The 72,089-nt window shown below is 43.2% G+C and overlaps 1 protein-coding gene across 1 annotated transcript; it reads left to right on the top strand.

Annotated features, from left to right (window-relative positions):
- Positions 1-35,128: 35,128 nt before the first annotated feature.
- SELENOT (selenoprotein T) lies at positions 35,129-65,046 on the top strand. Its single transcript, XM_059688139.1, has 6 exons — positions 35,129-35,377; positions 50,024-50,134; positions 50,652-50,778; positions 57,704-57,791; positions 60,385-60,538; positions 62,594-65,046. The coding sequence occupies exons 1-5, from the start codon at positions 35,241-35,243 to the stop codon at positions 60,507-60,509; spliced, it is 588 nt and encodes a 195-aa protein (XP_059544122.1). The 5' UTR covers positions 35,129-35,240; the 3' UTR covers positions 60,510-60,538; positions 62,594-65,046.
- Positions 65,047-72,089: the final 7,043 nt, after the last annotated feature.

Here is a 72,089-nt window from a genome sequence, read left to right as displayed (position 1 = left end):
TCTAGCCAGGTTCTCTCTCCATTCTCCTGTTACATCTGTATTTATACCATTTGATCCTATAAGGATGCCTCTATAATCACATCATGGTATGTTTTGGGTCCTCCCTTGACCTCCTACAGTTTCTTGTTTCATGTCCATAGCTTCTTATCTGACCTTTGCCAAAAATCCCATCTCCATCTAGTTCTGTTTAATTTAATCCTATCCATTCTATTCAAAGGTTAGGGCTAGTTATCTCCATTCCAAGGTCACTACTCTACTGTTCTGTTAAGCTACAAGGAAGTAACTGAAAGAGAGTATCCTAAGTAAAGATTATGTAGCTTAAGCGTGATTGTTCGTAGTTAAGGTGATTAACTACCTGCCTGGCACTTACTTAAGGGGTTTTACTGATTTATTCCCTTCCTTAGTCCTGTTAACTCATAACTCCAGGGAAATATCCCTACCTGGGGAAACAACCTTTCTCGGGGAGGGAGCCTTGGTTAAAACACATAGCGCTAAGAGGGGGAGCAAACATATGCCATATACGCCAGGTCCCTTGAAACATATGCTGTGCAGATGTTTCCTCCCTGCAGCGACTGTGTCAAGCAGCAAGGGTGGACCAGCTTCTGGCAAATTGTACCCTTCCTGAATTTATATCCCCTACCAAGTAAAAATAATATACCTGTTTCGAAAGAAATTTTATATTAGAAAGTCTAAGAAACATGTGAAAACAGATTTTGAGTTTTCCATAAGTAGATAGAAAGGTGTGCATATTATTCATGGCTCTTCAACTGTCTACCTAAAGATACCATCCATTAACAGCCATTTTCCTGAGACTACCTGTAATCCTACCATCATATCAGGTATCAGTCCCATAAGATTGCCATTCCATAGGGACAGCTCAGCTTTGCAGAGTCTCTAAGGTTGTCAGGCATAGATGTTGCTGTAGTTGTGGAGACCTGTTTACAGTGAAAGCCACTTCTGAAAGGGGGCCAACTGCCTATTCTAATTAGTTACTCAAGTTGCCACTTTACAGCCACTCCTTCCCTTTATATTACTTTATTTGGTTCTAGTTGACTCTCTAGGCCAGGGTGTCACCAGCTTCTGTCTGCATCTTTTTCCTAGTATGTTTTGGAAATGATAAGTAAACTAATTAGTATGGTTCCATCTACTTTCTGTTTTCTAGAGATTGTAGTCTCTGGCCAACTGCTTTCTTACAAATGTGATGGATTCATTGCTTCTAGTACTTTCCTGTTATGTCTCTGAGCTGCTGAGAGAGGAGAGAGGCAAATGAATGTGCTTATTTTGCTATCTTAAATTTAAGTCAGAAAAGCACATGTCCAATGTTTTTTTTTATAATATACTAGAGGCCTGGTGCACAAAAATTTGTGCACTCGAAGAGGAGGGGGGGGTCCCTCAGCCTGGCCTGTGCCCTCTCGCAGTCTGGGATCCCTCAGGGGATGACCACCTGCTGGCTTAGGCCCACTCCCTGTGGGATTGGGCCTAAGATGGCAATCAGACATCCCTCTGGCAGCCCAGCAGCCCTCGGGGGATGTCCACTTGCAGCGGGGAGCAGGCCTAAACTGCAGTCGGACATCCTTAGTGCTGCTGAGGAGGCAGGAGAGGCTCCCACCACCACCGCTGTACTGGCAGCCATCAGCCTGGCTTGTGGCTGAGCAGAGCTCCTCCCATGTGAGAGCGCCCTGACCACCAGAGGGCAGCTCCTGCATTGAGCGTCTGCCCCCTGGTGGTCACTGTGTGTCATAGTGACCAGTCATTTCCAGTCTTTCTGCTGTTAGGGTCAGTTTTCATATTACCATTTTACTATATAGGATAGAGGCCTGGTGCACGGGTGGGGGCCGGCTGGTTTGCCCTGAAGGGTGTCCCGGATCAGGGTGGGGGTCCTGCTTGGGTTCCTGGCCAGCCTGGATGAGGGGATGATGGCTGTTTGCAGCTGGTCACACCCCCTTCAGGGTGGGGGTCCCCGCTGGGGTGCCTGGCCAGTCTGGGTGAGGAGCTGAGGGCCGTTTTCAGGCTGGCAGGTGACTGGAGCTCCCAACCTCTCCTTTTCTTCTTCTTTTTATTTTTTTATTCTGGGATTTATTTACCTTCTATGGTTGTCACTGGAACTGAGAGCCAGCTTTAGCTCTGAGGCTCGGCTCCAGCTCTGAGACCTTGGCTGATGAAAGCAGTTATCTGGGTTTGTTTGGGTTCTATAATTGTAACACTGTTGCGGTCCTGCTGGCTCCAGCTCTGATGGCTGAAAGCAGGTTTCTGGGGATTGTTTAGGTTCTATAATTGCAACATAGTTGCTTAGAGTGCAAGCTCAGAGGCCTGCAGCGGCAGGCGGGGAACCTTAGCTGCCTCTATCACTGGAGCAAGCAGGCCTCCTGTTCGCTTCAGCTGCCTGGCTGCCGGCCACCATCTTGGTTGGCAGTTAATTTGCATATCTTGCTGATTAGCCAATGGGAAGGGTAGCGAAGTTACGGTTAATTACCATGTTTCTCTATTATTAGATAGGACTAGTAGCCCGGTGCACAAAATCTGTGCACTTGGGGCGGGGGTCCCTCAGTTATTAAACATTTTACAGCACAACACTGACCACATTGGTGGTGGTGGTGGTCTTGTCAGAATGTGTTATATTATGCAGATGAAAATCTATTTAAACAGATTTGATGTAGATATTTTCAAAGACGGAAGAATTGTCCCTGTCAACTATTTTAGTTGCTTCATATCTTCAGTAATTGTCATCATTGCAAAGTTTCCAGTCCCCATATGGATTGCTGGATATAGTAGGTCATGTGCTGTCCCTGTCCTTTGTAGCCTTTGTTACCTTAAGGACTCTAGTTTTCCATTTATATGTCTAAGTACCAACTTTATCAGCTTAAAAATGTAAGCTTTTAACACTGCTCTCTCTGTTCCATATCCTTCCGATGAAAAGTGGAGTTGGGTTGCAGCACAGGAGAGAAATTCAGAAGGGGAATATTGAAGTAATGACTACAGTAGGAGAAGAGGGAACTTGTTTCCCTGGCCACAGGCGCTTGCGCCCTGGACCACAGGGCTGGCAGCTTCTCCGGGTGCTGCAGCCTGGGACCTCTGGCCGGTAGCTTGTCCATCTCCTGGGCTGCAGCCAGCCCCAGGCGCTGGAGCCTGGACCACAGGTGGGTGGCTTCTTCTTCTGGGGGATTCTTCTTCTTTTTTTTTTAAATATATTTTTATTGATTAAGATATTACATATGTGTCCTTGTCCCCACGTTACCCTCTACCCACCCCCCCGCTCATGCCCTCACCCCCCCCCCCCCCGTTGTCCGTGTCCATTGGTTAGGCCTATATGCCTGCATGTAAGTCCTTTGGTTGATCTTTCCCCCTTTCCCCCACCCTCCCCTACCCTCCCTCCAAAGCCCGACAGTCCAATCAATGCCTCTCCGTCTCTGGATCAGTCCTTGTTCATCAGTTTATGTTGTTCATTATATTCCACAAATGAGTGAGATCATGTGGTATTTATCCGCTCTCCAGTTCCATCCATGCTGTGGCAAATGGTAAGAGCTCCTTTTTCTTCTTCCTCTTCTTAAAGAATACCTTTCAGCATTTCATATAATGCTGGTTTGGTGGTGATGAACTCCTTTAGCTTTTTCTTATCTGTGAAGCTCTTTATCTGACCTTCTATTCTGAATGATAGCTTTGCTGGATAAAGTAATCTTGGTTGTAGGTTCTTGGCATTCATCACTTTGAATATTTCTTGCCACTCCCTTCTGGCCTGCAAAGTTTCTATTGAGAAATCAGCTGACGGTCGTATGGGTACTCCCTTGTAGGTAACTGGCTGTCTTTCTCTTGCTGCTTTTAAGATTCTCTCTTTATCTTTTGCTCTTGGCATTTTAATTATGATGTGTCTTGGTGTGGTCCTCTTTGGATTCCTTTTGTTTGGGGTTCTCTGCACTTCCTGGACTTATAAGTCTATTTCTTTCACCAGGTGGGGGAAGTTTTCTGTCATTATTTCTTCAAATAGGTTTTCAATATCTTGCTCTCTCTCTTCTTCTGGCACCCCTATAATTCGGATGTTGGTACGCTTGAGGCTGTCCCAGAGGCTCCTTACACTATCTTCGTATTTTTGGATTCTTTTTTCATTTTGCTTTTCTGGTTGGGTGTTTTCTGCTTCTTCGTATTTCAAATCTTTGACTTGCTTCTTGCGATCCTTTAGTCTGCTGTTGGGAGTCTGTATAATATTCTTTATTTCAGTCAGTGTATGCTTAATTTCTAGTTGGTACTTTTTCATAACCTCGAGGGTCTCACTAGATTTCTTGAGGGTCTCATTAAGTTTATCAGCGATTTCTAGAAAATTCTTTTTTTTTTTTTTTTCAGTTGATCAGCAGCCTAGCCAGGATCTCCAGCCAAGTTCTGGTCTGGATCTCCAGCAAAGTTCTGGTGTTTATTGTCTTGTTACATCCGTATTTATACCAGTTGATTTTAATCCTGTCAATTTCTATTGCAAAGGTTAGGGCGTTTCTTATCTCCATTCCAGGAAGTAAAGATTATGTAGCTTAAGCGTGATTGTTTGTAGTTAAAGTGATCATCTACCTGCCTGGCACTTAGTTAAGGAGTTTTATCCCCTCCCTGACTTCAGGGAAAAATCCCTACCTGGGGAAACAACCTTTCTCGGAGAGGTGACCTTGGTTAAAACACACAGCGCTAAGGGGAGCAAACATATTAAGAACTGTATGCTATATATGCCAGGTCCCTTGAAACATATGCTGTGCAGATGTTTCTTTCCTGCAGCGACTGTGTCAAGCAGCAAGGATGGACCGGCTTCTGGCAAATTCCCCCTTTTTTATTTTTTAAATGATAGCACATGCAAATCAGTGGCCACCTCTCAGATTGGGCTGTTTAAGACTCGGAAGAAGACTGGCAAGCAATGACAGTGAGCATAACTATAAACATAGTGGATGGAGCGCACAAGGAGCCCCATTCCGGTAGAAGGTTGCCGGCCTCTTCAGTCAAGGGATTTCAGCTGTCCTCAGGTTGTTGGTTTGATTGTCTTTGTTGGTCTGGCTAGCGGGCAGTGTCACTGGCAACGGGCTTCCCGAAGCGTCAGCGAGTTGAAAGGCTGCATCAAAGGGTCCATCAGGGCCGTGGTTGATGGTGGTGTCGGTGTCAGAGGAGGAGTAAGCTGTGCCCTCTGGGTCAGCTGATATGGAAGATGGAGGGTAGTAGAGAGAAAAAGAAGAGAAAGCAAAAGAACTACAAGGCATGGAAGTGTTTAGAAAAAAGAGGGAGAAGAAAGGGAAGAAGGCAGCATCCTGACACAGCCCTTTCCTTCAGCTGCCCCTTTCCCTGTGGTCCAAGGTAGAAATGGGAAACAAGTCCTGTTGCAGTGAGAGGGCAGCTGCTGTCAGCCAGTCTCTGTCTTTACCTGGGTCCCGATCTGAGCTGGGCGTGGGAAGCAGGAAGCAACCATGGGGACAGGAGACCTTCCTCAGAAGGGGTGAGTGTTCAAGCCCCTGAACCATTGGGGGGGGGTGAGGATCTGTGCTCCACCTCTGAAAATTCTTGAAAAACCTTAGAAGTATGGTTTTGAACTCTATATTCAGTAGTTTGATTTCCTTCATTTCTGTCATTTGTGTCCTGTTTCTTTGTCTCCGCATTTTTTTTATGCTTCGCTGTTTTGATAGAGTGGCTTTCTGTGCTAAGTGTCCTATGGGGCCCAGTGGTTCAGCCTCCCCAATTACCTGAGGCAGACACTCTTGGTGCACCCCTTTGTGGGCTTTGTGCACAGTCTTGTTGTAGTTAAGCCTTGATTGTTGTAGGTAACACTGGGAGGGATTGACCTCCAGGCCAATTGGCTGTGAGAATCAGCTGTGTCTGCAGTGGGAGAACTTCTGTGCTGGAGACACCCCTCCGGGGCAAGACTTGCTTCAATGAGGCTTTGGTGCTCACTGAGTCTGCCCCCTGAGTGTGTCCTTTATGGATCCGAGGAGCTGCAATCTGGATGGTCCCACTCTGACCACCAGGCACACTGGCTCCTGGATCTCTAAGGAGGTGCTAATCTAGCCTCTGCCTGAGGCTATCCAGCAGGAGCCAGCTGTGAAGCAATGCAAGTTGCCCTGGGGCCTTGGGCCAGCTGCAGTTTGTTAGGTAATTATCAGTTTGCAAAGGGCCAGGCTTTTCATATGCAAAAGCATCTGTGCACGGCTCGGGCAGGGCGGGGTCCCAGGGGATCAACAGGGTGGATGGAGCAGTTATGGCTGCTCTCAGTCCTGCCCTCAGAGGCCCTGCTTCTCAGTGTCTGGGCAATCGCTGCAAGCACCCCCGAGAGAAAGCTGCCCTTGAGTTCCGACCGATGCCAGACAGTCCAGTTTCTCCCGTATGAGTCTGGGTCCCCAGAGACTCTCCTGGAACTGGAGCTCAGAGCTTGAGACTCCCTTCTGATTGAAAAAGACAACCGTGTCATCAGCCACCAGCCCTCTCCACATGCGCCTTTGTACCTCTGTATTTTACTTCCGCACTGCACCTCCTCTGAGTCTCGGTATGCTTTTCTCTTTCCTTCTAGTTGTAGAATTTCCACTCAGCCAGCCTTCCTGTGGTTCTGGATGATGTCTGTGAGACCCCCGAAGCGGGACCCTCACTCTGTCCCACAGATTGACGGCGACCCCAATCAACCGCAGGAGACGTCACTTGATGCAAAACGCAAGAGGCTTTATTCTTTATTCCAGCGCGCTGGGGCCCAACCCATACTCACACAAGAGCAGAGGAGTTGTGCGCCCAGCAAGGGGTTTTTCAGCTATTTATATGCTAAAATCACACATCAGGGAGGGGTTGCATGCAGGAGGGTAAGAGGAGCTTGATAGGGATAAGGCACTCCTTACAGTCTGTTCCTCTCAAGGTTGATTGAAGCTGGGTTTACTCAACCCATCCTTTGTTGGGGCTATCTCCTGTAATAGCCTTGGGGAGGGCGTCATTCCCTTCTGTTCCTATCTCTAGCGTGAGAAACCTGGGGAGTTGAGATAAAACAGGCAGCTAGGCCTGGCAGCTGGGCTTGTGCAGTTTGTAACATTCTTTTATTCTTTCATTCCCCCATTTGCTTTTTGGTAAGTTCTAATCATGGAACTTCTGTCTCTAGACATTCCTCTTTGAAACTATCTCTCTGGCGGAGAGACTGGTATTGCTGCCTGAGCACTAGTACTTGAAAGGTGACCAGTTGGTTTAAGATACAGGGCCCAAAAGTAAGAATTAAAAGCAATATAATAAGAGGACCCATAAGGGTGGATATGAGGGTCCACTGAGTCCTAGACTTCTCTATTTTGCCTGGGCTGTCTTAAGCCAGGTGTGATGAAGCCACGTCGGGATCCCGTCGACCTGACCGCTGTGGGGGTGGTCCTTTCAGTCCTTGGGTGGCAAATTTCTTTACCCAAACAGTGTCACCAGGTTGGAAGGGATGAACCGGATACAGGCAGATCATCTTGGACGTGCTTCTGGTCTGCTTGCTGGGTAGACTGTAAAACCTGAAAGAACTTGAGTAAACTGGTGAGATGAGTAGTACAGGGTCTGGAAGAGTCACTAGAATCTGTAAAGGCCCCACTGGTTTTAGGGCAGCCTCCTGGGCTGCTTTGTCTGCAGCCTAGTTCCCTCCTGCTTCTGGGGAGTCAGTGCCAGTTGACCCATCGTCCTTGCTCTGCTCATGTCTGTCTAACTGCTTATTATATTACCTCAAGGATCCTGGCTCTGAATTCTTTCAGGGAAAATGGGCGTTGAATTCTCTTCTGTAGCTGCTTCGTGCTGAGGAGGGACAGAAGTTTCTCTCAGAGCCAAGAGATCCTTGCTATCTGTCAGAGGGACGATGAGGCCTGGGCACAGAAGGAGGTGGGCTTGTGACCTGGCAGAGACAAACTGTAACAAATGGTCTGGTGGGAGGGAAAGAAAACATTTCAGTTTTAATAACCTCTGTTGAAATAGGATTTTTCTCCTTAAAACTCCTCTATGGCTATCAAAAAGCCAAATCAAGACCAATTTATCTACTGTATTCAATTTGGCCTGATGTTTGCATAAATACAACAAGAATGGTAACTGACTACCTGTGCTGGAATTTCATGAATCTTAATGTGCCCCGTAGGGCCAGGAAGCCAAGCCATCCAGCTGCCATCAGGCCTGCCTGCTGTATCTGCTGTGTTAGGTGAATCCCTCACCTGTAGCAACTCCACCTGAGCCCACGCTCTAGGCTTTAAGGCCCATCTCAGTAGCCCTCCTACTCGTTGCGGCCCAGAGTGTGTGGGGGTTTCGCAGGGATGCAGAGGCATCCTTATTGCTCCCCTTCTACTCTGACCAACCGCCAGTGATGGTAGGGCATGGGCCTGACGCTCCAGCGCCAGCCATCTTCAGGGCTCCCAAGCAGGATACCAGGCTTTTCCTGTGGCACCTTTTTTTGGCTTCAAGTCTTCAGAGGTCAGACAGGTTTCTTTAAAACATGATACTCCAGTCAAAGTTTTCATTAAATAAAACCACTACTGGAAACTGGTCTTATTGAATTTATGCAAAGAAATGTATTGCCATGACTTATTAAGCATTGCCAAATTTCGGAGAAAAAGCCACTGACTTGCCTTAACATCTTCTGATTTTCCTTGTAACTGTTAGATTTCTTTTATCATTCTCCCTAAGTACTTTGGCATAACTATTTACCCTCTGTTTAGGAGGCAGAATGTAATTTATTTACTCTTTCTGACTTACTGGCCTGTATCATTTGATTAATTTTCTTTCAACATTTCTCTTCTCCTTCTTATCACATACACAACTTTTTTAAATTTCATACTTTCAAATTATCCTTTAAACCTTCTTTCTATGTCCTTAAAAAATGCATAACCATGCCTCAGACCTTCTACTCAGTAATTCCTTATTCTTAGAAACCTCAGTCCTTTAATGATTACCATAAAGTAAACAGCCAGTATTTCTTAGATTACTAAGACCAGGTGCTTCCTTCCTTATGCAATTTCAAGTATACTGTATTCGTCTAATTTAGTCTTGAAAGGGTTAAAGAGAACAAAACGGGGCAGAGAGCTTAGCAGCTTGCGGCCTTGAGTCTAGCAGATAAGTAAAAATCAACAAAACTTCTGGTCTGCTTTCCCTGCCGACGGCCCCCCTCTTTTCTGTATTAACCATTTCCTCAGCTGCTCTCCCTCCTAGATTTTCACTCAGGTACCCGCCTGACCAAAGTTTTGGAGCCACACAAAGGAGAGGAGAGGGCAGGCCCCCTCCCTCCACACTCGCACACTTTCACCAGACATTCATTCAGCAAAGGCATTTAGCTATCACAACACACAGTTTTTCTCAATCAGTAACATTTTTAAGAATAACCTTCAAAAATGCAAGACATAAGTTTTTATCATTTGAATTCAGTAAGCTTCAAGGTCCCAAGTTCTCAGCAGTTCTGGAAAATCACACCTGAGGCTGGCAAGCAGGTTTGACCCAGCCCTTGACTTTAAAATGACCATAATGCTTAAAGGAGTAGTTTGAGTCTGTCCCATAGCGTCCGTCCAGTGAGTCCACAAAATCAAACAAAAGAACACAGACACCAAACAAACAAAGACACCTAAGAACAGCCTTCCGACCCCGCGGAAGAAAAACTGAAAACAAAGCAAATGGGGGCTTTTACACCCCGCCAAATGGGGGCTCAAGGTGTCCCTTGACTCCTCCTCTACCCTTGGGGCATCCCCCAGGGCTGCAACCTGTGGTCCTCCAGGCACGTCTACCGACCACTGTTCGGCCACTCTCATGAGTAGCCGAACGGCTGCCAAACCGAAAGCGCGCACTCAAATCCAGACCGCTTGACAAACACAAGACAGAGGCAAACAACTCGGGGTACCCCTTCTTACCTCCAAGGTCGGCTCCGCGGATGAGGGGTGGTTGTCTAATCCCGGACGAGCCCCCAAATGTGAGACCCCCGAAGCGGGACCCTCACTCTGTCCCACAGATTGACGGCGACCCCAATCAACCGCAGGAGACGTCACTTGATGCAAAACGCAAGAGGCTTTATTCTTTATTCCAGCGCGCTGGGGCCCAACCCATACTCACACAAGAGCAGAGGAGTTGTGCGCCCAGCAAGGGGTTTTTCAGCTATTTATATGCTAAAATCACACATCAGGGAGGGGTTGCATGCAGGAGGGTAAGAGGAGCTTGATAGGGATAAGGCACTCCTTACAGTCTGTTCCTCTCAAGGTTGATTGAAGCTGGGTTTACTCAACCCATCCTTTGTTGGGGCTATCTCCTGTAATAGCCTTGGGGAGGGCGTCATTCCCTTCTGTTCCTATCTCTAGCGTGAGAAACCTGGGGAGTTGAGATAAAACAGGCAGCTAGGCCTGGCAGCTGGGCTTGTGCAGTTTGTAACATTCTTTTATTCTTTCAGTCCATTCCGTCTTTTAGTTGTATTTTGAAGTGGTTGTGTTGGCTCAGGGGATTCTAAGATCCAAAGCCTGAACACCTTATACAATGAGATTACTGCTTATATATTTTTCTAAAATTCTTTGTTTCCTAACTTCCAGGCTTTTGTGGCAGGCTTTTGCAGCCCTACCTAAATTAGAATGGGGAAGTAAGATTACAGCTAAAGGGCCAGCGACCTCCCCTCTGGCTAAGCTGTTAAAAATTCTTGGTTTGTGGCCCTTGTAAACTGGGAATATTTTGGAAAACAGATTATTGCCTAAGGAAGGGGCAGTGACTTGATTATAGGCTAACAATAATGTGCATTAGGATACTGATTAACTAGGTACAGATTCAGATTGCTAGGCCCACCCGCCCACGTTGCCCCCTATTTTCTCCCTCATTATTAGTCATAGCCATAGTTATACTTGTCCTTTGGGTTTTTATATATAGTTCAACTATTTATAATTACTGAACATGTATAAAAGAACTGTTAATATTCTCTTAATGGTGTGTGTATGTTATACTAAATTCCAAATGAGACTGATGGCAAAACTTGGATCGTGACAATTCAAAGGATAGAAATGATCTTGTTAGGGTCGCCGAAGGAGGAATGCACAGGCCAAAGTGGTAAGGGATTATAAATTTATTAGGTCATCGGGATACCAGATGGGCTGAGCCCCAAAATGGCACCAGCACCCAACGATGTGCTTAAAACAAACTGCAAAACTTATTCTCCAGAGCAATTGAGATTTTGCTCCCTAGCATGTCCTGAGTTTAGCTAAAATAAACTCACAAAAATTCTCTACTAGTTTGAACATTTCTTACATTGACAGCTTCAATATATAATTGTTTTTGGGAGGGGGAGGGGGAGGAGGAAGGGGAGCAAACATTAAACACATAACATTCACTTTCTGGATCATCCGTCCACAACCACCACCAAATTAGCCAATATTTCTTCCAGAAAAGTCTCTTAGCTGTGTCTCTTCCTTTTTTTACATTTATCATCTATCTTCTGACTCTTTCTTATATTAATTGTACTGTTTCTCCTGGAAAACTCCTTCAGGACAGTTTTGCTGATGGTTTTATGGACATGGGCTACTTTTCTGTAACCTGAATTTGGACCAAGTTACCTGCCTCTGAAATTAAATAGAGTAACATTAGTAATGCAACCTCATTTTCACTTACTCATTGGTCCCACATACAATTTATTTAATGCCCCCATCTTGCTTCCAAGTATGTCTGGTAGACTCTTGGGGATGTCTGACTTATATTTAGTAAATCAATTCATTCTGTTACCAGTGCCCCCTCAGGGGCAGGAAGAAACTTTCCTCTACCCTTCTAGGTTCTTTCCCCTGAACTAATAATTAAATCTACATGAGACAGATTTGATTAACAAGAGAAAACAACCAAATTTGATTAAATATGTATGTGTGGGAACCCTGAGAGAGTCAGAGGCCCCACATACGTAAGAGGTTCAGAAGCAGAAATGGAAAAAGTGGGAGACATGACTTTGGGGCTTCAGAGGGGAGGGAAGTCATTCACAGGATGATAAGAAGAGCAGATGTTCAATAATTAGAAGCTTTCCCTGGTCTATAGGTAGGTCATAAAAAAAAGTTATCTCTGCTAATAACTCCTGTGATGGGCAAGGCCCAATATTTAAATTCTTTAAGGGAGAAGTAAGAGTTTTGTTTGAGCCTGCAGGGTCTGAACTGCCTTTAGCTCAAAATAATTCACATGCCAAAGGATTCTCTGAATCCTTTCACCCCACATGTACCATAGGTCTTCAGATGAATGTTACCTCTGCTCTGCTGGACACCCCACCTGCTGCTGGCACTGAGGACTGCTCCACTGAGCACTGGGGTCTCTTTCACTATCTTGACACAATTTGTGTATCACAACCCTGAAATGCTAGAGCAGTGATGGCGAACCTTTTGAGCCTGGCGTGTCAGCATTTTAAAAAACCCTAACTTAACTCTGGTGCCGTGCCACATATAGAAATTTTTTGATATTTGCAACCACAGTAAAACAAAGACTTGTACTTTTGATATTTATTTTATATATTTAAATGCCATTTAACAAAGAAAAATCAACCAAAAAAATGAGTTTGCGTGTCACCTTCCGTGTCATAGGTTCGCCATCACTGTGCTAGAGCCTTCATTGTGCCACAGTTTGTGTCTCTGAATAAGATGGAGAATGTCTCTCTTTCATTTGCATTATATTCTTTTGTTGGGGGAAAGTTGTTGAAAATTGTGCTTTTAGGGTTCCAGTGTTGTGCCACATTTTTAGACTTTTAGACCTGTAACTTTTTTGAGCTTAGTTAGGCTGGGATGGGGATGGACTCTAAATGCCAGTCACATACGTGACTGTACTGGGATTGGAATCATCTTTCCACCAGAGACCTGTGCTTTGTTGCTGCCTAGGTTCTTGATGTTTGGTCCCTTGTTCTATTAAGATGCATTATTTCCCAGAAGCATTCATTCACCCCTTGTCACAGGGTGTGGAACTGAGTCATGGAAGGGTTACAAAATGTTAAAGAATGTGTTAAGGGAAGGAAATTGAATGTACTGGAAAGGGGGACTGACGTATGGAGAGGAATTGTGTCAGAATGTGAAGAAGGATTGTATTAGGGTTAGAAACCATGGAAGGATAATTGCTAGATCGTCATAGAAAAACAATGTGCTATGATACACTCCAGCCAGGTGTGACTCTGTTTACCCCCCCCCCCTTTTTGTGCTTATGAACTTCTAGTGGAATGCTTTGTAGTTGATTTTCCTAACACTGATTTGCTATAAAAGATCATACTGCACCCTTGATCTCTACCACATGTTCCGAATTTCCCAGAGGGGGAGATAGGTGCTGTGGTCAGCTGGCCAGCTTAATAAAAGGCTCTTAAATTTTAATTCTGAGTCTGTGGTCTATCTCGTTGAGCCAACCCATAACATTTGGAGGCCCGCAGCGAGATACCCGGCAGGGAGGAGAGGGACCCCTTGTTTAGGGCCGGAGGCTCTCCCCCGACAGGGGTGAGAGGGACCCCCTATTCAAGGCAGGAGGCTCTCCCCCGGCAGGGGTGAGAGGGACCCCTTGTTTAGGGCAGGAGGCTCTCCCCCGGCAGGGGTGAGAGGGACCCCCTATTCAAGGCAGGAGGCTCTCCCCCACTTGCCGCCGGGCACTCAGCGAGATACCCCACACCTGTGGAGAACGACTACCAAGGAGGCCTCCAGTCCACCCAAAAACTTTCAATTCGGAAACCGAGCCACCTGGACTCTCCAGAGAGGTAAGGACCGGTCGTTAAACTGGAATTGGGACGTCCCACGGAAGGACCTATACGGAGGGCTGGACGCAGCGGTACTCCTGGTCCTGACCCGCGGCCACGACGGTGGCCGGGGTCCCTGGTTTGTGCGGCTGTAGGCTGCACTGGGTTTGTCTGTCTGATATTTGTTGTCTTGGTGTTTGTCAAAATGGGTCAAGGGTCGTCGTCGTCTGCTTCTGTGTGCACCCCGCTGCAATGTTTTTTGAACAATTTTCAGGACTTCAAGAAGCGAGCTAAAGGATATGGTCATAATGTTAATGCTTTGGATTTACAGAAATTCTGTGAAAGGGAGTGGCCCACTTTCCAGGTGGGATGGCCGGACGTAGGGACTTATGACTTAACCACCGCTTATCGGGTCCATCATGTTGTCTATGGCCGGCCGGGTCACCCCGACCAAATTCCCTATATTCAAGTATGGGTCGATATTTTGACTGAAAAACCAAGGTGGATACAGAGTTGTCAGAATAAAGAAAAGAAATTGGGACAGAGACAGACAGTCCTCTTGGCCTCAGCCAAGAAGGACAAAACTCCCCCTGTTCTGCAAGATACGGGTGAGGAGGCACTCTCAAAGGTCAGGCCTCCCCCGTATGCTCCTCCCTCCACCGGTCCCACGGTGGCAAATGACCCCAGTCAGGAGCCCCGGTCTTCTCCACAGGCGGTTTCCATTCCTCCGGAAACTCCGATCCAAGGCCCAGCCCCGGTCTCCCCTTCTCTCACTAGGCAGGGGACAGCGTATGGAGAGAGAGAAGGAGGGGGGAAAAAGCCACGGGACACTGCAGCCTCCATCAGTCCTGCAGCCCCCATATTGCCATTAAGGCAAGCAGGCCCTCTAGATTTAGGTCCAGACGGGCAGCCTTTTATGGTTTATGTCCCCTTTTCTACCAGTGACCTGTACAATTGGAAGAACCAAAATCCTTCCTTCTCCCAGAACCCACAGGGGTTGATCTCTCTTTTAGAGTCTGTGTTTTTTACCCATCAACCTACCTGGGATGATTGTCAACAGTTGATGCAAACTCTTTTCACTTCGGAGGAGAGAGAGAGAGTCAAGGCGGAGGGGAGGAGATTTGTGCTGGGTCTGGATGGACAGCCTACCTCTGAACAAGACAGATTAGAGGCTGTGTTTCCCTCCAGGCGACCTGCCTGGAATCCCAATACTGAGAGGGGAAAGGAGGCTCTCGATCGGTATCGCCAGACTCTATTGGGGGCCATCCGAGCTGCTGCTCGGAGACCCACAAACCTCTCTAAAGTGACAGAGACAGTCCAGGGGCCTAATGAGAGCCCGGCAGCTTTCCTGGAGAGGCTGTGCGAGGCCTATCGGGTGTATACCCCCATCGACCCTGATGCCCCGGAAAGTCGGAGGGCTGTCATTGTTGCATTTGTTTCCCAGTCGGCCCCAGATATTAGAAAAAAATTGCAAAAGTTAGAAGGCTTTGAGGGGAAATCAATCTCTGAATTGGTTGAGGTGGCCCAGAAGGTTTTCAACAATCGGGAGGACCCGACAGCAAGTTTAAACACCCGGATGGCCAAGGTCCTTCTGGCCCTAAACGAGGAAAAAGGCCCAAGGGGCCGGAGAGACAATAAGGGCAAAGGAAAGCCCCCCGGGGAAAAAGAAGTCCGACCCCGGCTTGGGAAAAACCAGTGTGCACTTTGCAAAAAGGAAGGACACTGGAAAAGGGAGTGCCCTGAACGTGCGGGGAAGGCGAATCCCGTGCTGGTGGAGGAGGTGGATTAGGGCTGTCAGGGCTCAGCTGGCCCCCAGGAGCCCAGGATAACTCTGACAGTGGGGGGCCAAAAAGTGGACTTCCTTGTGGACACGGGAGCCACCTACTCTGTCCTACAACAGCCAGTGGGTCCAGTCTCTAAGACCAAAATCCCCATAAAAGGGACAACTGGAAAAGTAAAATCCTACCCATGGACTAGAGGTCGGATCAGTGACCTAGGAAATGGCTCAGTGACTCACTCATTTTTAGTAATGCCAGAGTGCCCTTACCCTTTGCTAGGCCGGGACTTGCTGAATAAATTACGGGCCACAATCTCTTTTGAAGGGCCAGAGCCAGAGGTCAAGTTGCAAGACCCAGGGACTGCGGGGATATATCTCCTGACATTACCCTTACAGGAGAAATATTTATTACATGAGGAGGAGCCTGGGGAAGTCTCAGCAGATGCCTATCTCCAACAATTAAGACAGGCTATCCCAGGAGTTTGGGCGGAGGACAATCCACCAGGGCTAGCTAAACCCCGGCCTCCAATTGTTGTCCAGCTGACCAGCAGTGCCACCCCAGTCAGAGTCCGGCAATATCCAATGAGCCAGAAGGCCAGAGTAGGAATCGCCAAGCACATTAGGAGACTGAAAGAGGCTGGAATCTTGATTCCTTGCCAATCTGCTTGGAACACTCCCCTGTTGCCAGTACAAAAACCAGGGACTGAGGATTTCAGGCCGGTGCAGGACTTAAGGGAAGTAAACAAGAGAGTTGAGACTATCCATCCCACGGTTCCGAACCCTTACACTCTTCTCAGCCTCCTCAAGCCAGAACACCGGTTCTATACTGTTTTAGACCTAAAGGATGCCTTTTTCTCCCTACCCCTGGCAAAGCAGAGTCAACCTATCTTCGCCTTTGAGTGGGTGGACCTGACAGAGGGAGAGTCTGGACAGTTAACTTGGACTAGGTTGCCGCAAGGATTTAAGAACTCACCCACTCTGTTCGATGAGGCCCTAAACCAAGACCTCCGGGAATTCCGTCAGGACCATCCACGGGTAACTCTGCTCCAATATGTAGATGACCTCCTACTGGCCACAGAGGAGGAACAGGACTGTAGACAAGCCACTCGAGAATTGCTGACCACCCTAGATTATTTGGGGTATCGGGTCTCAGCCAAGAAAACTCAGCTATGCACTACCCGAGTGACATACTTGGGTTACAACATAGAAGCGGGTAGGCGAACTCTATCCAGTAGCAGAATAAAGGCCATCTTGTCAATCCCCAGGCCTACCACCAAAAGGCAAGTCCGGGAGTTCCTCGGGGCAGTGGGTTATTGCAGGCTATGGATACTAGGTTTTGCAGAAATTGCACGACCATTATACTCTGCAACGGGGGGAAAGGAGACCTCCTTAGTCTGGACGGAAAAGGAAGAAGAGGCTTATAAGAAGCTGAAAGAAGCCCTGGTAAGCGCCCCAGCACTCGCCCTACCAGACTTAACCAAGCCCTTTCAGCTATATGTAGCAGAGAACAAAGGGGTGGCAAAAGGGGTCCTCACGCAACCCCTAGGACCATGGAAACGCCCCGTAGCTTATCTCTCTAAGAGACTTGACCCAGTGGCATCGGGATGGCCCAACTGCTTGAGAGCCATTGCAGCCACTGCCCTGCTAGTAAAGGAAGCCTCAAAGCTAACTTTTGGCCAAAATCTCCAAGTAGTTGCCCCTCATGCAGTTGAGACCTTATTAAGAAGCCCCCCGGAGAGATGGATGTCCAACGCCCGCATTACCCAGTATCAGGTGTTGCTGCTAGACCCACCGCGAGTCAGCTTCCTGAAAACGCCTGCCTTGAACCCAGCCACACTCCTCCCTGATGTGGAAGCAGAGGCCCCTCTGCATGACTGTGAAGAGACGCTGACTGCCCTCACTTCCCTCCGAGAGGACCTCGTGGACCAGCCCCTACAGAACCCGGATGAGACCCTCTACACGGACGGGAGCAGCTTCGTAGAGGAAGGTACCCGGTATGCGGGGGCGGCGGTGGTGACACAGAAAGAGGTTCTCTGGGCACAGGCCTTAGGACGAGGCACCTCAGCCCAAAAGGCAGAACTAATAGCACTCACTCAGGCCCTCCGGTGGGGAAAGGGAAAAAGAGTGAACATTTTCACGGACAGTCGGTATGCTTTCGCCACTGTACATGTGCATGGGGCCCTATATCAGGAAAGAGGCCTCCTGACCTCAGGAGGAAAGGACATTAAAAACGCTTCTGAGAGGGTTGGGAAAGATGGCGGCGATATAGGCAGACGTGTCCCAGGTCATGTCCCGGAGCAAATGGAGGGAGCAGCTGAAGCTAGTAACACTCACACCGAATTGGCGAAATTGCTCAGCTGGTGAGAGGGTTTACAGCCGGGAAGAGCAGAACTCCCCTGGTAAGGTAAAAAAAAACCAGGGATTTGGGCAGGAAAGTTTGCCAGACCTCTGAGCCCAGAGAGTTGGAGGGAGACCGCGTGGCAGACAGCCGCGTCCCTTGGGACAGGCACAGCCCCTGACGGGGGAAAGGAGAACCGCGGGATTCCTGGCGCCGCCAGGGAAATTGAGAACTGGGTTCTGTGATCACGGAGGACTGAGCCTAAAGGGGGCAGCCTGAAGAGCTGACCTGACCATGCAGTCCCGGTAAGAGAAGAAGCTTACAGAAACCAAGCCTTCCCCGTTTCCACGGCCGGCATTTGTTTGTTTGTTTTCACTGAATCCTGTTCATGGGACATTTCGGATACAGACACTCACCTGTGCTGAAGAGAGGGAGAGTGTGCTGGGGAGTGGAATCTGGGGAGAGACTGGGGAAAGAGGGGGAGCCGGGAGAGGTGGTAGTGAATTGAGTGCTGAGACACCCCAGAGCCCGGGCAGCCACCCGCTCCTGAGAGGGAGTCTCCTCCCCCCAGCCCCCAGGCAAGGAGCACAGCCACACCCAGATTCCACCCTGTACGAGATCAAGGATTAAGATAACCTGATCAGTCCCTGGGAGTTAACAGGGTCTGGCCTATAGGGGGATTTTCAATCCCAGCAACAACATAGCGCCCGTAACTAACTATTACGCAGTCAGCTCTGGGCAGTGAACTTCCACTGGACAGAGAGGCCCTATAGCCTCAGAGGCCAACCCCAGAACACTGCCACCCAGAGGCTGACCCACAAACTGACTCTTTGCTAAACACAAAATAAGGCAGTCTGGGAAATAAATGCGGCATGCTTTAAAATAAGGACTGTGGTTTACAACACAGAGGAACAGTATATCGCAGGGAAACTCAACACTCTCCTGAATACCTGGAAGGTCTAAGGCGAGCCACACTGAAGAATAGAAGAAACGAAGGACCTTCACTACTGCAATTTTTTTTTTCTTTTTTCACTTTTTAACTAAGAAACCAATTTTTTTTTCATTCTTTTTTTTCTGTTCTTTTTTTTTTCTTTTTTTTTCTTTCTTTTCTTCTTTTTCCATCACCTGATTTTACCCTTTTAATTACTACCTTCTTATTTTTAACCAGTATTATTACTGCTACCATTTTACCATTTTTTAAAGTGCCATTTTATTTTTTCTTTATTTTATTTTGGGATTAGTGTTCACCATTCTATTTTCATCATTATATTATTGGTTGTTTCTAGTTTGCATTCATATCCAGGGAGCTGTTGCTGGAATTTGTTGGGATTAATGGCTGTTCTATAGGAGTATTCTCCTCATATAAAAAGTCTCTTCCCTCTTCCACTTCATTCTCTCTTTTCGCTCTTTTTTTTTTTTTCTTTTCTTTTCTCGCTTTTATTTTCCCCCTTCCTTTTTCCCAATTTCATTTTTGCACTCTTTTTTTGGTCCCTACTTTTCTTTTCCTTTTTCTCTTTTATCTTTTTCTCTTCCTTCTTCCTTATCCCCTAATTCTCTTAATTCAGGTGGTCACCTTTAATTGGGGTTATTAATATCGTGAATATATTTGTGTATAGTGCCTGGTACGTGGTGCCTTGTTGTGTTGTATTTTGTGCCTTTAAATCAACGCAGCAGATCCAAGCAACAGCAACCTCCTGAGCACCTCATCCTCTGCTGAGGAACAGCAGCTGTACGTGAAACCTCGCCCCACCAGCCGGAAGAGCCACCACAGCTGTGAACAGCACCCACCAGAGGAGCTGCTGCCAACTGAAGAGCAGCTGCTACCGCAACCGCCCGAAGAGCAACCACAGACCAAGGAGTCACTGCCACCAAGGGAGCAACCACTGAACAACTCAATGTCTAGATATGTCAGTGAGATCAAACATGGGTAGACAAAGAAACCCCCAAAGGAAAGAGAAGGAGGACTCTCCAGAAAAGCAGCTAAGTAATACAGAGGCATGCAACATGACAGATAAAGAATTCAGAATAAGGATACTAGAGTGCATAAACCGGATGGAGGAAAAAATTGACAACCTCTGCAAGAAGCAAGAAGAAACAGATGAAAAAATCGATAACATATGGAAGAAGCTAGAAGAAACAGATGAAAAAATCGATAACATATGGAAGAAGCTAGAAGAAACAGATGAAAAAATCAACAACCTAAGTAAGACCCAAGAAGAAATGAAGAGTGATATAGCTGCAATGAAAAACTCCATTGAAAGTATCAACAGTAGACTAGGAGAAGCGGAGGACCGAATAAGTGAATTAGAAGACAAGGAAGCAAAACACACCCAAAATGTACTGCAATTGGAGAAAAAAATTAAAAGACAGGAGGAGAGCCTAAGGGAGCTTTGGGACAACATGAAACGAAACAACATACGAATAATAGGAGTACCAGAACAACAGAAAGATGAACAGGGATTAGAAAACCTACTCGAAGAAATAATATCAGAAAACTTTCCTGAGGTGGGGAAGAAAAAAGTCACACAAGCCCAGAGAGTCCCAAACAAGGTGAACCCGAAAAGACCCACACCAAGACACATCATAATCACCATGGCAAATGTTCAGGACAAAGAGAGAATCTTACAGGCTGCAAGAGAGAGACGGAAAGTTACATACAAGGGATCTCCCATTAGATTGTCAAATGACTTCTCAACAGAAACACATCAGGCCAGAAAAGAATGGACTGAAATTTACAAAGTGATGCAAAGCAAAGGACTGAATCCAAGAATACTCTATCCAGCAAGGCTATCATTCAAACTTGAAGGGGAAATAAGAAGCTTCACAGACAAAAAAAGACTAAGGGAGTTTGTCACCACCAAGCCAGCAATGCAAGGAATGCTAAAGGGACTGGTATAAAAAGAAGAAATAAAAAGCTCAGAAAGAAAACAGCCACACAAAAAAAGAAATGGCTACAAACAAGTACCTTTCAATAATAACTTTAAACGTAAACGGACTAAATGCTCCAACCAAAAGACATTGAGTGGCTGAATGGATAAAAAAACATGACCCATACATCTGCTGTCTACAAGAAACCCACCTCATTAGAAGGGACTCACACAGACTGAAAGTGAAAGGATGGAAAAATATCTTTCAGGCAAATGGAAAGGAAAAGAAAGCTGGGGTAGCAATACTTATATCGGACAAAATAGACCTCAAAGTGAAGGCCTTAACAAGAGATAAGGAAGGCCACTTCATAATACTAAAGGGATCAATACAACAAGAAGATATAACCCTGGTAAACATATATGCACCCAATGTAGGAGCACCCAAATTCATAAAAAAACTCCTGGAAAATATCAAAGGAGAGATCGACAACAATACAATCATAGTAGGGGACTTTAATACACCATTGACAGCACTGGATAAGTCCTATAGACAAACAATCAGCAAAGATACAGCAATCCTAAATGACTCACTAGATCAGATGGACTTAATAGACATCTTCAGAACACTTCACCCCAAAGCCAGAGAATATACGTTCTTCTCAGGTGCTCATGGGACATATTCAAAAATAGACCACATATTGGGTCACAAGCAAAGTATCCCCAAATTCAAGAAGATTGAAATCATAAAAAGCGTCTTCGCAGACCACGATGGCATAATATTAGAAATAAACTACAATAAAAACAACCCAAAATACTCAAACACCTGGAAGCTGAATAGCATGCTATTAAATATTGATTGGGTTACCAATGAGATCAAAGAAGAAATTAAAAACATCCTGGAAACTAATGACAATGAAAACACAACAATCCAAAACCTATGGGACACATTGAAAGCAGTCCTGAGAGGGAAGTTTATAGCTCTACAGGCCTATCTCAAAAAACAAGAAAAAATGGTAGTAAATCATCTAACTCTACAACTCAAAGAATTAGAAAGAGAGCAACAAGAAAACCCCAGAGTGAGCAGAAGGAAGGAGATAATAAAGATTAGAGCAGAAATAAATGACATAGAGACCAAAAAAACAATACAGAAAATCAATGAAACCAAGAGCTGGTTCTTTGAAAGGATAAACAAGATTGATAAACCTCTAGCCAGACTCACCAAGAAGCAGAGAGAGAGGACCCAAATAAATAAAATCAGAAACGATAGAGGCGAAATAACAACAGACCCCACAGAAATACAAATGATTGTTAAAAAATACTATGGACAGCTTTACTCCAACAAACTAGACAACCTGGAGGAAATGGACAAATTCCTAGAAAAATACAACATTCCAAAACTCAATCAGGAAGAATCTAAAAATCTCAACAGGCCAATAACTATGGATGAAATTGAAGCAGTCATCAAAAAGCTTCCATCAAACAAAAGCCCAGGACCAGACGGCTTCACAGGGGAGTTTTACCAAACATTCAAGGAAGAACTAAAACCTATCCTCCTCAGACTACTACAAAAAATTCAAGAGGAAGGAACACTTCCAAGCTCATTCTATGAAGCCAGCATCACCCTAATACCAAAACCAGGTAAAGACAACACAATGAAAGAGAATTACAGGCCAATATCCCTCATGAACATAGATGCCAAAATCCTCAACAAAATCTTAGCAAATCGGATCCAGCAGTACATCAGAAAGATCATACACCATGACCAAGTAGGATTTATCCCAGGGATGCAAGGATGGTACAATATCCGCAAATCAATAAACGTGATACATCACATAAACAAATTGAAAGAAAAAAACCACATGGTCATATCAATTGATGCAGAAAAAGCATTTGACAAAATTCAACACCCATTTTTGATAAAAACTCTCAGCAAGGTGGGAGTAGAAGGATCATACCTCAACATAATAAAAGCCATATATGACAGGCCCACAGCCAACATCATACTCAACGGACAAAAACTAACACCATTTCCCCTAAGAACAGGAACAAGACAGGGATGCCCCCTCTCACCACTCCTGTTCAACATAGTACTGGAAGTGTTAGCCATTGCAATTCGGCAAGAAGAAGAAATAAAAGGCATCCAAATTGGAAAAGAGGAAGTAAAACTGTCCTTATTTGCAGACGACATGATATTATACATACAAAACCCTAGAGATTCCATCAAAAAGCTACTAGACTTAATACATGAATTTGGCAATGTAGCAGGATACAAAATTAACCCCAAGAAATCTGAGGCATTTCTATACACCAATAGTGAACTTTCAGAAAGAGAGATTATAAAAACAATCCCGTTTACCATTGCACCGAAAAAAGTAAGCTACCTAGGAATAAACTTAACTAAAGAGGTAAAAGACCTCTACTCAGAAAACTACAGGACGTTGAAAAAAGACATAGAGGAAGACATAAACAGATGGAAGAACATACCGTGTTCATGGATTGGTAGAATCAACATCATCAAAATGTCCATACTACCCAAAGCAATCTATAAATTCAACGCACTTCCCATTAAAGTACCAACAGCATACTTCAGAGATCTAGAACGAACTTTCCAAAAATTCATCTGGAATAAAAAAAGACCCCGAATAGCTGCAGCAATCCTGAAAAAGAACAAAGTAGGTGGGATCTCAATACCAGATATCAAGTTGTATTACAAAGCCACTGTTCTCAAAACTGCCTGGTACTGGCACAAGAATAGGCATATAGATCAATGGAATAGAATAGAGAGCCCCGAAATCGGCCTGAACCAATATGCTCAATTAATATTCGACAAAGGAGGCAAGAACATACAATGGAGCCAAGATAGTCTCTTCAATAAATGGTGTTGGGAAAATTGGACAGATATATGCAAGAAAATGAAACTAGACCACCAACTTACACCATACACAAAAATAAACTCAAAATGGATAAAGGACTTAAATGTACGACAGGATACCATAAAAATTCTAGAAGAATCCAAAGGCAAGAAAATCTCAGACATATGCCGAAGCAATTTCTTCACTGATACAGCTCCTAGGGCACTTGAAACTAAAGAAAAAATGAACAAATGGGACTACATCAAAATAAAAAGCTTCTGCACAGCAAAAGAAACCATCAACAAAACAACGAGAAAACCCACTGTGTGGGAAAACATATTTGCCAATGACATATCTGATAAGGGCCTAATCTCCAAAATTTATAGGGAACTCATACAACTTAACAAAAGAAAGATAAACAATCCAATCAAAAAATGGGCAAAGGACCTAAATAGACACCTTTCAAAAGAGGACATTCAGAAAGCCAAGAGACATATGAAAACATGCTCAAAGTCACTAATCATCCGAGAGATGCAAATCAAAACAGCAATGAGGTACCATCTCACACCTGTCAGACTGGCTATCATCAACAAATCAACAAACGACAAGTGCTGGAGAGGATGTGGAGAAAAAGGAACACTTGTGCACTGCTGGTGGGAATGCAGACTGGTGCAGCCACTATGGAAGACAGTATGGAGTTTCCTTAAAAAACTGAAAATGGAACTCCCATTTGACCCTGTGATCCCACTTCTAGGAATATATCCCAAGAAACCAGAAACACCAATCAGAAAGGATATATGCACTCCTATGTTCATAGCAGCACAATTCACCATAGCTAAGATCTGGAAACAGCCTAAGTGCCCATCAGTAGATGAATGGATTAGAAAACTGTGGTACATCTACACGATGGAATACTATGCTGCTGTAAAAAGGAAGGAACTCTTACCATTTGCAACGTCATGGATGGAACTGGAGAGCATTATGCTAAGTGAAATAAGCCAGTCAATAAAGGAAAAATACCACATGATCTCACTCATTCGTGGACAATAGAGACCATTATAAACTTTTGAACAATAATAGATACAGAGGCAGAGCTGCCTCAAACAGATTGTCGAGCTGCAGCGGGAAGGCCGGGGAGGGTTGGGGGGCAGGAGGTAGGGGGGTAAGAGATCAACTAAAGGACTTGTATGCATGCATATAAGCATAACCAATGGACATAAGACACTGGGTGATAGGGGAGGCTAGGGGACTGTCTAGGGCGGGGGGATAAAATGGATACATATGTAATACCCTTTGTAATACTTTAAGCAATTAAAAAAAAATCCTTAAAAAAAAAAAAGAAAAGAAAAATATCCTTGGGTAAGGATTAAAATAAAAAAAAAAACAAAAAAACAAACAAACAAACAAAAAAAAACGCTTCTGAGATACTCAACCTCCTGGCAGCCATATGGGGGCCAAAGGAAGTGGCAGTAATTCATTGCCGGGGGCACCAGAAGGGAAATAGTCCCGAAGCACAGGGAAATCGATTTGCAGACCAAACCGCCAAGGAGGTGGCTAAAAGACCAGTAGGGCCCTTGGAGGTTCTCATAGCCCTGCCAGCACGAAGGCTCCCAGAGAAGCCTATTTATCTACCAGAGGAGCAGAAGCTAGCTGAGAAACTAAGGGCCCGGGAAGGAGAGTCTGGATGGCTAATTCTGCCAGATGGGAGGGCTATAGTTCCAGAGGCCCTGGGACGGACCATCGCTTCCCAGACCCACCAAAGCACCCACCTGGGGGGAACGAAGCTATCAGAACTGCTGGGAAGAGAATTTTACATCCCAGGGCTCCAGAAAATATCCCAAGACTTAGCCAGAAGGTGCCAACTATGTGCCCAGGTGAACCAAGGGCCCCCTGTTGTGGCCACATCAGGGCAGCGATTCCGAGGTCAGAACCCCGTAGAACACTGGGAAGTGGACTTCACTGAGATACCAGGAGGACGAGGAGGGTATAAGTACCTCCTGGTTTTTGTAGATACCTTCTCTGGATGGCCTGAGGCATACCCAACCAAGACAGAGACAGCACAGGTAGTAGTTAAAAAACTCCTCACTGAAATTGTCCCCCGGTTTGGCCTACCACTATATATGGGGTCCGACAATGGTCCAGCGTTTATCGCCAAAGTTACACAATCCATAGTTAAGGCCCTAAAGGTAACTTGGAAATTACATTGTATTTATAGACCACAGAGTTCTGGACAGGTAGAGAGGATGAATCGGACCTTAAAGGAAACATTAACTAAATTAAAATTAGAGACTGGCGAAAACTGGGTAAGTCTCCTTCCTTTTGCCCTCCTCAGAGCTAGGTGTACCCCGTATATAAAAGGACTCACCCCTTTCGAAATTATGTTTGGCAGGCCGCCACCTCTTCTTCCCCGCCTAAGAGAGGAAGAAATTGCCCGGGTGTCTACCCGAAATTTGCTTAAGTCCTTACAGGCTTTGCAGAGCAGCGCCAGGTCGGCACAACGGGTGGTAAGAACCATACGAGAGGAGGAGGACACACCGAGAACCAGTCCAACGCAGCCTGCCTTCTCCCCCGGGTGACCTCGTCTGGGTGAAACGACACAACCCTGGCAGCCTGGAACCTAGATGGGATGGACCCTACCAGGTGGTGCTGAGCACTCCAACAGCCATCAAAGTTGCAGGGAAAAGACACTGGATCCATCGTACCCAGGTTAAGAAGGCGAACAACAGCGTCGGGGAATGGCGGGTCCAGAGGGCCGGAGACCCGCTAAAGGTCAGGCTCACCCGGTGTTCATCCTGACTCTTCTTGTCTGCATACAGCCAGGACTGGGGAATCCCCATTTAGCCAAGAATTACTCTTGGGAGATCACACGAACTATTGATGGGACTATTATAGGTTCTGTTGTAGGAGTAGGGGCGCCTGTCATCCGGACAGATCTCTGCAAACTGTTTGGAAAGAACTGGGGAAATTCCCATAGCCAATCCATGTCGACTAGGTATGGCTGGGGGGACCAACCCTGGGCCACCGGAGGCAAGAGTTATGGGTGTGGTACCTTGGCTTTAGAGCAAGGATTATGGCATACTGAACATTATGTCTGCCCCCGGGAAGGGAGTAGTGACTGTGGAGGAGAGGGCGACTTCTATTGTGCCTCCTGGGGCTGTGAGACACTAGCCCTGTGGAAAAAACCTCCCACCGACAAGCTCCTCCGTCTGACCAGAGAGGTTCGGCCTGGGGCCCCAAAGAAGAACTGCATTATTGGGGATTGCAACCCCGTCATCTTCATGCCTCTTGCCTGGTGGACGGACCAATGGGAAGGGGGAAAGACGTGGGGGCTAAGACTCTATGTCAGCGGCCGAGACCCTGGCCAGCTCTTCACCATTCACCGCCGGGCTCTTCCCCGGTGGCTCAACCCGATTGGCCCCTTACTTCCCCTAGACAAACAGAGGAGGCCAAGCTTGCCACAACACCCAGACCCAGCTAAACCTCCTGGCTCCCCTGGGTCACAAAAGCCTGGGAACCCCAGTCCTGATCCACCTACAAAGCAGTTTTTAGGAGCAGGTGCAGGAAAACCAAACCAGCAGCTGCTGGGGACTTTGGACTTGATGTTTTCTTTCCTGAATCACACCTCCCCAAATCTAACCGCTGATTGCTGGCTGTGCCTTAACCCTGAACCCCCTTATTATGTTGGAATAGGGTCAGAGGCCAAGCTTGGGAGGAATGCCTCTGCCATCAGGAACCTTTCGGTAGAAAGTCTGCCGGACGGGCTGTGTATGTGGGGACACAAGCACACAAGACTCACTCTCGGGGATCTCCTGAACCCAGGGACTTGTGTGTATCCAAGGAACTACCCCCTTAGCAGTTCCATTTATACAGATCTATGTAATTCATCTATTATACTTCCAAAGAATTATACAGGAGAGACCCCCACCTACTTAGTAGCTCCAGAAGGGACTTGGTGGGCATGTACAACTGGTATAACCCCTTGCATCTTCTCTCCAGCCCTCCAGCATCCAACACACCCTGGGCTATGCATTCTAGCTCATATCCTCCCGCAGGTGTACTATTACTCGGGAGAAGGGGCCCGGGAACATTTAAACCTAGAGCCCAGGAGGGTCAGAAGGGCCCCCATCCTAGTTCCCCTTCTTGTGGGAATAGGATTAGCAGGATCCACGGCAGTCGGAACAGCCGCCCTAGCAACTGGCCACCAAAATTATAAAGAGTTAAGCAAGCAGATTGAGAAGTCAGGGAAACTAACATGGCGGCATAGATAAACACCGGAAAAGTGCCGCCTCCCACAACAATTGAAAAATACCGCGAAGGACAGAGCAGACATCATCCAGAAAAACAGGAAGGCTGGCTGCATGTAAATTCTACAACTAGAAGGAAAGCAAAGCACATGGAGAGCCAGAGGAGCTGCGTAGGTGAAGTGCAGAGGTACGGCGGCTTGCGCTCGCGCGGAAAGGGGGTGGCACCTGAGGACGCGGCTGTCTTTTTGAATCACAAGCTCCCGACTGCGACTGCTCTGAACTCTGGTTCCGGGAAGTCTCTGGGGACCCAGGACTCATATGGGAAGCTGGACTGTCGGACAGCAGGCAAACTTGAGGGCGGCTTTCCCTCAGAGGTGCTTGCAGCAACTATCAGGTCACTGAGACCCGCGACTCCTTAGGGCTGGGCAGAGAATCAGCCATAGCTCTTTGCTCTGCCCTTTGATTCCCTGAGACCCCGCCCCACCCAGGCTGCGGCAGAGGCTTTTGCATGTGAATGTACCTAACTGCAGCCGAGCCAGGCAGATCCAGAACTTCCAAGAGAAGGCCCAAGGCCCCGCAGCGGCTTGCATTGCTTCACAGCTGAGCCTCTTTGTGGCTCCTGCTGTGTGGCCTCAGGCAGAGGCTGAATTAGCACCTCCTTAGATCCAGGAGCCACTGTACCCAGTGGTCAGAGGGGGACCATCAGATTGCAACTCCTCAGATCCATAAGGGACACACTCAGGGAGCAGACTCAGTGAGCACCAAAGCCCCACTGAAGCAAGTCTTGCCCCAGAAGGGTGTCTTCAGCACAGAAGTTCTCCCACTTCAGACACAGCTGATTCTCACAGCCAGTTGGCCTGGAGGTCAATTCCTCCCAGTGCTCCTACAACAACCAAGGCACCAAGAGTGCACCAAGAGTGTCCACCTCAGGTAACTGGGGAGGCTGAGCCACTGGGCCCTACAGGACACCTGGCGTGCAGGGCCACTCTATCAACACAGGGAAGCAGCCAAAATGCAGAGACAAAGAAACAGGTCACAAATGGCAGAAATGGAGGAAAGCAAACGACTGGATATAGAGTTCAAGGCCACGTTTATAAGGTTTTTCAAGAATTTTATGGAAACCGCCGATAAATTTAATGAGTCCCTCAATAAGTATAGTGAGACCATGGAGGACATGAAAAAGGACCAACTAGAAATTAAGCATACACTGACTGAAATAAAGAATAATTTACAGAGATCCAACAGCAGACAAGAGGATCCCAAGAATCAAGTCAAAGATTTGAAATACAAAGAAACAAAAAATACCCAACCGAAAAAGAAAAAAGAAAAGAGATTCCAAAAATATGAAGATAGTGTAAGGAACCTCTGGGACAACTTCAAGCGTACCAACATCAGAATTATAGGGGTACCATAAGGAGAGAGAGGGCAAGATATTGAAAACCTTTTTGAAGAAATAATGACAGAAAACTTCCCCTACCTGGTGAAAGAAATGGACTTACAAGTCCAGGAAGCGCAGAGAACCCCAAACAAAAGGAATCCAAAGAGGACCACACCAAGACACATCATAATTAAAATGCCAAGAGCAAAAGATAAAGAGAGAATCTTAAAAGCAGCAAGAGAAAGACAGACACTCAGTTACCTACAAAGGAGTACCCATACGATTGTCAGCTGATTCCTCAACAGAAACCATGCAGGCCAGAAGAGAGTGGCAAGAAATATTCAAAGTGATGAATAGCAAGAACCTGCAACCAAGATTACTTTATCCAGCAAAGCTATCATTCAGAATAGAAGGTCAGATAAAGAGCTTCACGGATAAGAAAAAGCTAAAGGAGTTCATCACCACCAAACCAGCATTATATGAAATGCTGAAAGGTATTCTTTAAGAAGAGGAAGAAGAAAAAGGAACTCTTACCATTTGCCACAGCATGGATGGAACTGGAGAGCGGATAAATACCACAGGATCTCACTCATTTGTGGAATATAATGAACAACATAAACTGATGAACAAGGGCTGATCCAGAGACGGAGAGGCATTGATTGGACTGTCGGGCCTTGGAGGGAAGGTAGGGGAGGGTAGGGGTAAGGGGGAAAGATCAACCAAAGGACTTATATGCAAGCATATAGGCCTAACCAATGGACACGGACAACGGGGGGGGGGGGGGTGAGGGCATGAGGGGGGGGGGGTAGAGGGTAACGTGGGGACAAGGACACATATGTAATATCTTAATCAATAAAAAAAAAAAAGAGAAAAAAAAAAGAGTTAAGCAAGCAGATAGATAAAGATTTAAGCACTCTTGAGAAATCTGTTAGCCAACTAGAGGACTCCCTCAGTTCTCTTGCAGAGGTGGTATTGCAAAACAGAAGAGGCCTAGATCTGCTTTTCCTAAAGCAGGGAGGTCTCTGTCTGGCCCTAGGAGAAACCTGCTGTTTTTACACCAACCACTCGGGGGTAATCAGGGAAAGCCTTAGCCAGCTACGAAAAAGACTGGCTGACAGAGAGGAGGCCAGAAGGGCAGAAGGCAATTGGTATGAGAATTTATTTTCTTGGTCCCCCTGGCTAACTACCCTGCTCTCCGCACTAGCAGGGCCAGTCATTATACTCCTCCTGGGGCTAATATTCGGCCCCTGCGTTGCCAGATGCCTCCTCAACTTCATACAGAGTCGACTACAGGCCGTAAAATTAATGGTCCTACATACCCAATACCCCAGAATCTTAGAGGAAGGAGCTGAATCAAAGATTTGATTCGGGTATAAGACCAGTAGGGAATGTCACAGGGTGTGGAACTGAGTCATGGAAGGGTTACAAAATGTTAAAGAATGTGTTAAGGGAAGGAAATTGAATGTACTGGAAAGGGGGACTGACGTATGGAGAGGAATTGTGTCAGAATGTGAAGAAGGATTGTATTAGGGTTAGAAACCATGGAAGAATAATTGCTAGATCGTCATAGAAAAACAATGTGCTATGATACGCTCCAGCCAGGTGTGACTCTGTTTACCCCCCCCTTTTTGTGCTTATGAACTTCTAATGGAATGCTTTGTAGTTGATTTTCCTAACACTGATTTGCTATAAAAGATCATACTGCACCCTTGGTCTCTACCACATGTTCCGAATCTCCCAGAGGGGGAGATAGGTGCTGTGGTCAGCTGGCCAGCTTAATAAAAGGCTCTTAAATTTTAATTCTGAGTCTGTGGTCTATCTCGTTGAGCCAACCCATAACACCCTCCCCCCCAGATATACACGTCTGACTCCCAGCCACACCCCATATGTCTGAGCCCGAGCAGTAGAAACCTCCTAGGCTTAATAAGATTCTCCATTTGCTACTTTTGCACATTTCATTGGCCCCACTTAGCATATTTTCTTATTTTATAGTAATCTTTAAGAAGTCTTTCATCAATAACACACCAAATATAATTATTCTTTGTGCCCTGGTTTTGCACTATGCCAATTGGTTTACAATGACTGTTCTGTGGTAACTGTCTCCCTGTTAGGGTATGATGCCCTACCTGTAGATGCTTTCTACTTCAACTTTTATGCACATAGTTATGTTGTAATGTACCCCGCGAATCCCAGAAGGACGCCTCAAGAAGTCGAATTAAAGAGTCACATTTATTGCAATCTGGGACTATGAGGGGGCATCTTGCTCTCCCAAATCTCATAGTAATAAGATGGTCGCAAAACCAGACTTATTTAGGCAAAGATCACAAAGGTATTCATTACATCCCAGGGTTTGGAATGGGGGACCTGGTTCGCAAAAAAGCAGTTTATAGAAGCAGAAGCAGCATGTTATCTAAATTATAGTTTTGGGTCTCTGGATCACTGAATTGACAGAAACACATTATCTAGAGCCCTAGGGTCTGGAATGAGGAACCTGGTCAGACTTAAGCATGTTAATTGTGCTGTCCTTCACAGGTAAAGGAAAATGTGCTTTCTAAGACCAGTATGACCACACAAATGGGATTTCACATTACAATCAATAGGGTATTTAATCGAATGGGATGATTTATATAATTCAGAAAATCAAAATAACTTTTATATTGTTAAACAAAGCAAATAAGTACAGAAGCCAAACAGCAGGGTTAAAGTTAAACTATAGTTTCTACCTGAGATGATTGCTATCATACTTCAGTTACTACCTCGGTATTACTAAGACAGTCATTTGATAATGTGACCAACTTCTCAATTGCTCCCATTTTCTATAGAAAAAAAAAAAAATTCCAACTGCTTAGCCTGGCATTCAAGGCCTTCCACAATCTGTCCCACCTACATTCCCAATCTGATTTCCCATTCTCCTGCTAGAGGGACCACACCTCCAGGACAGCAGTCATGGCCTTGCTTATGTTCTCTCCTTTCTTCTTCACTGTTTAAAATGTTAACCATCCATGACATGATTACATTCAAACATTTGCTGTGTCACTTTTACTTAATAAATGAATAAAAACAATATATGTAAAGGACTTACCAGCACCTTGTATATAGTTGGAATTTGATAAATAGTAGCTGATATTATTTGTTCTTATTTTATTACTAGAGGCCCGATGCACAAAATTCGTGCAAGAGTAGGCCTTCCTTCCCCCAGCTGCCAGCACCGGCTTCCCTCTGGCACTCGGGAACTGGGCTTCCCTCCGGCTGCTGGCAGGCACCTGGGATCTGGGCTTCCCTTGCAGCCCCGGCTTCATCCAGAAGGTTGTCCAGAAGGATGTCTGGTCTAATTAGCATATTATGCTTTTATTATTATAGATTATTGTATTATCATTGTTATTATTGCAAGAACTCTATGGTCACCTGGGCTACAAGGATGAATGACAGTTCCTGTCCTTACCAAGCTCAGCTAAGAGCAGAAGAGGCTAAGGTAGTGATAAGTGATTTCAATGAAATGTGATGACTAAATAGATAGGTCAATGCTGAGGGCTTCAGAGACAGTGCAGGGAGGACAGACTTCACTGAAGAAACTGAATTCGCCTTGACGAGTGAATAGAAAGGTGTGTGTGTGTGTATGTAAAGGTTTTGCATGCTTCATTTAAGATTTATTCTATGAAATACAGTTAAAGGATATTTTTATTAATTTTATTTTTTTAACATATTTTATTGATTTTTTATAGAGAGGAAGGGAGAGGGATAGAGAGTCAGAAACATTGATGAGAGAGAAACATTGATCAGCTGCCTCATCAGACCCCCTACTGGGGATGTGCCCGAAACCAAGGTACATGCCCTTGACCAGAATTGAACCTGGGACCCTTCAGTTTGCAGGCTGACGCTCTATCCACTGAGCCAAACCAGTTAGGGCTTAAAGGATATTTTTAAAATTACATTTTCTAATTATTCATGAGAGATAACTATTGATTTTTATGAATTGAGTTTGTATCTAGCAACCTTGCTGTACTCAAAGTTTGTAGATTCTTTTGGTTTTCTCTATGTATGATAATATTGTTTGCAAACAATGGCAGTTTTTCTTCTTTGCAGTCCCCACATGTTTTCCTTCCTTTTCTTGTTATAGATATAGGTAAAATTTCTAGGTATAGTTCACAATTGTACAATTCAGCACAATGCTGAATATGAACAGTGAGAGCGGGTATACTTAACCTGTTTCCAACTGAAAGGGAATTTCAGTTGGAAATTCTGGTATTCTAATGTTTCAAATTAAGCATGATGTTTGCACTTTTTGTTACATACCTTTTATCAGATTAAAAACATTTTCTTTAAGGCGCTGAGAAATTTTATAATTAATGAGTTAATTTTATCAAATTCTATTGAAATATATTTCTCCTCTAATTCCTTACTACAAAGAATTTCCAATAGATTTTTTTTTAATTAAAAAGTTATTGTAAGCTTGCCTAGTTGGTGTGGATTGTGTTTTTCCATACACCAAGAGGTTTCTGGTTCAATTCCCAGTCGTGGCACTTGTCCAGGTTTTGGGCTCAGTCCCCAGTGGGGGGCATTCGGGAAGCAGCCAATAGATGTTTCTCTCTCATTGATGTTTCTATCTCTCTTTCCCTTCCTCTAAAGCCAATAAAAAAATGTATTAATAATTAAAAAAACTATTGTACCCTTAAACTATCTGAACTTTCTCATGATGTATTTTTTTACTACATTAATTTAAATCTGTTTCTCTTACTTCAAAAGTTCAATTCCCATTGATACTAATTAAGATATGATTTTGTAGTTCCTATAGTCCTAAGACATCTAAGGTTTGTATTAGTCACTTAATGTTTAAGTGAGCTCAAATTAACTGTTGTGAAATATTTTCAGACTTGCACTGCATTCTTAAATTAGGAAAAACATTTTGATCATGTACTACATTTAAGCTATTGGATATGAGGAACTATGTACATACAGTTATTGAGAACTTCCTATTCAACTGTTTCTCCAACTCATATCTGATGTATTTCATGATTGCAATATCTGGGCTAAATGAATCAGAAATACCAATGCTTATTAATACTGAGACTTATTTTAAAGGTATGACCAAAATTTCCATTGCCACCCCCAACACTGTTCCCAAATCATCCAGTCAAAGCCCAGAGACTATAATCTTTCTAACACCCTGTTACTGAGACTGCCCTTGCTTCCCTGAGGTCTGTGTTCCCCTTTGCTGCAATGAATAATATAGGAAACTTTTTCAATCCCTGGTGTATTCTTGGATTTCAAAGTTTTGACAGGACCAAAAGACTTATCAACTAATGCCAATAGATTAATTTTACTTTGTTCCTGATTTGAATAAATGAACAATAGAAAAGTAAATATTTACTAAAACAGGAGATATCTGAACATTGACTGGATATTTGATATTAAAAACAATAACTTTTTTAAGGTGGGATAATGGTAATTGTGGTCAGGTTTTTATTTTTAAAACGTGTCTTTCTTTTTTTTCTTTCTTTCTTTCATAAGTACATGCTTAAATATCTATGGATGAAATGATATGATGTTTGATATTTGCTTCTCTGGGTGGAGAAGTTAGAGCTATAGACAATCAAGATACTAAAAATACCATTAATTGTTAAAGGTCATTAAGGTCATTCTGTTCTTGTATACAATTGAAATTTTCCAAAGTTCTTTTTTTAAAAATTATTTTTCAAGAGAGCAATATTATAAGATCAAATAAAACTCCATAGCAAGACACCCCAGAACAGTTATGCATTCCGGTTAGGAGGGCCTGGGCTTTCTCTTTTCTCTCCCACACTTGAATCAAGTGTGTCCAGTAAGAAACTGTGTGTAGAACCCAGGTGTGCCAGCAGCTACAGTTAATAGGCTACTGGGACATTCCACCAGCTGATCATTCCCCGCCCTGTTTCTCTCTTTTCACCCCAGAGTCTACGGCTACGCACACAACCAAGATGGTGGTGCCGGACAGTGAAACAAGTCATTCCCCGTCCGGGCGCATGCGCAGGAATCGGGCCGCGCAGGCGCATTCCTGCCCCCCTCCCCGAATTTGGCGGACCGCGCCTGCGCTGTGGGCGCGGCTCCCGGCTCCCGCTGGGCCTTGGCTGGCTGCAGGCTTAGTCTGAGTGCGGCTGAAGTGGCTGGCTCGAGGAAGATGAAGCTTTTGCTATTACTCCTGGTGGCGGCGTCCGCGCTGGTCCGGAGCGACGTTTCGGCCAACCTGGGCGGCGTGCCTAGCAAGAGATTAAAGATGCAGTACGCCACTGGCCCGCTGCTCAAGTTCCAGATTTGGTGAGTACGTGCGTCGCCCCGCAGCGCCTCTGCTCGGTGTCTCTCGCTACGCGAGTCCCCGGCTTCGCGGCCTAGCGGGCTGACCCTCCCCTGGGTGGGAAGAACAGTGCCAGCAGCCTTCCTCAGCCTGCCTTCTCCGGGGCCCTTCCCAGGACGGCCAGCCTCTCTCCTTTCCTCCAGGCACAACTGCTCACTTCCTTTTTGTTCCTAGAATGGTGGGAATGCGGAAGGTAGGGAATGAGAAGGGTAGATACTGAAAGGCGAGGACGTGGGGACACTTGTCAGTACCGAGGACCGGTCGGCGGTGTCCCGCCATGGCGGCCCCTGCTGCCTGCGGAGCTGGACATGAGTCGGCGTGGCGTTGGCGGAGGCGCTCCTAGCGCTCGCCACCCGGTTCTCTTCCTCTGCCTTTTCCCAGGGTTATGCCAGGCAGCCCATTGCCCCGCTCGGTGAAGGTTAATTCGGGTCGTTGGACGGGACCCGCGAGCGATAGACGCCTTCACCTGCGGAGTGTGTGGAGCGAGGGAGTAGGGCTTCCGGCAGCCGGAGGGCGTGGAGCGGGCGGGGAGGCTGATCTCAGTTGGCAATTTCCAGTGTGAAAAAGCCGGAGTTGCTCTTCTGACAACCGTTCTCTCCGGGACAACTGGATCGTCACCCTCATTTTCCCTACACCCGCCTCCAAGAGTTGCCTTTGTACCTTTCAGGTTTTCTCTTGTGCATTCAGAGAAGTAGAAAAAAAAAACCCACCCCCAAAAACAAAATCCCAGCAGTTTTCGACATTGTACTTTAAGTGATTTTGTTGTTAGCTAGTTATGTATTAGAAGCAGAGCAGTCATGCAGTATAATAAGGTAAATGGGGTCGGAGGTTTCAAAGACTCAGATTAAATAAACAAAAATTGTAAAAACGCAGAAATTAGAATCCTGTATCGCAAAAAGGTGACTTTTTTAAGGATAGGATGTTTGGCTTAGTAAATCTTTGCAAAATTAGTGTTGGCCAAAATGTTTTTTAAATCAGCTTTTCCCAACTTTACGTATTAACATAAGTGTACTAAAAGTTTAGATTTTCTATTTATCAAACTAGTTTTTTGCTTAGTCTTTAACTAAAAGACTAAGCAAATCTTTAAAATTAAAAAAACCCATCAGTGACTTTTAAGAATCAAAAAATAAGAATATGAGACTTTATTTTTGTAGTGAAAACTAAAAATCTTGATTTTTTTTTATTAAAAAAAAAAAAAAGCAGCAGCAGCCCACTTGCACCATATGAGTATACAGCAAAACGATGGCCATCTATGAACCAGGAAACTGGCTCTCATCAGGCAGTGAATCGGCCTGCACCTTGATCTTGGGTTTCCCAGTCTCCAGAACTGGGAGAAATATATTTCTGTTTATAAGTCAAAAAGAGAAAAAAAGTTCTCTGTTTACTATGTGCCCAGCACAACATATTTCATATAATACTGCAAATGGGAGTTATGGCTTGACCATCCTGATCCCCCCCCACCCCCCAAAAAATACTTTTTTTTAAATGAGAAGCTGGCAGTCATATTACCAAACTATAAATATTGTAATGTTGTTAAGGTTTAAATGTGATGCTTTTGGATTTGAGTAGTTTAAAAAAGACTGCAGTTTCTACCTTATGTAATTTTTTTACTTTTGTATCTCTTGGTTTCACTTGTGCTTTTCACAAAAATACTTCGCTTTTATAGTGGCTTGTATTGGACTACTTGTCACAATAAAAAGTGTACCTCCACAAAGGATATTCATTACAAAGTATTTAAAATTGGAAAAAGAAATGTAAAGAGAGAGCATTCAGTCCTTCAAATTAAACTTTAAAAAAAACTTAAGTACTTCATTTGAAATTTGACACTTAATTTTTGTTTCTTTTTTGCTGTTAGAACAAACTTGTCCCAAAAATCTAATAAGAGTTTTCATTTGCAGTCACCCTGAGCATATTAAATACAAAAGTGCTTTAGGTTTGTTTTTGTTTTTCATGGCTAACTAAGGACTTCATTTCAAACAAAAATTTAAAAATTGAGAGCTATTTCTTGGTGTGGGAAGGGATCAGGGCAAGGAATTCCCTGTGGCTGGGGCCTGACCAATCAATACCTTCATGTAGGGGAGGTGTTGTGATAATCCTTCCTGGCCTCTTTGATGGGGAACCTTAGCAAGTGCAGAACCCTATGCGAGAGCCCATCTGCCAAGGGAAACTCAGGCTAGGAGTCAGTCCCTGGGAGGGAACAGTCAGGCAGTGGCATGGCCTAAGGCAGTGATGGCGAACCTTTTGAGCTTGGTGTGTCAGCATTTTGAAAAACCATAACTCTGGTGCTGTGTCACATATAGAAATTTTTTGATATTTGCAACCATAGTAAAACAAAGATTTATATTTTTGATATTTATTTTATATATTTAAGTGCCATTTAACAAAGGAAAATCAACCAAAAAAAATGAGTTTGCGTGTCACCTCTGACACGCTTGTCATAGGTTCGCCATCACTGGCCTAAGGTGAACCACAGGATCAAGTTGTCAGTACCAAGAACCCACTCTTTCCCCCCTTCCTGGGACCTAGAATAGATTAAGGAGATGGTCTGTGGAAAGAACCTCTCAGACCCTGGCGAGAAGAAAGGCCTAGTGCCCTCACATTTGTCACCTCTCTTCTCTGGGGGGGTGGGAGGGGGCTCTGTGTCCTGGAGTTTGTCAGGTGGTAATACTGACACCGCTGGGGGCAGGGAAGCCCTAGCAAGCCTGGACCCCACATCTGGCTCTCCCCTGGCAAGCTCTACAGTCACCACATGATCCTGTGTGTGTGTGTGTGTGTGTGTGTGTGTGTGTGTGTGTTTAAATATGCAGGTGAGAAATAACTTTATTAATTGCCCTATCATATACAAGTAAATTTAGCTTGTTTGCTACTTCCCCTCAGAGATTAATCTATATATAGTAAGGTGAATATTGTTTTTGGTAGAATCTTTTGGACATTCATTTGCAAGATTGTTTGGGAAAGGAGAGGAAGCTAAGACAGCTGAGGATAAATATGTGAAAATTCTTTTAATTCTATTTGAAATCTGAGTACTGTAAAATGCACTCATTCACTACCAGGTGTACTGATTAATAATTCGGATTTTGTAATCCAAGAAAACAGGATAATTTCAAGAGAAACATCAAAAGTGCTTTATTCAAAGTAATGTCCATCGATAGCTACACATTTCTCCCATCTTTCAGGTAATTTGTGGATAGTGTCCCAATAGAACTTTTCTTGTTTAGAGGCAAACCATTCAGAGACCCAATTTTCCACTTCTTCATACTTTTTTTTAAAAAAATAAATCTTTATTGTTCAGATTATTACAGTTGTTCCTCTTTTTTCACCCCATAGCTCCTCTCCACCTGGTTCCCCCCCACCCCATGCTCTTACCACCCACTGTCCTCATCCATAGGTGTACGATTTTTTGTTCAATCTCTTCCCGCACCCCCCAACTCCTTTCCCCCCTCGAATTGTCAGTCCACTCCCTTTCTATGCCCCTGATTCTATTCTATTCACCAGTTTATTCTGTTCGTCAGATTTTTTATTCACTTGATTTTTAGACTCACTTGTTGATAGATATGTATTTGTTGTCACTTTGTTGTTCATAATTTTTATCTTTACCTTCTTCTTCTTCTTAAAGAATACCCTTCAGCATTTCATACAATACTGGTTTGGTGGTGATGAACTCCTTTAGCTTTTTCTTATCTGTGAAGCTCTTTATCTGACCTTCAATTCTGAATGATAGCTTTGTTGCATAGAGTAATCTTGGTTGTAGGTTCTTGGTATTCATCACTTTGAATATTTCTTGCCACTCCCTTCTGGCCTGCATAGTTTCTATTGAGAAATCAGCTGACAGTCGTATGGGTACTCCCTTGTAGGTAACTGAGTTTCTTTCTCTTGCTTCTTTTAAGATTCTCTCTTTGTCTTTTGCTCTTGGCATTTTAATTATGATGTGTCTTGGTGTGGTCCTCTTTGGATTCCTTTTGGTTGGGGTTTTCTGTGCTTCCTGGACTTGTAAGTCTATTTCTTTCACCAGTTGGGGGAAGTTTTCTGTCATTATTTCTTCAAATAGGTTTTCAATATCTTGCTCTCTCTCATCTTCAGGCACCCCTATAATTCGGATGTTGGTATGCTTGAAGTTGTCCCAGAGGCTCCTTACACTATCTTCATATTTTTGGATTCTCTATATCCTGTAGTTTGCTTTCCTCCATTTCTGTCATTTGTGACTGGTTTCTTTGTCTCCGCATTTTGGCTCCTTCCCTGTGTTGATAGAGTGGCTTTGTGTGCTAGGTGTCCTATAGGGCCCAGTGGCTCAGCCTCCCTAATTACCTGAGATGGACACTGTTGGTGCACCCCTTTGTGGACTGTGTGCACAGTCTTGTTGTAGTTAAGCCTTGATTGTAGTTGGTATCACTGGGAGGAATTGACCTCCAGGCCAATTGGCTGTGAGAACCAGTTGTGTCTACAATGGGAGAACTGTTGTGCTGGAGACACCCTTATGGGGCAGGACTTGCTTCAGTGGGACTTTGGTGCTCACTGAGTCTGCCCTCTGAGTGTGTCTCTTAAGGAAGTGAAGAGTTTTAATCTGGTGTGCTCTCACTCTGACCACTGGGTACGCTGGCTCTTGGATCTCCAAGGAGGTGCAAAATCAGCCACTGCCTGAGGCCACCCAGCAGGAGCTACAGAGAGATCTGCAGATTTCTCCTCTTTGTTTGGGTTTTGGAGGTGCCCAGATGAGGGCCAGCTGTGAAGTAATGCAGGCTGCTGTCGAGCCTTGGGCCTTCTTTTGGAAGCTCTGGGGCTCTCTGACCCAGCTGCAGTTTATTAGGTTTATTAGGTTTTAGATTGCAAAAGGCCAGGCCATTCATATGCAAAAGCCTCTGTGCACAGCTTGGGTAGGGTTGTAAATTGGGTGGAGCAATGGCTGCCCGTCAGCCCTGCTCCGAGGAGGTCCCTGGGTTTCTGTGTCCTGTGGCACCATGTAGGAACAATGAACACTGCAAGCACCTCTGAGAGAAAGCTGCCCTTGTGTTCCGGCCTGATGCCAGACAGTCCAGTTTCTCCCCGGGTGAGTCTGGGTCCCCAGAGTCTCGCCAGGAACTGGACTTCAGAGCAGTTGGGAGCTTGTATCTCCCTCCTGATTGAAAAAGACAACAGCATACCCAGTTGCCAGCCCGTTTCCATGCACTTCCGCACCTCAGCACCTCCTCCCAGTCTCAGTGCACTTTTCTCTTCCCTTCTAGTTGTATAATTTCCACTCAGCCAGCCATCCTGTGGTTCTGGATGATATCCATTTTGTCTTTTAGTTGTAGTTTTGATGTGGTTGTGCGAGGCAGCAAGTTCAGGTGTTTACCTATGCTGCCATCATCTTCTTCATACGTTTTGAAGTGCTGTTCAGAAAGTGTGTTTGCCATCGATGGAAACAAGTGGTAATCTGAAGGAGCAAGGTCTGGTGAATACAGCGGGTGGGTTAATACTTCCCAGGCAAGAAGTATTAACGCGTCTTTAAATGGTTTTGAAGTGTGTGGTGGTGCGTTATCATGAAGCAAAATTACTTTGCTGTGTCTTCTGGCCCATTCTGGTCATTTATGATCAAAGCGTGATTCAAATTGATTATTTGTTGTCGGTAGCGATCAGTATTAATGGTTTCACCTGGTTTTAGAAGCTCATAATATGCCACACATTCCTGATCCCACCAAACACAGTGTGTTGTCTTCTTTCCGAAGCAATTTGGCTTTGCAGTCGATGTTCATGGTTGACCTGGATCAACCCATGATTTTGTGTGTTTGGGATTCTCAAAATAAATCCACTTTTCATCTCCAGTCACAATTCGTTGCAAAAAAGACTTTCTTTTGTGCCGTTGAAGCAACATTTTACTGATGACTTTTTGGTTTTCCATTTGTCTTTCGTTCAGTTGATGTGGCACCCATTTTCCTTCCTTTAAAATCTTTCCCATTGCTTGTGAACGATCGGAAATTGTTTGCTGAGCAACGTTTAATCTTTCTGCAAGTTGTTTTTGAGTTTGACATGCATCTTCATCCAATAATGCTTGTAATAGTTTGTCTTCAAACTTTTAAGGTTGACCTGGATGTTCATTGTCTTTCACATCGAAATCATCACTTTTAAAGCGTTTAAACCAGTGTTCACAAGTATCTTGAGATGGAGCATATTCACCATAAGCTTCCCAAAGTATACGATAACTCTCAGCAGCACTTTTCTTCAAAATAAAGTAATGAATTAAAACTTCCATGCCCTAACTGGTTTGGCTCAGTGGATAGAGTGGTGGCCTGCAGACTCAAGGGTCCCAGGTTCGATTCTGGTCAAAGGCATAACCTTGGTTGCGGGCACATCCCCAGTAGGGGGTGTGCAGGAGGCAGCTGATCGATGTTTCTCTCTCACCCATGTTTCTAACTCTCTATCCCTCTCCCTTCCTCTCTGTAAAAAATATATAAATAAATAAAATATATTTTAAAAAAATTTCCTGCAAATCCTCACTTTTTGGCACAAAATTTGACATTTTTAAGCGTAAAAATATCTATGATGTTAACACCTTCATAAAATTTGACATATGAAGTTTTGAAGCTTGCTGTCAATACAACAAAATAGCATACATATCAAATCACATATATATCAACATATGTGTAACTCCATCTATTGAAACAAATCTGCATTTTTAACCGGTACACCTGGTAATCATCACTGTTAGCAAAAGATTTCCACAGCCTTTGCAGCAGGGGTTCAGGATCTGAAGAAGGGGCCAATGCACAAATGAAAATACTATACAAGAAATATGAATTTAGAAGGTATGGGGGGCCAGGTGGAGACCTCTCTCTTGGAGAGGCACACTGAAACATGGCCTTGTCCGCTTTTTATTCAATTTTAGATACGTATCTTGCCCTCAGTAAAGCACAGCAAACAGGTAGCAGACAGACCCTCTCTAAGGTCAATAAAGATCAGTAAAGATCAGTAAGGTTCAGTAAACATTTACTTTGAGGCTATTAGATCAGGAAATTGCTTTGAGCCACCACTATCTCAAGAGAACAATGGTGCTTGGCATTAGCCCTGCTAATGCCCAAGGTCCATCGGCCTTCCCGCGTTCCTTGGTGCACTCTCATGATAGTATCGGCAGTGAATGGCTTCCTGCAAAAGATAACTAATTTTTACCTTCCTTTCAGTTGCTTTTTTTCCTTATTTTATATTTCTTATGAGTACTCTAACTTTAGTTCAGTATAGATCATCTGTTAATTGTACACATTTTTAATTGCTAATAGAACAAAAGAGCATACAACACACAAATGGAATTGAAGGGAGAAAGATCATTGTGCAAAATAGCTTAAAATAAACTTTTCTATTCTTTTTTTTTTTAAATATATTTTATTGATTTTTTACAGAGAGGAAGGGAGAGATAGAGAGTTAGAAACATCGATGAGAGAGAAACATCAGCTGCCTCCTGCACATCTCCTACTGGGGATATGCCCGCAACCCAGGTACATGCCCTTGACCGGAATCGAACCTGGGACCTTTCAGTCCGCAGGCCGACGCTCTATCCACTGAGCCAAACCGGTTTCGGCAAACTTTTCTATTCTACATTCAATATTTTTTCAATAAATATTTGTTCAATACTTGCTTGTGCTAGGGACAGCCAATGGGTATGTCCCACATGATGTTTCCCTTACTCTCTCCCCTCTTCCTCCTTCCTTCCCACTCTCTCTGAATATCAATGGGAAAAATTCCCTGGGGTAAGGATTAAAAACAACAACAACAAAAAAGAATAATAAGAAAAGGGAAAAGTGGGTTGGTTTGGCACCATGAATTAGGAGACTGGAAACATGATGGACTTTAAAAAGCACAGAATCTATTTGAAATAGTTAGCATGGACAAAGGATTTTTCTGTATTTCCTAAATTTCCTTTCTATTCATTATACACAGATCACCTAATTTATATGCAGGCTCTTTTAGAAAAGTATTGTGAGAAATATTTTAGATTGAGCAGTTGCAAAAGTTGAATCCATAAGTAAGATATTTCTGTATTAATAGATTTTCAAAGTGATTAGGACTTAAACTTAAGATGTTTTTCAAAGTTTAAATTTACTTTTTAAGGATCTTTGGCCCAGGGGCAAAAGGAATGGGCAGCTATTGCAACATTTTTAGCATGTTTAGATATTTATTTGTTGGGCGTATACTACAAGTCATAGTTTTACTCACTGACCCAGAAAGAATGGAATAACTTGAAAGATATGGGTGTGATAATTGCTATGGAATGACTACTGCTCCTTATGATGTACCAGTATGTTTGCCTTTAATTTAACATTTTGCCCACCTTGATAAACAGTATGTATATTTTATATCCTGTCAGCAGTATTGATTGCTGTTTCAAAACAAAAATTGTTTTGAGCCCAGCCAGCATTCTCAGTGGTGGAGCGTCGACCTATGAAACAGGAGGTCAGGGCACATGCCTGGGCTCGATTCCCAGTGATGGGTGTGCAGGAGGCAGCCAATCAGTGATTCTCTCTCATCATTGATGTTTCTATCTCTCCCTCCCCCTTCCTCTCTGAAATCAATAGAAAAATAGTTTTTTAAAAAGAAATAAAATTATTTTGAGGAAAACAATTATATAGGAAAAAAGCTCCTTGGTTTTTCTTTATGAGTCTGAAGGCAAATATAGAGAAGAAAGTTTACTTATGTATAAAAATATGGTGTTTTTTGTTTGTCTTGTAAACTGCTTCATTTTCAAAATACGGAAGTTACAGTTTTAAAGTCTTTTTTTGAATTTCAAGGTTATAGGCCAGTTTCATCTGGAGTTTGGTGCAAAGATCTGAGACATGGGACTAGGAGAACCAAGGATAGAGTCAGGCTTCTGAGCACAGTAGCCAGAAAACTGGGTAACTGGTAGGAATCTACCAGTAGTGTTGTCTGCACATAGACACAACTCTCTAGCTGGGGCTGTGAGGCTTCCCTTGGTGAAGGATTGGAACTCCCAGAGCAAATGTGACCCACAAGCTTAGGTCTCCTTGAGGGAGAATCTATGTCTTCACCATGGAAGAACCTCAGAGATCTCTCCCACCAGGAGGCCAACAATATGAGCAATTGATTGTGGCATTGTGGTCAAAGAGAACTTAGTTCCTGGACACAGGGAAGGATAGCTCTTGTATTATCTAATTGTTCTATTGGGATCTAGTGGAAGTGGTCTAGGATCTCATGTCATGAAGTCTGTATTCTAGTCTCAGCCCTAACAAAGGTTACTCACCACTACCTACCCACTGCCTAATGTAATGCTTGACACATAATGGGCATTCAATAAATATTTGAGTGAGTTAATAAATGATACATGGATGTGTAATCATGGAAAAGTCCCTTGATCTCTCTGGGCTTCATGTTTTTCCGTTCATCTATTAAAAAAAGAAGTTTCAACTTAATTAGGTCTCTAGTTCTGAAAATATTGCATTAAAAGTTAGATACTGTTATTTTAGATAATCAACTTCATTGTAAACACCAATGCAAACTTGGGCATTGAACTCAGGTGGCATTTCTTGGTTTCAGGGGAGATAGGTACCTAGGTAATCTAGATTATTTTTATAATAGAAACATCATTAAAATTTCTTACAGAAAAATAGCAGTTGTGGCAAAATAAAATATTTGGTGAATCTAAGAACAGTAATAAGAAAATATTAGATAAGGTGAATGCTTAGTAAAGATAAGGTATCTAGAAATTTATAAGTTCTTTTAAGAATTTAGCTATAGAGATTTGTCTTCCTTTGAAAAAATTTCTTACTTTTTAGTGACATAATCTTTCATGAAATTTTTATTCTAAATATAGAGAAAGTATTAATTGTTAAGAAAGACTAAATTTCTCACTTTTTTTAAAAATGAGTTTTCTTAAGTTGAGATCTATTGATAGTTGTACTGTCTCACCTTGTCAGATGTTTGGTGTTTTTCTTTGATGGCAGTGTAATTAAAAAAGCTATCATATGAGGTTTTATTTTACTATAACTTAATTGCTAATCCTGCTTTCTCTGGATCAAGTGGTACCTTCATTGCTTTATATTTATGTGTTCCTTTACTTAGAACTTAATGTATTTAACTACTTAACAATCTTACCTGAATTTGTAAACTCTTCTGTTGATATGGTGGTTCCATCCACCTTCCCCTTTGCAGTTTTATTGAAGTGTAATTGACAAATAGAAATTGTATATACTGAAGGTGATGATTTTATATACACACACACACACACACACACACACACACATACATATATACATACACACAAGGTATGTTGTGAAACAATTACTACAAAAGGTTAGTGAACACATCATCATCTCACATAATTATCTTTGTTATGGTGAGAACATTTAATATCTATTCTCAGCAACTTTCAAGTATACAGTACAGTATTGTTCATAAGAGTCATCACGCTGTACATTTGATTCCCAGAATTTTTTCATTTTAAAACTGGAAGTTTTCATCCTTTCACCAGCATCTCCCCATTTTCCCAACCCTCAACACCTGACCACCACCAATCTACTCTGTCTGTGAGTTCAACTTTTTATCTTTTTAAAAAATATTTTTATTGATTTCAGAGAGGAAGGGAGAGGGAGAGAGAGAGAAACATCAGTGATGAGAGGGAATTCATGGATCGACTGCCTTCTGCACACCCCCTACTGGGGACCAAGACGGCCACCCAGGTGTGTGCCCTGACAAGGAATTGAACTGTGACCTGGTTCATATGTTGATGGTCAACCACCGAACCACACTGATTGGGCGAGTTCAATTTTTTTAGATCTTATTTATATGTGGAATCTAAAATAACCATGTTTCTCTAATTTATTTCACTTAGCGTAATGTGGTCAAGGTCCATCCATGGTATTCCAAATGACAGTATTTCCTTTTTCTTTGGCTGAATAATATTTCATTGTATCATATGTACCATGTTTTTTAAAAAATATTTTTTTATTGATTTCAGAGAGGGAGGGAGAGAGAGATAGAAACATCAGTAATGAGAGAGAATCATTGATTGGCTGTCTCCTGTGAGCCCCCTGCTGGGAATCAAGCCCACAATCGGACATGTACCCTGGCCAGGAATCAAACAGTGACCTCCTGATGCTCAACCACTGAGCCAATGGGCTGGGCTTGTGCCATGTTTTCTTCATTCATTCATTCATTCATTTGGCATGGTTGTTTCCATGTCTTGGCTATCCTATATAATAAAGAGGCAATATGCAAATTGACCTTCATACCCTCACAAGATGGCTGCCTACGACTAGGCTGGCAGGGGGGTTAGTGAGGGACGACCAAACAACTGAACAAGCAGGCTGTGTGGGGCGACCAGGCTGGCAGGGGGAGCAGTTGGGGGTGACCAGGCTAGCAGAGGAGGCAGTTGGGGGTGACCAGGCCTGCAGGGGGCAGGCAGTTGGGGGGGGGGTGGGTGCAGTTGGGGGCAACCAGTTTGGCATGGGGGGCATTTGGGGGCAATTAGGCTGGCATAGTGGGCAGTGAGGGGTGACTAGACTGGCGGGGGGGAAGTTAGGGGCGACCAGGCTGGTGGGGAGACAATTGGGGGCGACCAGGCCGGTAGTGAGGGGCAGTAAGGGGTGACCAGGCTGGTGGGGGAGGGGCAGTTAGGAGCGACCAGGCCAGCAGGGATGGGGCAGTTGGGGGCAACCTGGCTGGCAACGGGGTGGGGGCAGTTAGGGGCGACCAGTCAGGCAGGCCAGTGAGCGATTAGGAGCCAGTAGTGCAGGATTATGAGAGGGATGTCCCAGATTGGAGAGGGTACAGGCTGGGCTGAGGGGACCACCCCTTGTGCACGAATTTCGTGCATGGGGCCTCTACTTGTAAATAATGCTGTGATGAACATGGGGGTGCAAATATTCCTTGGAGATAGTGATTTCATTTATTTCAAATATATACCTGGAAGTGAGGTGACTTGATCAAATGGTAGCTCTATTTTTAATATTTTAAGGAACCTATGTACTGTTTTGTAGTGGCTGCATCAGTTTACATTCCCACTAATAGTGTACAGGGTTCCCTTTTCTCCACGTCCTTTCTAACCTTATCTCCTCTTTATTGATGATAGACATAGGATGTGATGTGCTATCTCATTGTGGTTTTGATTTGCATTTCCCTCGTATTTAGTGATATTGAGCACTTTTTCATGTACACGTTGGCCGTTTATTCAAGTCCTTTGTCCAATTTTTTTTTAATCCTCACTTTGAAGTCATGTTTTATTGATTTGAGAGAGAGAAAGAGAGAGAACGAGAAAGAAACATTGGTGTAAGAGAAAACATTGATCAGTTGCCCCCGGTATGCACCTGATCAGTATTGAACCCGAAACTTAGGTATGTGCCCTGAATGGGAATCAAAGCCACAACCTTTTGGTGTACAGGACGACACTCCACCAACTGAGCCACCCGACCAGGGCCTTTTCCCTAATTTCTTTGTTATTGAGTTGTATGATCCTCATATATTTTGGCTGTTTACCTCTTATCAGATAATTTGAAAATATTTTCTCCTATTCTGTAGGTTGCCATTTCATTTTGTTGATGGATTCCTTTGCTGTGCAGAAGCTTTTTAGTTTGACGTAGGCCCACTTGTTTATTTTTGCTTTTGATGCCTTTGCTTTGGTGTCAAATCCAAATAATAATTGCTAGGACTGTTGTCAAGGAGCTTTCCCTCCTATGTTTTCTTTTAAGAATTTTATGGTTTCAGGTCTATAATTCATTTTGAATTGATTTTTGTGTATGATGTAAGTTAGTGATCCAGTTTAATTCTTTGCATGCAGCTAGTTGTCCAGTTTTCTCAACACCATTATTTGAAGAGACTGTCCTTTTCCCCATTGTATGTTCTTGGCTTCTTCGTTTTAAATTAATTGACCATATATGGGTTTATTTGCTGGCTCTCTATTCTGTCTCCATTGATCTGTGTGTCTGTTTTTGTTTTTTTGTTGATCCTCACCCCAGGATATTTTTCCATTGGTTTTTAGAGAGAGTGAAAGGGAGGAGGAGAGACAGAAACATTGGTGTAAGAGAGACATCAATTGGTTGCCTCCCGCATGCACCCTGACCAGGGCCAGGGATCGAGCCTGCAACTGAGATACATGCACTGGATCAGGATAGAACCCTGGACCCTTCAGTCCATGGGCCAGTGCTCTATCCACAGAGCCAAACTGGCTAGAGCTGTGTGTTTTTATGCAAATACCATACTGTGTGTGTGGTTTTTTTTTTTAAAATTTTTTTAATTTTGAGAGTACATTTATTAAAGCTGGAAACAGTGAAACAAGGAAGGGCTTCGGGCAGAAGAAGCAAGAGGAGAGACCCTAGGTGGGACTGCTTTGGCTCACTGAGTAATAAAAGTCACAGTGAAAAGAAGTGAGCCAAGGCAGGACTGCTGTCATCTCATTGAAAAAGCAGAGAAAAGGCAGCCTTGGAGACAGGTTCAGGGGGTTAGCTTGGGAGGAGCTGCCAAGGAACTGCTACTGCCCATTGCTCTTGGTTGCAAGTCTCTTGGGGACCCTTAGAATTTAGGAGATGCACACCTGTGAGGGAAGAAGAGGGGTGAAGGGCAAGGTGCAGGGGTGCATCCAGGAGGGAAAACACACCAATATCATACTGTTTTGATTACTATGGCTTTGCTATATAATTTGAAATCAGGAAGTACAATGCCTCCAGCCTTGTTCTTCTTTTTGAAGATTGTTTGGGCTATTTGGGGTCTTTTGTGGTTTCATTAAAATTTTAGGATTGTTAAAATGCCATTGGAATTTTGGTAGGGATTGCATTGAATCTGTAGATGGCTTTGAGTAGTGTGGACATTTAAACAATATTTATTCTTCTGACCCATGAACATGAGAGATTTTTTTATTTGTGTCTTCAGTCCTTTGATCAGTATACTTTTTCCCCCTCTTATATATGCACTGGTGGCATACTTCCTCTTTTCTTGTTGGGGCAGCATATATCATATCCATAATCTAGTAGTTCAGAGATTTTAATGAAGATGGTTGGGTACTGTTGACTTAATTTCTGGAGTAATGATATGGATTACTATCATATTGTTGAAAATTATCTTCCCAATCTTTGTTTTCCTTCCTCAAAGTGGAATCAAATTTTAAAGTCAGAAGGGATCTAAAAGTTATTTAAGTTCCTCTTATTGTGATTAAGCAGGTATGTTTGCCCTGTTAGTGGCAGAAGGGGAATAAGAATCAGAGTTTCATGTCTCGTGCCTTGGTATTTTTTTAAGCTTTGTGTGCCCCATTTTTGAAATTCCCTATTTCAGATGAATAAGAGTTGTTTTTATTTCAGTGTTTATGTAGTCATTGATTTTTTTAAAAAGCCAAATTGATTTGAGAGCTCAAAATGCACTGACATATGTGAGTAGGTATTTGCTGTTGATCAACAGTAACCCAAATCTCTAAAGTGTAATATACTAACGGAAGGGTTTACTTGAGGGTGAGGTAACTTAAATATGTGAAGTTTGTGGGGAAAAAACCCTCTATGCCCATTATCCAGCATCAATCATTATTAATTTGTGACTGTTTTTGAGAAACATTTTTAATCTTGGTAATTTTAGGCTTTGTCCAACTGCAAAAGCAATCTTGGCATATTTTAAACCACTTAACAGGAAGCACTTTTGTTTTTCTTCAGTGTTTCCTGAGGTTATAGGCGGGTGTTTGAAGAGTACATGCGGGTTATTAGCCAGCGGTACCCAGACATCCGCATTGAAGGAGAGAATTACCTCCCTCAACCAATATATAGGTAAGTAAACTTTAGTGACTTAGGAAGAGAATTTGACTTTATAAACTTTTGTGAATTGGTTCAATTAAATTTATTGGTAATTATCATTTCTTAGTTTGTTGTAACAATACACAGAGAACACGGTCATAAAAAGCAAATTTAGAATTTTTCTGTGGAAAGGAGAAGAGGAGAATCATTTTCTAGATGGCAATTTTTCAAAAGATGTGTTTTTCTGTAATTGTTATTGTGTAGATAGACCACGAACTCCCAGATTTTTATAGTCAATGGCATAAAATTCTGTACTGTTAAAATAATAGTATATGTAATCTTATAAGTTAATTTTTGATTGATTTAAAATATATAACATTTTTATTTTAAAACTGGTCAATAAACTAGTCACTATTTTTTTCACTAGTTATAATTAATAACTTTTAGATTTGGTGTCTAAAAATGTCTATACACATACATTTGAGTTAATGAAATTTTGAAGTAAATGAGAATTTGCAGCTTCTGATGAATTTTTCTTTTCTCTTGATAGACACATAGCATCTTTCCTGTCAATCTTCAAACTAGTTTTAATAGGCTTAATAATTGTTGGCAAGGATCCTTTTGCTTTCTTTGGCATGCAGGCTCCTAGCATCTGGCAATGGGGCCAAGAAAATAAGGTATGTAACTTAATAGCTTTGACAACTGTAAGATTTTAGGTTGTCAGTGAATATGTTTTAATGAGTTTTCCTTTTTTATTTTTAAGTACTTATTGCCGATTAACCTGTTTACATATATTTTTTCAATTTAAACCAGTTTTTATCTCTGGGCAAGGCACTTAATCTCTTTTGGCTTTAGTTTTCATATTTATGTAAGAATGGTTAAATTTTTTTATTATTTGAAGGATAGGGAAGTATTACTTTAGTAGAAACTGGACACAGTAATTTAAAACCTGATTTTGATTGTATAACTAGGCTAATCATATCCAGCAAAACATAATATATACATAACATATATATAAAAGCCAGTGACAGAAATGCCGTAATGACTGGAACAACTGGTCACTATGATACCCACTGAGGTCAGTGAACCAGCCCGATCGGGGAGTTGGGTAGGGCTGGTCAGCCAACCTCCTGCGGCCCCTCCCCCAAGCCCCGCCCCTGATTGGCCTCTCTCACCCTGATTGAGGGCGTAGTGGCCGGCCAACCCCCCATGGCCCTTTCCCCTGGCCAGCCCTGCCCACCATCCCAATCGGCTCCACTCCTGATTTCCCCCCTACCCCAATAGGGGGCGGGGCCGGCCGGCCAACCTCCTGCGGCCTCTGCCCCCGATGGGCCCGCATCACCCTGATTGGCCCGCAGCCCCTCCCCCCAGCCAGCTCCGCCTCTGATAGGCCCCCCCCACCCCCCACCACCAATCCGGAGTGGGGCCGGCCAGCCAACCACCTGTGGCCCCTCCCCCAGGCTGCTGGCTCACAATCAGCCCCCACCACCCCAATCAGCCCATAGCCCCTCCCCCCAGCCAGCTCCACCCCAATCGGGTGGGGCTGGCTGGCCAACCTCCCATGGCCCCTCCCCCAGCTGCTGACCACCCCATTGGCCCCCCCACCTCAATCGGGGTTGGGCCCCACCGGCCAGTTGCCCTCAACCCCTTCTCCCAGCCAGCCTGGCCCTGATTGGGCCCTGATTGGGGCGACCGGCCAGCCAACCTCCCGCCGTCTCCTCCTCCCGACCCGCCGGGCCCCAATCAACCCCGATTGGGGCCAGGGCGGCCGACCCCACCCATGCATGAATTCGTGCACTGGGCCTCTAGACCTAATAATAAAAGCCTAATGTGCTAAGTGTCTGGTCTACTAGTTGGCTGTTCAACCAATCAAAGCATAATATGCTAATGATATGCTGCTCAACTGCTCGCTATGACGTGCACTGACCACTAAGGGGCAGACAGTCAACCGGTTGACCAGTTGCTATGAAGTGCACTGACCACAGGGCCAGACACTATGACCCGTAGGTTAGCTTGGTTCTGGGGTCCGGCCAATTGGGACTGAGCGAGATGGGCCGGACATGCCCTGGAGCACACCCATGGCCCCTCCCCAGCTGGCCAACCTCCCATGTCTCTCCCCAACCCTGATCGTGCACAAGTTGGGTCCGTTGGCCTGGCCTGCGCCCTCTTGCAATCTGGGACCCCTCAGGGGATGCTGGAGAGCTGGTTTTGGCCCGATCCTGCAGGCCAGGCCGAGGGATCCCACTGGTGCACGAATTCATGTACTGGGCCTCTAGTATATACATACTGTATGCCTTTTATACCTACTGATATGGGTATTAATGATCTTTTAAAAATATATTTTATTGATTTTTTACAGAGAGGAAGGGAGAGGGAGAGGGATAGAGAGCTAGAAACATCAATTCAGCTGCCTCCTGCACAATTCCTACTGGGGATGTGCCCGCAACCAAGGTACATGCCTTTGACTGGAATCGAACCTGGGACCATTCAGTCCGCAGGACAATGCTCTATCCACTGAGCCAAACTGGTTAGAGCATTAATGATTTTATTCATGTTAAAAACGGGATTTTACTGAATTGTTCTTTTCAAAACATACACACATACTTCGTTATTATTTGTCCTTTGATTCTTCTGTTCATGGGGAACCTGTTTAGCAAATTACCTGAAACAATCAATATATGCATAAGACTTTGTGCTATTTCTTTTTTTCTTTGTAGGGTCCTGCCACAGCATACATTTTCTGTAGATCTCTTTCCATCTGTTTTATTTAAACTCTTATTTTCTGGAGGGTCTACCTTTCTGCTGTAAGAAATGGGACTAAGTTTTTTTCTCTCTTGATGAGATTGCACAAGTTTCCTTCTAAGAAGCATTATCCTTTTGGAGTCCTATGTGGTCTTGTTCTTTACTTCTAGACTGAGACTACCTTTAGCTGACTTTTGCTGTACTTTTTTTTTCTTAGGGAACCTCAGGTGCTACCTCTGCCCTGTTATTAATAAAACATCGATTCTCATAGGATTAAGAATTAGAGGTTAAGTACTTCTTGATAATCAACAGAATAAACATAATAAAATATTTATTATGTTTATTCTGTTGATTTCAAAAGGTCTTCAGTGCATTACTTCTGTAGACATCTACTTTGGAAGATGAATGTACTTGACAGCTGTAGCTTACATTACACTTCTTGTGTGTTCTTTTCCTGGACTTCTATTTCCAAATGCTAGGGTAACTTCTATGAAATCAAAGCCCACCTAGCTCAAGGGGAAGGTGGGCAGGGAAAACTCTCCTTTTTTTAAAAATTAAATCTTTATTGTTCAGATTATTACAGTTGTTCTTCTTTTTTTCCCCCCCATAGCTCCCCTCCACCTGGGTCCCCTCCCACCCTCTACCCTCATCCCCCACCCCCCCACTGTTGTCCTTCATAGGTGCACGATTTTTGTCCAGTCTCTTCCCGCATCCTCCACACCCCTTTCCCCCCCAAGAATAGTCGGTCCACTCCCTTTCTATGCCCCTGATTCTATTATAATCACCAGTTCATTCTGTTCATCAGATTATTCACTTGACTTTTAGATTTGCTTGTTGATAGATGTGTATTTGTTCATAATTTGTATCTTAACCTTTTTCTTCTTCTTCTACTTCTTAAAGGATACCTTTCAGCATTTCATATAATACTGGTTTAGTGGTGATGAACTCCATTAGCTTTTTCTTATCTGTGAAGCTCTTTATCTGACCTTCAATTCTGAATGATAACTTTGCTGGATAAAATAATCTTGGTTGTAGGTTCTTGGTATTCATCACTTTGAATATTTCTTGCCACTCCCTTCTGGCCTGCGAAGTTTCTGTTGAGAAATCAGCTGACAGTTGTATGGGTACTCCCTTGTAGGTAACTGAGTTTCTTTCTCTTGCTTCTTTTAAGATTCTCTCTTTGTCTTTTGCTCTTGGCATTTTAATTATGATGTGTCTTGGTGTGGTCCTCTTTGGATTCCTTTTGTTCGGGGTTCTCTGCGCTTCCTGGACTTGTAAGTCTCTTTCTTTCACCAGTTGGGGGAAGTTTTCTGTCATTATTTCTTCAAATAGGTTTTCAATATCTTGCTCTCTCTCTTCTTTTGGCACCCCTATAATTCGGATGTTGGTACGCTTGAAGTTGTCCCAGAGGCTCCTTACACTATCTTCGTATTTTTGGATTCTTTTTTCATTTTGCTTTTCTGGTTGGGTGTTTTTTGCTTCTTCTTATTTCAAATCTTTGACTTGATTCTTGCAATCCTCTAGTCTGCTGTTGGGGGTCTGTATAATATTCTTTATTTCAGTAAGTGTATGCTTGATTTCTAGTTGGTCCTTTATCACAACGTCAAGGACCTCACTAGATTTCTTGAGGGTCTCACTAAATTTATCGGTGGTCTCACCAGACTTTTTGAGGGTCTTAACTAAATTTATCGGCGGTTTGTAGAAAGTTCTTGAAAAACCTTAAAAGTGTAGTTTTGAACTCTATATCCAGCAGTTTGCTTTCCTCCATTTCTGTCATTTGTGTCCTGTTTTTTATGCTTCGCTATGTTGATAGAGTGGCTCTCTGTGCTAAGTGTCCTATAGGGCCCAGTGGCTCAGCCTCCCCAATTACCTGAGGTGGACACTCTTGGTGCACCCCCTTGTGGGCTTTGTACACAGTCTTGTTGTAGTTAAGCCTTGATTGTTGTAGGTAACACTGGGCGGTATTGACCTCCAGGCCAATTGGCTGTGAGAATCAACTGTGTCTGCAGTGGGAGAACTGGCTCCTGGATCTCTAAGGAGGTGCTAATCTAGCCTCTGCCTGAGGCTACTCAGCAGAAACCAGCTGTGAAGCAATGCAAGTTGCCCTGGGGTCTTGGGCCTGCTGCAGTTTGTTAAGTAATTTCCAGATTACAAAGGGTCGGGCCTTTCATATGCAAAAGCCTCAGTGCATGGCTTGGGCGGGGCGGGGTCCAGGGGATCAACAGGGTGGAGTGAGCAGTTATGGCTGCTCTCAGTCCTGCCCTCAGAGGCACTGTTTCTCAGTGTCCGGGCAATCGCTGCGAGCACCTCTGAGAGAAAGCTGCCCTCTAGTTCCAACCGATGCCGGACAGTCCCGTTTCTTCCGTATGAGTCTGGGTCCCCAGAGACTCGCCCAGAACTGGAACTCAGAGCTTGAGACTCCCTCCCGATTGAAAAATACAACCGTGTCATCAGCCACCAGCCCTCTCCACATGCACGTCCGCACCTTTGTATTTTACTTCCACACCGCACCTTCTCTGAGTCTCTCGGTATGCTTTTCTCTTTCCTTCTAGTTGTAGAATTTCCACTTAGCCAGCCTTCCTGTGGTTCTGGATGATGTCCGTTCTGTCTTTTAGTTGTATTTTTGAATTTGTTGTGGGAGGCAGCAATTTCCGGTGTTTACTTATGCCGCCATCTTGGTTTCTCCTCGGAAAACTCTTTCTCACCTGCTATGGACATTTTGAATTATTATTCTGAAACACATTTCTGTGTATTGACATCCTCACTCATCCTTCTTTTAGTCAGGTGATTTTGTTAAATTAAAAGCTCTCTGTCCATCAGGGAGCTTCTTGTATCTTTTGGAAGGGTAAAGATTTGCATTCAAAGGCAAATGAACATTATTTGATGCTAGAGGTGTGGTGCACGAGTTTGTGCATGGGTGGGGTCCCTCTGCCTGGCCAGCGATTGGGGCTGATTGGGGCGTCTCACCCAGTCCCGATTGGGGCCTATTGGGGCCAGCTATTTGGGGGTGGAGAGGGACTGCAGGAGGTTGGCCGGCGGGGGTGGGGGTGGCTGCGGCAGGTTGGCCGGCCTGGAGGGAGGGGTTGCGGGAGGTTGACTGGCTGAGGGGAGGGCCCATGGGAGGTTGGCTGTGGGAGTTCACTGACCACCAGGAGGCAGCTCCTGTGTTGAGTGTCTGCCCCCTGGTGGTCAGTGTGTGTTAAAGCAACTGTCGACCAGTCGTTCCAGTCATTTGGTCATAGTGGTCGCTTAGGCTTTTATATATATAGATAGATGCCTGTGCTTACTTATCTACTTTTTTCTTAGTTTGTCTTTTGGGTTCATGGACCCAATTTAAACGTGGTGTGTGTGTGTGTGTGTGTTTCCATCACACCAATTATTGGACATCAGCAGGGTGTCTGAGAATTCAACTCAATTCTTACACTTATCTACCTGGAGATAACATCAGATTCCACAGGTTAAGAATTCAGTCCAACAAGACACATCTCCTGGCCCCCCGCCCCTCCCCCCCCCAACACACACACACACACACACACACACACACACACATACACACTATGGTATTCAGATGCTAGTTGCAAGCCCAGGTTGATACCTGTGCTTCTGATCAACTGGCTACAGAGTGGAAGTTCCCACAGACACCTCCATGGGTTTGTTTAATTTGCTTGAGTGGCTCACAGAGCTCAAAAGAAACATTTTACTTACTAGATTAGTTGCTTATTGTAATAGGATATCTCAGAAACAACCAGATGGAAGAAATGCATAGGGCAAGATACGTGGGAAGGGAGCATCCATGCCCTCTCCAGGTGTACCATTCTGCTTGCATCATTTTCCTTTTGCATCATTACATAAAGGTTCACTAACCTGGAAGCTCTTCAGTCTGAGTCCTTTTGGGTTTTTGTGGAGACTTCATTACATAAGCATGAATAATTTAATCATTGGCAATTGGCAACTAATTTGGCCTTCCATCCCTCTTTTTTTCCCTGAAACGGAAATGTCCAATGCTCTAATCACCTGGCCGGCTTTCCTCTTTCCTGGTAGTCAGCTCCATCCTTAGGTACTGATCAAAAATCACTTCATTAACATAACAAAAGACACTTTTCCCATTCCCATTACCCTAGAAATTCCAAGGGTTTTTAGATGCTGTGTGCTATAACCTGGGAGGAAGACCAAATACATATTTCACAGTTTCACTTAAAATGATTTGTTTGGAACATGGGCATGTTGTATTGAAAACATGGAGTTGCTGATTGTTGCATCAGTAGTCTTGTGAATTCATTCATTATATTATAAAAATGATAAAATGAACCCTTCTTATGCTGGTATTCTTTTTTTTAAATATATTTTATTGATTTACAGAAAGGAAGGGAGAGGGATAGAGAGTTAGAAACATTGATGAGAGAGAAACATCGATCAGCTGCATTCTGCACGCCTCTTACTGGGGATGTGCCCGCAACCATGGTACATGCCCTTGACCAGAATAGAACCTGGGACCATTCAGTCCCCAGGCTGACGCTCTATCCACTGAGTCAAACTGGTTAGGGCATGCTGGTATTCTTTTGTTAAACTTACTAAGGCTATTAAGAGATCTCTAGAAATTCTGCCTCTACCTTAATATATACATATATATATGTAACTTATCATATATAAGTTCTTTATCATGTATGGAGCTGTGAATTAATATTGCATTTTTATTTTTTTGTGTGTATTATTGAACTTATGGGATATCGCATTAGTAGTCTGTATAGAAACTTTTAAAGTAGAATTAAAAATAGCAATTACCAAAAATAAGGATACTACTTAAAGGTTACTATGTCTTAAGTTGTCATGCATATTGTACTTAATTATATTATCTTTTAGGTCTATGCATGTATGATGGTTTTCTTCTTGAGCAACATGATTGAGAACCAGTGTATGTCAACAGGTGCATTTGAAATAACTTTGAACGGTGAGTTCTGAATAGTTTGCATTCTGTGATAAATTTTAGGTGATTTATAGTGAGCATCAGGCTTTTCTAGTTCTCATAGTATGCAAAATTATCTCTTTATATGGCCTCATCTACTATCATGGCATTAAAATTACATCTGGCCTGGCCAGCATGGTTCAATGGATTGAGTGTCATCCCATGCACCAAGAGTCTCTGGTTTGATTCCCAGTCAGGACACATGCCTGGGTTGTGGGCTCAATCCCCAGAAGGGGGTATGCAGGAGGCAGCCAATTGATGTTTCTATCTTCTCTATCTCTCCCTTCCTCTCTCTCTAAAAAAAAAAAAATCAATAAAAACATATGTAAAAAAATAACATCTGTGTGATGACCCCTGAATGTATAGCTCTACAGAGTTCTAGATCTTTCATCTAGATGCTACACCCAGAATCTTAAACTTCTATTCCCAAAGTCTTGATTACTTCTGCTTCCTGTAATTCCTGTATATTCCAATTTGTTCTTTCCCTGGCATTTCTCATTTATTTAATGGCACTATTATCATTTTATCCAATTGCCCATGTCAGAAACCTAGGGTAAAATCACTTCGCCCTTACTCTCTGTACCCTAGTGGATTACCAAGTTTTCTCAGTGCCACCTTTTACATGTCTCAAAAATCAGTCCCCGTCCTTAGGTCCTCCATCTCTCTATCTTCATTGGCACCACTCTAGTCTAAGCCACAATTACCTTATTCCCCTCTAATACATCCTCTAAACCAGAGGTTAGCAAATATGGCCTATATTTCAAGGTAACAATAATTTTTATGCATTCTAATTCTTTAAAAATATCACAGGAATATTTATGATACACAAATTATATGAAATTCAAATTAGTGTTATACCTAAAGTTTTGAGTTTCATCAATGAAAAACATTAGAAATTTAAATTTATCTCTCTAGTTATATAAGTACCTATATAATATCCTTGATTTTGCCTCTTGATCCATAAAGCAGAAAATATTTACTATCTGGTTTCTTATAGAAAAACTAGAGGCTCTGGTGCATGAAATTCATGCACTGGAGGAATGGGGGTTCCTCGGCAGACATCCCTCTCTCAGTCTGGGATCCCTCTTGCAGTCTAGGACGCCTGCCTGCTCGCTGTTTCTTACTGCTCGGCTCGCTGCTCCTTAGCACTGCTGCAGAGACGGGAGAGGGTCCCTCCACTGCCACTGCACTTGCCAGCTGTGAGCCCGGCTTCCAGCTGAGTGGCGCTCCCCCTATGGGAGAGCACTGACCACCAGGGGGCAGCTCCTGTGTTGAGCATCTGTTCCCTGGGGGTCAGTGTGCATCATAGCCACTGGTCATTCCACCTTAATGGTTGCTTAGGCTTTTATTATATAGATTGGCTGACACCTCCAAATAGGGTGATTTTTAAAAAAGCACATTTCATCTTCTTGCTTCACTGCCTCAAATGCATTAACTGTCTTTACTTTGTTCTCAAGATAAAGACCAGAACATTTAACATGGATGGCAAAAAGGCCCTGTATGATATAGCCTAGGGATCAGCAAACCAAGACTTTGTGGACCATATCCTATGCTGCATGTTTTGTAAACAAAGTCTTATTGGAACACAGTCATGCCTATTCATATATGTATGCTTTCAGGCCACTAGGAGAGTTGAGTAGCTGTGACAGATTGTATACCTTTTCGAACTGAAAATGCTTACTATCTGTCCCTTTGCAATTTGTTGATCCCTGATTTAGTTCCTGCCTACCTCTCCAGCCTCCCTTATACTACTCTTCTACATTTCAGCTGTCACTTTTTTTTTTTTATCCTCACTTGAGGATATTTTTTCCATTGGTTTCCATAGAGAGTGGAAGGGAGGGAGGAGGGGGGGAGAGAGACACATCAATTGGCTGCCTCCAGCATGTGCTCCCACCATGGCTAGAGAACCTGCAACTGAGATACACACCCTTGACTTGAATTGAACCCATGACACTTTGGTCCTCGGGCTGATGCTCTAACCACTGGATACAACTGGCCAGGGCTCAGCTCTCACTTTTAATTATAATCTCTCCTTTTAATAATAGTAGGTGCACCCTAGCCAGGTTATCTCAGTGGATAGAATGTCAGCCTGTGGACCAAAGGGTCCCAGATTCGATTTGGTCAAGGGCATGTATCTTGGTTGCAGGCTCCTCCCTGGCCCGGGCCCAGGTTGGAGCTCATGCAGGAGGCAACCAGTCGATGTGTTTTTCTCACATCGATGTTTCTCTCTGTCTTTTCCTCTCTCTTCCACTCTCCCTAAAAATCAGTGGAAAAAATATCCTCGGGTGAAGATTAACCAAACAAAGTAAGTGTAACGGCTCCTTTCCAGCCTCTCAGGTCTCCCTCTCATAGCATCTTCTAGTTTTTATTCTTAGTACACAATTGTGATTTTGTAGCTATTTGTATAGTTTTTTCAATTCTCCTACTAGAATGTAAATTCCTTAAGAGCAAGAAGCCTAATTCTTTTGCTTACTTTTTTATTCCCAGCTGTGTACATAGATAATAAATATTTGTGGAGTGAATGTTTATTACAGAATCATCTTTAATTTTGAGGGCTGGTACCATTTATTTTTTATAGATGTACCTGTATGGTCTAAGCTGGAATCTGGTCATCTTCCATCCATGCAACAGCTTGTTCAAATTCTTGACAATGAAATGAAGCTCAATGTCCATATGGATTCAATCCCACATCATCGATCATAGCCCCACCTATCAGCACTGAAAACTCTTTTGTAAGTAGTTTAAAAATATAAGAACTATGTGTAGATATCAGTTTACTCACATCAGGAATCAGTAAGATACTAGATATTACATATATTATCACTTAGGTTTTCAACTTGGGATTTAACAGATGGATGTTTTCTTCATTAAAATTTAGAAGAGATCAAGTAAGGTTGTATTAAGTTATCTTCAAGGCTTAATAATTGAGCTTATAATATTATTTTTTTGACTATGAACTTCTAATGGCCAGAATTGATATATTATACTATTTGCTTATATACATACTAGAGGCCCAGTGTATGATGTGCACAGGTGGGGTCCCTTAGGCCTGGCCAGCAATCAGGTTCTCTCTGGGCTGTCTTGCCCAGTCCTGATTGGGGCCGGGCCAGCTGGGGCCTGCTGGCTGCTGGACCGGGGGGAGGGGAGGGACAGGGGGAGGGACCGCAGGAAGTTTGCTGGCCAGGGGGAGCGGCCGGGGGAGGTTGACTGGCTGTGGGAATGCACTGACCACCAGGGGGCAACTCCTGCATTGAACGTCTGCCCCCTGGTGGTTGGTGCAGGTCATAGAGAATGGTTGACCAGTCATTTGCTCGGAACAATCGCTTAAGGCTTTTATATATATACTTGAGGCCTGGTGCACAAAAATTTGTGCACTCGGGGAGGAGGGGGGTTCCTCAGCCCGGCCTGTGCCCTCTCGCAGTCTGGGACCCCTCGGGAGATAATGACCTGCTGGCTTAGGCCTGCTCCCGGGTGGCAGAGGGCAGGCCCAATCCCTAGGTGCAGCCCCTGGTCGGGCTCAGAGCAGGGCCGATTGGGGAGTTGGGGCGCCGCCCCCTGTCATGCACAGAGCAGGGCGGATTGGGAAGTTGCGATGCCACCCTCAGTCATGCTCAGGGTAGGGCCAATTGGGGTGTTGAGGCACCGCCCCCTGTCACACTCAAGGCAGGGTTGATGGGGAGGTTGCGGCGCCACCCCCTGTCACGCACAGAGCAGGGCCAATCGGGTTGGGGCGCTGCCCCCTGTCACGCACAGAGCAGGGCCCATCAGGGGGTTTGGGGCTCCATACCCTGTCACACACAGAGCAGGGTCGATCAGGGGGTTTGGGCGCTGCCCCCTGTCACGCTGATCCCGGTGCCGGGAGGCCTCGCGGCTCCGCTGATCCCGGTACTGGGAGGCATATTACCCTTTTACTATATAGGATAGAGGCCTGGTGCATGGGTGGGGGCCGGCTGGTTTGCCCTGAAGGGTGTCCTGGATCAGGGTGGGGGTCCCCACTGGGGTGCCTGGCCAGCCTGGGTGAGGGGCTGATGGCTGTTTGTAGCTGGTCACACACCCTTCAGGGTGGGGGTCCCCACTGGGGTGCCTGGCCAGTCTGGGTGAGGGGCTGAGGGCTGTTTTCAGGCTGGCGGGTGACTGAAGCTCCCAACCGCTCCTTTTTTTGTGTTTTTTTTTTTTTTTAATTCTGGGCCAGCTTTAGCTCTGAGGCTTGGCTCCAGCTCTTAGGCCTCGGCTGCTGAAAGCAGGTATCTGGTTTGTTTGGGTTCTATAATTGAAACACTGTTTCACCTCCAGCTCTGAGATCCCGGCTGGCTGAAAGCAGGTTTCTGGGGTTTTGTTTAGCTTCTATATTTGTAACAATGTTTCAAACTGCAAACTCAGAGGCCGGCAGTGGCAGGCGGGGAACTTTGACTTCCTCTGTCACTGAAGCAAGCAAGCCTCATGTTCGCTTCAAGCTGCCTGGCTGCCGGCCGCCATCTTGGCTGGCAGTTAATTTGCATATAGCCCTGATTAGCCAATGGGAAGGGTAGCGGAGGTACGGCTAATTACCATGTTTCTCTTTTATTAGATAGGATTGATTCTCTCCCTACCTTCAAATAAATAGTTCCTAAGAGTATAAAAATTCTTTTAGCATGCTGAAGATAAAAAGTTTATAAGCAAATATGTGTGAATGTGTAGAGGTGTTAACTTTTGCTTAGCAGAGATGTTCTCAGTTCTTTTCTGATAAAGAAGTTGATTTTATGAGTGAAGTTTGAAATAAAATATTCTTTTTCCTATGTGTCTTTCAGACATTACGGGATTTTTGCAAGAGCAGCGTGACTGACATTATGAAGGCCTGTACTGAAGACAGCAAGCTGTTAGTACAGACCAGATGTTTCTTAGCAGGCTCGTTGTACCTCTTGGAAAACCTCAATGCAAGACAGTTTTTAGTGCTGGCATATTTTGGAATTCTGCACATTCGTGGAGTGCAATAATACTGTATAGTAATTTTTCTCCTCCCAATCCACTGAGTTAATAGTTTTCTAAAAATGTAAACATTACTACTTGTACCATTTTTCCTTAGTCATATTTGAAAAAATTGCAAAATGAGTTAGAATTTGATTTTTTTTTCAAGGATGTCTGTTAAATCTGTTGTGATTTTATATGAATTTTCCTTTTTTGTTTGGAATTTATCTTTTTGGGAATAAGCTGAAGTTCTCCCTTTATAAGAGTTTATCAGACATCTCTAATTTGGTTATGTTCTACTTATATAGGTTTCAAAATACTGCAGATTTTGAACAGTTAATTATACAAAATTATGGGGGGAGATCCTATATGCAAAATTCTCTAACAGTTTGTGTGTATGTGTGCACACGTGTGTGAATACCAGAGAAACAACTAAAAGACCAACCGCTTTTAAAATTCTGTTATAGTTCTAGTGTCTTGCCTTGACCAATCTAATAAATTGATTAACTGGGCCTTTATACTTAATTCAATAAAAAATAAGCAGATATAAGTTAAATAAAAACTTTGAATTTATTGCCCAGCGTACCTGTTAACATTATATTTAACCGTCGTCTGTTTAAATTTTTGTTTTTGACTTACAGATAATTTCATTAGGGATACACTTTAGATTCACAACAAATAATAGATCATTTACCATTTTTAGGGTAATTGAAACTCATCTCACTAAAGAAAGTTTAGTTGAACTTCTTTACAACATTAATATTAGACGGATGGAGATCACTTGTCTAATTTAACTTGCCTAACATCACAATTTTATTATATTTGAGGGACAAAATTGAAAATTTTTTTATCCAGTGAGTTTAATATCTTTTCAGAGTTCTAAAAAGATTGTAAGAGTAATTTAGCAGAAGTAGGACCATGATGTAGAAAAAAGGTCATATAGCAACAGCCATAACATACTTCAGCCTCCATATAGGAATAAAAGTGTTAGTGGAAGTAAAGGGATTTATGGAAAAATTTGGAGATAATTCAATATTGGGTCCACCAAACAAACACTTAGCACAACTGTTTACTTTGTCGTTGAATATTTGTTGAATGCATGTCTGGTAATGATCATGATGTGACAGCCTCGAGGTGGGACATGGTGATAGGAAGTTAGCCTGCAGAAAATTGATTAAAATGGCTTATTCTTTTCATTAAGACTGCAGACTGTTAACCTAATTTCATACAATTTAACCTGGGGAGTTACAGATTTTTATTATTTGGGTGTAATAACATTTTGTTATTTTCAACTAGGGCTAAAGCCTTAACTTGATTTGTACCAGCTCAAACTTCCTATCTTCTACAAGTTGAACACATTGTTGAGTATGTCCAGGGTCTTTCTTTAGCTGATGGACATTCCACTAGTGACAGTTAATCTTTTGGTATTTAGACTTTTCAACCTGGAGCCTTGGAATTGTTCCCATGTACTGTATCTGGTGGAAGATTTGATTCTAACTTTTTCCATGTTTGCCCTGGGTGGATAAATTGTCTTTTAGAGAATAGCTTTAGGTAGTTCACACTATGATAAAACTCAGCTATTTTGTTGATATTCATCTCAATATTGTTGTTTTATCTTTGGCCATATTTAAATCTAGGATTTAATGGGGTTTAGTGAAAATGGAAAGAATGAATATAAAAAGACAAATTTAAGGGAGAAGGGAAAGTTTAAATGAAGCTATTTATAATATAGTTTTATTCCTAACATTTCAGAATTTATTGCTTGCAAATAAGTGTGGCTCTGTAGTTTATAAATGTGTATGTACTATATTAATTAGAAGACCATAGAACCTGACAGCACGTTTGCTAATGTCATTGGGGGTTTTTACCACAGTTACTATTGTGGCAGAAATTATTTGTTAGATTAATAAAAAAAAGTTGGCAAAACATGGCTTTATACCTCAGTATCAAGATGTGCAAGACAAATATGTTTTCAGAATATACATGTGGTATTTACTTAGGGCACTAACATCAACAACAGCAGTTGATCAACCTTTACCACTATCAAAATAAAACAGGATCCTAATGGTAATTCTTAGTTAGAATGTTTTTAGTTGGGACTTTGTTGGCATTTTATCATTGTCATAATTTTAAATTTAGATTTAAAAATAGCCTACAGAATTTTAAAGCATGATTTGATATTTAATTTTAAAACTTTTAAAAAATCTTGTGAGAGAAATGTGAGGGATTATAAAGTTTGGGGCTTACCTCTCAAACATTGTGAAAATAAACTTTTATTAAGCTCGTGTGAAAGTAACCCCTCTGTTGTGTAATTACATCTATGCTAGAGCACTTTATATGTTAACTGTATTTGGAAAACTTTATGTTGTAAAAATTTGTGTCCTCAAATAATGTTTATTTATAGTGACTTTTTTTATTTGTTTGTTTTGTTTTTGTTAATCCTCACCCGAGGATATTTTTTCCATTGATTTTTTTTCTTTTTTTAGGAAGAGTGAAAGAGAGAGGGGAAGACAAGAGAAACATCGATGTGAGAGAAACACATCGATTGGTTGCCTCCTGCACGAGCCCCGACCAGGGCCCAGGCTGGGGAGGGGCCTGCAGCCAAGGTACGTGCCCTTGACTGGAATCAAACCCGGGACCCATTGGTCTGCAGGCTGAATATCCACTGAACCAAACCGGCTAGGGCTATAATGACTTCTTAAACCAACCAGTGCTAACCCAAAGTCTGGCACTCAACTCCTACCATTCTTGGATCTTAAACTACTTCTTGAGTCTGCAGTCCACTGTGCTTCAGTGTTGCTGAGCTATCAGCTCTGGTGGCTTCTGTGCTGGGGGTGGAGCAGAAAGGAGCCATTGCTCATCTTTACCCCCAACCTCCACAATTCCTGAGAGTCATACTATTATCTCTAAATCTGGAGAGAGATAAAGTGAGGGTGTTTTCCTCTAGACTGGTATAGACAATTTAACAGTTCTAGAAGATAGAACAAAGTTCAGATATTTTTTAAAATTTCAGCTGAGGTTTTTTTCTTCACAGTCCCTGGCTCCTTTTCTCTTGGCTGCTGAGAAGCAAATAGAAATAGATTTAGCTCTGAACAGGATCCCGAAGAAAAGTATAAACTGGTCTCGCCTACTGTGGGATGAGTCTTATGTCACCCACTCTCAATCAAGACTTATAGAATGTCTTCTGTTGCCTAGGTTAAGCAGGAACAAGATAAAAGGAAACAATGTGGTAACTGTAAGTATACTCTAGCAAGCAGTGGCTTTAAAAATTGAGTGTGCCTAAAAATCATTGGTACAAATCCCTGGATCCCATCCTTAGAGATGCTGATTCATTTGGTCTGAAATGGGACCCAATAATTTGCATTTCAACCAAGCTTCCTGATAATGTGGATGGTCTCAGTCTGTGGTCCACACTGAGGAGCACTGTACCACAGAGAACACCAGACTTAGGACTCACCTGGAAGAAAATGTAGTTCATGGGACAGAAGGGAATTTTGTACATTTGCTTCATGTTTATAGAAAAACTTAAGAACAAGAATTCAATAAAATTGGAACTCAAAAGAGAAAATGAGATGAGAGGAAGAGTGTTTCTTTTTTAAATGTATTTTTAAGATTTTCAATTACAGTTGACATTCAATATTATTTGATTTCAGGTAAGACGTTTATTTTTATTTATTGGGTGACACTGGTTCATAACATTATATAGGTTTCAGGTGTATAATTCTATAATACATCGTCTGTATATTGTGTGTGCACCACCCCAAGCTGAGTCTCCTTCCATCACAGATTATGTTTCTAAGGAAACAAGTTGAGGACTTCATTGTCCCAATTAATTATGTGACATGTTTTTTAACCTTTGGTTAGTATTTTGGATCTTTTTGGATGGATGTTTTAAAAGGAAATGTTAAGTCTTTGAGTAAAATAGCTGGTGTGAATTGCTAGATTTTTCTAGAGTAAAGCAGGTAACGTGTTTGCATTTTGCTTATATTTTATAATGATAACTGATCTTTACAGTCACATAAAACAAATCTTTAAATTTTTAATAGTTTAAGTAGATAAATTGCATACTACTTTTTTTATTGTAGTAACCATGATAGAGCTCCAAATTACTAGGGAAAGCCAATCTGAGCTTAATTACTACCTCCCCTTCAAACACACACACACAAAGGATTTATTGATTCATGTCACTGAAAAATCCAATGTAGAGTTGGCCTCAGGGATTCAAATGTGGTTATCAGAACTCTTCATCTAAGTGGGGCTAGGAGGGACGGGGGAGAAATAAGAGCATGGATAAAGTCCCAGAAGTGTAGTCTGGTGCAAGTTGGGTCACATTCCTATCTTTGGATTGTATTCCTCACTTGATAGCCATTCAAATAATTTTATCATCTATTAACTCTTTCCTCTGTTTACTCCACTCAATCTCCTCAATTATTGATTTAGACAAGTTTGTTTATGGCTTTGTGTTTATAAGCTGCTCAGACCGAGTTTGCTATTTGGGAATTATTTGGAAGGGGTGGAGTTAGCATTGGGTTGCTTGGCTTAGTTAATAACAGTATTAGAATCTGGCCAGCAGGTTGCTACCAACACTCCCTTGAGCCACTGGCTATACTCATTTAATTTGTGTACTAGCAACTTAAGAGAAAAAGAAACAAAGCTACTTCTTTGTTTGTTGTTGCTAAGGGCAGGTCTGTTTGCAGAGAAATGTACTGATGACATTTTCCCCCTAAATATTAAGAAAACATACATATATTAGAAAATGCTGCTGGATTTCATCTTTTAATAGCCCATAGGATCTGAAGATGAGACACTATTTTAAAGTATTAAAATACAGATTTTTTTAATGCACCTGGTGCTGGTGGAGCACAGTCCATATCGTCATCAGGAAAGATGTTGGTGTTGAGAATGTTAATTACCATGACTTTCAGTGCTTTAATGAAACCTCAGATGTTTGGCCTTTGAACCAGGGTCTGTAATTTCATATTGTTGGGGGGATCATTCTTTCCCCAGGGGCTGTAGCTTTCTATGTTTGCCGAATCAAGAAAGGCATATGCAGATTTCTACAGAAATTACGATTCTGTCATCAGATCAGTTCTGAGTCGGTGATGGCTCTGCCCTAGCATGCTTTGGGACCTTTTGTGTGTCAGCCCACCTTCAGGTTATTGATTTGTGCAAGAAAAATTTCAAGAACAAGTCAAATGAGAATGAAAGCAAATTTTATTCAGGCAGAGACAGACTAGGTCACAGTGATGGCGAACCTATGACACGCGTGTCAGGTGACACGCGAACTCATTTTTTTGGTTGATTTTTCTTTGTTAAATGGCATTTAAATATCAAAAATATAAGTCTTTGTTTTACTATGGTTGCAAATATAGAAAAATTTCTATATGTGACACGGCACCAGAGTTAAGTTAGGGTTTTTCAAAATGCTGACACGCCGAGCTCAAAAGGTTCACCATCACTGGACTAGGACATGGGCCAAGTGGTAGTTCTTGGGATTTTATGTGTTTCCATTTTTTCGTTTTATGGTGCCAGATTCTGACTCCACTTCCTTTTGGAAGTGTCATGGCATTTACCCCCCATCTTTCACTGCCTTCTACTTGTAGTGTTGAGGCAGAATAGTAAGAAGCTAGGAAAATTCCTTGGCGAATGGAATGAGGGAACCTGAGACAAAATAGTTAAAGCCGAGCAATTAACTTGCTAATAAATTGTAAGCTCTTACCTTCCCTAATCAAGGACACCTAAGAGCAGATGGTTTATACCTCTCTTGCCCAACCACAGAGTGAGTGAGTATCTTAAATCCCTGGTCAGGGAGATAGATAACAGAGACCCAGTTGATGCCATTAGTGCCAGCCAAACCCCAGAGGTGATGAAGTCGGGAATAAACAAAAAAGCCCAATTAGATCCAGACAGACCCAAGGTAAAGGTAAAGCAGTGAAACTGACAAGAGAATTATCCCAAATTCCCCTGTCTCTATACCGATTTTGATATATCAGCATGGACACACCTGGAAAGCTGTTGAAAATTCTGTTGAGACCTCCCCTAAAATCCCCCACCTTTAGAAGAGATAAAAAACTTTTAAGGAAAGGGACACAGCTCGCTCTCTCTCTCTCTCATGCCCACCCCACCCTCCTTTCCTCAGGCGTGTGCTTCTGCTTTCTTCTAAGCTCTAAGGGTCCTCACGAGACTTGGAACCAGAGCATCATTGGGCAGCGGCAGCTCATCCCAGGCTAACCCCCCTGAACCTGACTCTGAGGACTCTTTGCCTCTGTAACTTGTTTCCTTTAAAAAAAAAAAAAAAAAAGATTTTTTTATTTTATTTCTGCATTTATTGGTTGATTCTTGTATGTGCCGAGACCACTTTGTCTGCATTTATTGAAATCATATTTCCCCCCTTTATTCCATACTATTGTCTATTACATTAATTGATTTTTCAGATGTTAAACCAACCTTATATTCCTGGGATAAATTTCACTTGGTCATGGTGTATAATTTTTTTTTATGTGTTGCTGGATTTGGTTCACTGGCATTTGTTGAGAATTTTTACATCTCTTCATTGACAGTAGAGATCTTGAGTTTCTTGTGCTATCTTTGTCTGATTTATATCAGGGTAGTACTGACCTTATAAGGAGGATTAGTATGTGTCCACGTCTCTTATACTTTTAGGAACAATTTGTGAAGAATTAATATTAATTCCTCTGAATGCTTGGTAAAATTCACCAGGGTAGCCATCTAGGACTGAGCTTTTCTTTGTGGAAGTGTTAAAATTACTAATTTGATCTCTTACAGGCCAAATACATTTTTTATTCTTACGATGTTGGTTTCAGGGTTTTGTGTATTCCTGTGAATTTGTTCATTTCATTCAGATTATCCAGTTTGTTAGCATACAGTTATTCTCAGTATTTTCTTATAATCCTTTCTATTTCTGTAAATTTGGTAATGATGTCCCCTCTTTTCTTCCTGTTTTAAGTTATTTGAGTCTTCTCTCTTTTTTCCCTTTGCCCGTCTAGCTAAAGGCTTGCCAATTTGGTTGATCTTTTTAAGCAATCATCTTTTGGTTTTGTTGATTTTTTTCTATCTTTTGAAAACCAAAAATGAAAAGAAAAATCTTTAAAACAGCCAGAGGAAAACAAGACACATTGCTTCTAGAGGAATAGAATGCCCTGAAATAAAGAAGATAATGAAATGATGCTGCACTTTAAATGAATGCATTGATTCTTTAAAAAAAAAAAAAAAGTGATTTGACAAAACACTTTTTTTTTTTTTTTAAGTCTAAGGCTGTCAGTTTGATCTCTGCATGAGATAGTCTGCTTTATCAGGAAGAACCAATTCTTCCCCTGTCCTCAAATTCCCAGGCAACTGCCATGTCCCAGAGGTTTTCATGGTAGAGGTGATGGTTTTTCCTTCAAGCTCAAAGGGGGAAAGGAGGAGGGGTTGGCGGGGGGGGGGGGGGGGGGGAGGCGGGGGGAGAGGCCCTGCTGACACCACACTTTGTGATGGTGCCAATGTAGGCAGGAATCTGTGCCAATTATGCTTTTAGGGAACTAGTTTTTCTCCCTTATTTTAGCCCTAATCCAGTCATTATCAACCTTGTTTGAAGTTTAGCATCAGCTGCATGGAGCTTTAAAAAACATACCCATTTACTTCCCAGACCAATTTAAAATTAGAAGCCAGTGGTACAGGCCATCCAAGTACATATGTGTATAAATATAAAATGTGTGTGTGTGTGTGTGTATGTATAATGTGGGGTTTTTTTGTTTTACTTATTATGTGGAAATTTAAAAATATACACCAAAATGGAGAGAATAGTGATCTTCAAAAAGGTGATAGGAGGATCCCCAGGGGTGAAGGCTTCTCTAAGGGATGAAATTTAGCTGAATATCCAGGTTAGAGTTGACACCCCAAATATACTTCATTCAATTTGTCACCCATGTGAGGCACAAAATGGAGGGGGTTCTTGATGAATACTAAGATACAATTACACACACACACATACAGTTGTGAGAAAAACTTTTCTACCAACTTAGGTACTGGTGGCTGGGGGCTTGCAAATTAACTGACAACTGCCAGTTTGAAGATGACTGTCAAGTGATTTGCAATTCTTTGTTTTTAACCAAATGTTAAAAGGGTGAGTCATAAATTTTCATTGAAATTTTACTTTCAACTTATCAAAATTTGTCATGTTGTTTTGATCAATTATGTGCTACTAATAATTGTGATGTTAACTGAATCAAAATAATTTTTTGAACACTTAGAGCCATGAGGTCATAGGAAGTAAAGTTTAAAATTTTACAAATATATACTTTTTGTGGTCAAGAATTATAAGCAAATAACTAATAATTGATCTTCAAGTAGAAAGTGTAAGTTCAAAAAAAAATAGAATGTTAAAGAAGAGCTAGTTAATATAATTTTTCAGTGGATAATGGTGGGTATCATTGTTATTGTATTTAGATTCAATTGGATTTATTTTATAAAATAACTAGAGGCCCGGTGCACAAATTCGTGTGTGGGTTGGGTCGGGCCAGCCCGCCCCAATCAGGCCTGATGGGGGCTGGCCATCTGGGGGGAGGGGATGCAGGAGGTTGGCCTAATGGCCCTGCCCCCAATCAGAGTGGGGGAGGCCTATCAGGGGTAGTGCCAGCTGCAGGGAGGGGCCGCAGGCAGTTGGCTGGATGGCCCTGCCCCATGGTCAAACTCCCTGTTGAACTCTGGGTTGAGGGGACAATTTGCATATTAGCCTTTTATTATATAGGGTGTTTTATTCCAAAATGTCACCATTTACAATACATTGGAAATTACATTCTTCACAACTGCTTAAACTTAGAAGGAATCATTATAGATGTCAACTGAAAACTGCAAGAGAGAACATGCATTAAAAACAATCTTTTAATGACCACATTGAGGCAGCCCAGGGACTAAAGACTCCTGTTTTCCTGAGCTGCCTTGGTGCGTGCACCACAGCATGTCCATGAGAAGCTGTAGGGCCAGTTCCCCCCCCCCCCCCCCCCCCCAACCACTGTCCCAAGTGGCCTTTTTTCTCCAGAGAACTGACCTTGGGACTTCCTCCAGGCTTAAGCCAGGCAGTGAATGAACACCAAGGATGGGCCAGGGACTGCACTGCATACATTTATCTTTATTTCACCACGAAGATATGTATTATTGACCCTAGGATAGAGTTTAAAGGTTCACTTAAGCAGGTTGCCTTGGTCACACAGTTAATAAGAGTCAAGATTAGAACTCAAAGTTCGTACTTTCTTGAGACCTACAGTCAAGTCTTAAGTATTTGTTAGGAATGACTTCCATGGACTAATTGCAGGAGAAATATAAAGGAAATACAGGAGG

This window comes from Myotis daubentonii, chromosome 3 (genome assembly GCF_963259705.1).
Source record: "Myotis daubentonii chromosome 3, mMyoDau2.1, whole genome shotgun sequence".
NCBI lineage: Eukaryota > Metazoa > Chordata > Mammalia > Chiroptera > Vespertilionidae > Myotis > Myotis daubentonii.
Note: the sequence above shows the minus strand (reverse complement) of the source record. Positions and strands in the feature narration are given on the sequence as shown.